The sequence below is a fragment of the Lepisma saccharinum genome, chromosome 27 (assembly GCF_977018435.1).
Source record: "Lepisma saccharinum chromosome 27, izLepSacc3.1, whole genome shotgun sequence".
NCBI lineage: Eukaryota > Metazoa > Arthropoda > Insecta > Zygentoma > Lepismatidae > Lepisma > Lepisma saccharinum.
In genome coordinates, this window is record NC_139255.1 from 27,993,048 (window position 1) to 28,065,136 (window position 72,089).

At 37.8% G+C, this 72,089-nt stretch overlaps 1 protein-coding gene across 2 annotated transcripts; it reads left to right on the forward strand.

The window, feature by feature from the left end:
• Nucleotides 1-9,239: 9,239 nt before the first annotated feature.
• Nucleotides 9,240-49,489, forward strand: LOC145980124 (BTB/POZ domain-containing protein 6-B-like). 2 transcript variants are annotated; one of them, XM_083113136.1, is made up of 5 exons: nucleotides 9,240-9,501; nucleotides 20,539-20,669; nucleotides 24,363-24,496; nucleotides 28,887-29,091; nucleotides 46,880-49,489. In XM_083113136.1, exons 2-5 carry the CDS (start codon nucleotides 20,541-20,543, stop codon nucleotides 47,759-47,761), a joined length of 1,350 nt encoding a protein of 449 aa, XP_082969262.1. In that variant the 5' UTR covers nucleotides 9,240-9,501; nucleotides 20,539-20,540; the 3' UTR covers nucleotides 47,762-49,489. The 2 variants fall into 2 exon arrangements, with proteins under 2 accessions (XP_082969262.1, XP_082969263.1); XM_083113137.1 differs by lacking the exon at nucleotides 24,363-24,496.
• The last annotated feature ends 22,600 nt before the right edge of the window (nucleotides 49,490-72,089 follow it).

Sequence of the window (72,089 nt, forward strand, 5' to 3'; positions counted from 1 at the left end):
GGTTTGTAGCACCACAGTAAATAATCTGGCAGTGTTTGTAATGATACATAAATTACTAAATTACACAATAACTAAAATTGTGACTATTGCTTATGGCCTTCAAAGCAAATCTCACAATAAGTATTTTTTAACCAAAGAAGTGTCCATGTAATGTAAATATGGGAACTTAATATAATCACCACAGTTATAGCATTTTGAATATTGTGAAGTTTATGTAATTTATTTCACTAGTTTGTATTGGTGAATAAATTTAAAAACTACGGAGAAGGGTTTAATTTGAACATGTAACCTCTATCGTAATGAACGGGTAACTAGTGTGTCCGTAAATGGGTATATCAACTTGAAGTAACATAAGTTATACACTCACATTCATTGCTACAGACAGTGCCAATGTTATTCTCTCATTCTCTTAGAAGAAAACATTATTTTCCTTAAAATAATTATGAATAAGATAATTTACATAATTAAAACATTGTTTTCATCTCGGAGAGCAAGCCCATGAATAGTAAGTGTGATCCATCCAAAACGACTGAGTCAACACAAATGCTTTGAAATGTTTTAAGTCTATGAACATAGGCACGGCCGGCTATATCCAATAATGCCGGCCATGGCATAGGCCTAAAGTGGCGGGTGCAATGGAGACACTAAACCCCCCCAGTGTTCAGGATTATGAAAATTTACACGTAATAGTACTTTTGTTTACCTCATGAAACCTGAGAGAGTAAAGTAACAAAATTGTCATGATTTTGCAAATGTAACCGTTATTTATCAAAATAGTCCTGGATGGGCTTGAAAACTTTTTTAATTCTGTCCCCCTTCCCCAAGTTAAGGTCCAACTTAGATTCTGCTCCCCAATGTTAGAATCCAAGCTACAGCACGTGTCTATGAAATTTACAAAGGAAGAAAAAGCATGAGAATATTGTGATATAAAAGATAAGGAGGCACTAAAATATTAACTAGAGACAGTGCAAAAGGTCCCGTGCATCTCAGAAATCTAAAATAATTGGTTAAACATTGTCATCTCCTCCCAACATGGATGATAAGGTGTGGGAAAGAAGAAAAATTATTGAGGACATTAAAAACAGCACATTCCATAAGAATGTGCCGAACATTTAAAATAACATTAAATACACTGCAGAGTGGAGTGTCCAAATTTTGCAGATGAGAACTATGGGTGAGACTCCCATGTCCAATGAGAAGCCGACTTAGTATATTATCCCTTCTCTGTGGGAGGGACAGTGTGATAACGCAACAATGATGGAATAGACAGTGTTGACCCCATCCTGCCAAATGGACCTCCCCGATGGCACAGTGGTAGCATCATCGTCTTGTAATCAAGGTGTCCCAGGTCCGATTTTCGGTGGAGGCACATAGTGGTTCGGATCCCACTTTAAAATGTAGATCCAGTCCCATTAGCCTTACTGTGCATAAAGTGGACTTAAATCACCAACTCAATCAATCAACCCATCCTGCCAAATCTCAAGGAGGAAATAACGGAACACATTCTGAAGGTCCCTGGCCTATATAAGGTCTATATAAGGTGGGAAGCACTTCAGAAGACTTTAGCAGCAGCTGCAGCTGCTTCGTTACCTTAAATGTCCAACCACACTTACAGAGAAGGACGCTCACCATTGAAAAATTCACTGAACTCTAGGGTGTCCGGAAGCGAGAGGCTCCAGACTGTGGAGCACACTGAAGGAATAAGAATAAATGGGAACTCTCTGCAAAGTGTGAACTTGACCAAAGTGCAGCGCCTTTAGTATTGCATAGTTCTGCCATGTAGATGGAAAAAGGAGAATGTAAAGTAAAGCTGTGAGTGTGTGAGTTGGCAACAAGGCATAACTAATTGATTCAAGCGATGTGGACCCATATAAAAAACAACAATAAAAACAACATAAATGTCTCTGCCTTTTTAAGAGAAGTTAGAGATGGGTTAATGGGCCATGCAGGTAATTCCTAAGTGAGGAACTGAGGATCTCATCTGCACGAACACAGAGTGGCCTTTGAGGATGAAGATGATACACAGTCAACTTTCTCTTGTCAGAGACTGTGGTGAGATAGATGGGATGGTATTGAGCGCAAGTGGTGGCACTAATGAAGAATAAGTTGCCTTTGTTGAGATGACGAGGAACCAATACCTACAGTGAGTGTAAAAAGTGTTTGGACACTGCTGTAGTTACGTTAATAATGGATCCTCTTGGCGTTGTGGATGATGGTAGGTGAGCGGGAGAAAAGTGCAATGGTTCTACCTCAAATTATTTCTTTCTTGGCACAACAACGAAATAAAAATATCAAAACATAAACAATCCATGAAGAATTATTGTCACGGTATCCAGTGACATGTGAACAAACGCCGTTCGATATTAATCATTTTTGTTTATTGATTCTATTATGTAAAGTGTGAGGTTTGGTTTATTTTGTGGAAAAATTTGTATCCGAGCCAGACGTCGGGAGTTGGGAGACGGGTTTTCTGAGTGACAGCCGAACTGTCAATACGGCAAAGTACTTGGCATATTTGCACCAACACGGGTCGTCACGGATAAAGGGTAGACTTATTTTCGTCGGGACGAACGGAGAATTCGCCGCGGGGGGGCCGAAGCTATTCTTCACGGATGACCAGGATAATCAGCTGGAGCCCAAGCTAGCAAGAACAGAGGACGCGCCTTGTGACCGCATTTCGAGACAATGGATAGAGGTCATTTCCATCTCTTCGGAAACCCAAGCCAAGCCACTCTAACATGTTTTCAACGGACAATTTTGAATCTGGTATAAATCTACATGACTTCAAGTTCAAGACACAGTTTTCACCCGGATTTTGTAGAGAGAGCATCTCCGCGCTACACTCTCGCGCGACTATTGTTTTGTCTCCGTGGAGTTTGTTTTTCTTAGGTACCGTGAGCGAATTGCCGATAGTGTGCGCTTTATTTGGTGAAGCATTACGCGGTGGTTTGTCTTTTTTCCAAGCGTGGACTACCACAAAAATGGGCGGCTAAAAAGATAGAGAAGGGAGGCCGTCGCCTTCCCCGACGCCTGCAACGATGCACAACCACCATCCGGTGAAGCCGACGCCGATGACCGACACACACAGCGCCGCGAAGCCCAACATCGCCCGACGCTCAGAAGGACCAGTTCGACATCGGACAGAAGCCTGTTACCAGAGAGAGAGGGAAGGATGACTCTAGACCAGCGCCCGACCGAAGCCCAATAGAGAGAGAGAGAGAGAGAGAGAGAGAGAGAGAGAGAGTTGATTTCAGGACGACGTTTGATTGAGGGCCGTTTTTTCAATGTTCAGTTAAGGTTCATGTTAGCACGTAACTGGAAGTTAGTGAAAATTTCTGTTTTTCAATGTACAGTTAGCTCGTAACTGGAACTCTGGTGGCGATTATCTTTACTGGTGCTTCTTCTTGCAGTTACCAGCCTAACTGGAAGTTACGATGCAACATGGATGCCTCGTGCAGCTATCGAAGTTCCACACTCGCAACTTCACTGTCAGATTAAACAAGATATGATTCATAAAACTTTTAAATTGGTACAGAAAAAGACTCGTTTTGTTTGGCAGAGCTTACCAACATCCATGCAAATATGGAAATTAAGCAGCATAGTTGCTAGAATTCGTTTGGTAAGGTTGTGTTAGAGAATTTGTGGTCACGATATCTGGTCTACTAGGCGGGACAATCTCCAATCGGTAATTTGGTGTAGTGGTTAGCGGTACCACCTTTCGGAGCGTGTTGTGTTTTGTAATACGAGTTCGAGTCCTGGTCACGGACATTTTTTTTCTTGTCAATTATTTATTACGTGTGTTGCATTTAATTCACGCTTTATTGTTGAATGATCTTCTCGGATTAATATTAGAGTAAATTTTAAAATTATTTTTACTCGTACCTTCTATTTTTAGAAGTTTAGAAAGCATCCTTACTATTAACATCATGTTTTTTCGCTCAACAACATGCATAGAGAGGTAGTACAAAGCATGCAGTCAAAGGTACAATATTTACATATTAATATTAATAATAATAATAATAATAATAGTGTTTATATCAACAAACCGTTATTATTAATGTCTCGACTTTCGAGTTCTTCACGCTTCTTCTACAAGAAAGTATCTGCGCTTCCGCCTCATAACATCATTTCCCCCACGTGGAATTGGCCTTTATTAGAAGAAAACCAAATTTCTAGTGCTGTATTTCGTTAATTTATTTCGTAAGCATACAAAATGGATGAGCAGCCATTGTTCCTATCGTTTCACAATGCAATAACGTTCTTTCGAGCGCGGCGTGCTTGTAGTTCTATATTTAAACGCAAGGCTGTGTGCCAGTCGACGCGGTTTGAAACTATACTAACAGATGGCGCGCAGATCGATTTCCTGTAATTTCCGTGCTTCAGAATTGCCAACACACTGTTCCGGAGAATGAACCATGGTTTAGTTAACTGGCAGTTACTTTCACATTGAAAAACCCGGTGCTGGTTAAGACTGGCTGTTATCTCCAACTAGCAGTTAGTTAACAGAAAGATTAACTGGACATTGAAAAACTGGCCCTGATGCCACTAGAGATATTCCGGACCGACGCGTCACCACGTGCAGCCGACGCTTGTGAAGAGAGACACGCGACGTTCTATGAAAGTGAAAGTGCCCAATATCGTCGCAATCATCCTTCACCGCGTTCGACCTCGAAGAACGTTTTCGCTGCAAAGGAACCTTGTGCAAACCCCGCATCCAGGAAAGATGAACGACCACGCGATGTAGTAGATTCCGGTAGAGTATTCTTCAGATGGTCTATGTTCACGTAAGCATATATTGTTTGTATCAACGCCGTCCCGTAAACGCCGAAGTCTCACTTATTTGCAAAGTGACTCAGGAACCCCGAACCTAACTTCCGTGTCCGATATTTCTTGGTAATGTTATATAAAAGGTCATTTCATGTTCATATGTAATAATTTGATTGTCTGCATTCAGAGTTAGAAGCTCCATTCCATTACGTTAATTTTTAGTTTCAATTGTCAAAGTGTGCTCCATTTTTGTGTAACCGACCGCCCCGTCGCGTCAATTAGCTTGTCAATAGTTGACCGATTAGTCTTTTTTTTATTTGTGGAAAGCGTATTTAATATTGCAAGGTCGTGCGGGTGTAGTATTATTTATCGCATAGTGGTTTTTGATGTAATTTTTGCTAGCGCCGACGATTGATTTGTGTATTCCGGCAGCTGAAGCCGATTAAGATTTGCATCACTATGTAATGGTGTATTTGTTCTCAATGGACGAGAGAGGCTTATGTGTATTACCCCCGTCCGTGAAACTTGGTAAATGTCGTGCTTACGACTTGCTGTGCGCGTTCACTCGAACGAAAGGTTTAACCACGCCGACCCAATTGTTTTAGATATCTGCTTTCCGAGGGCTGGCGCTTATTTAATTTAAAAGACCACAGGATTCACGTAAAGGATTTAAATTCACGTAAAGGTTCAAACAAAAAGGGAATTGTATGTTGATCAGATCCATGATTTGTATGTATATTCACATGTAAAATACCTCAGAAGTACGAATGAGAGAGAGAGAGAGAGAGAGAGAATGAGAGAGAGTGATTGAGGAGGCGATGTAAAGAGTTTATTGATTCCAATATTTTGTTGTTGATACAATATATTCACATTTTTACCGTTCGTCAGTGTTATTATTTGATGTTTTTCAGGTACCTGGTATAATGCTATTAGTGTGTTATTATTGTTCGAGTCTACATATCAAAGGTAAACAAAACAGTGTAACATTTCTAGGTATGTATCTCCGCCTCGCATTAGTACGACAATAAACGACCGTCTCAGTACCGAACTAAAATACCTGGACGGTAAGTAAGTCACGACCGGTTTTCCGTACCCATAATGACGTCTGGCACCCGTGCCGGGGTATGAATGATATGCCATTTCGGGCACCGGGAGTGCACTTATTATAACAAAAATGCCACACATTTTGGGCACAAAGTCTTTGGACACTTAGTAAAAAACATTAAAAAGGACCTCTGTGAAACACGATCAATAAGCCTTGACTGCCATACACGCACCACTGACCCATTCAACCTCCGGGCTCACAGCTGTCAGTTCGGAAGTCTCAGTACTGGCAGTAGCTCCGCATCATTGAACACGATAGTGCAACATGGGTCCCGGAAGGAGAGGGTTCGCCGTTTGTGAACGTCGGCAAGTTATCGGGCTACACAACCAGTGCAAATCGTTCAGGGAAATATCACGCTTGTCCGGAATTCCTAAATCAACAGTGCACGCGATCATAGATCGCTTTGGCGAGAGAAAAACAGTAGAAAATAAGCGGAGGTGTGGACGACCAAGAGTGATTTCTTTGCAAGACGAAGTGTTTATTTTGCGAACTATCAAAAAGGACCCCAAAACTAATGCTCCGACGTTGGCTGCAAACCTTCAAGACCGAGGTAAGCTAGTTTCCTCCAGTACAATTCGTAACGTATGCCGACGAAATGCCTACTATGGACGTGTGGCAAGAAAGAAATTTTGGGTTAGTGCAATAAACATATAGAAGCGCCTCGAATTTGTCCTACACCACATCAATTACGATGCGGACTTCTGGAACAAGGTCATTTGTTCGGACGAAAGCAAATTCAACTTATTTTGGTCGGATGGTAGTCATATGGTATGGCGGCAAAAAAAATACAGAGTTGGAGCCGCGAAACTTAATCCCAACTGTCAAACACGGTGGCGGTTCACTCTTAGTATGGGATTGTACGAGTGCTGCCGGGGTCGGCAAGTTGCATTTCATAGAGGGGACGATGGATCAGTATATGTACATTGATATATTGAAAAATAATTTGAGCGCTAGTGCGGCTCAAATGAGCTTGGGTAATGATTACTTGTTTCAACAGGACAACGATCCTAAGCATACCGCCCTTAATACAAATTGTGGCTGTTATTTAACACCCCAAAACAACTTCACACCCCCTCAATCCTCAGATCTGAAACCCATAGAAAATTTATGGAGTGTATTAGAGAAACAGATAAGAAAAATAAACGTATCAAACAAATCCTACCTAAAATTAGTATTGCAGGAAGAATAGAACGCAATTTCACCTCAGATTGCTGCAGATCTGGTAAAATCTGTACCAGACAGGCTCCAGGGAGTGATTCGTGAAAAGGAAATCCAACAAAATATTAAATGCGTGTTCTTTGCAGAAAATATGGACAAGAATGGCAACTGTCCAAAGACTTTTTGTGTTCCAAATATGTGATATTTTTGTTATTATTGTTTATAGATGGTTTCTTTTTTATATTTTGTATTTTCCTGTTGTATCAGATAAACAAGTATATGAGGTAGAATAATGTGCTTTTCATTCCACTCGCCTACCTGCACCCAAAACCCTGAGCGGATCCCCTGTTTACGTACCATCAATGGTGTCCAAATACTTTTTACACTTACTGTACATAAACAAGTAGACACAGGCGAACACCAGCACGATGAACAGCGTTGAGGATGCAAAGTTGAGAAGGACGAGAAGAAGAATGCATAACACATCCACAATCTATTTTCGACCTAATGAGAGAACAATAAAGTCGAAAGAGAACAATGGGGTCATCATTCCAAGATGTGTGACTTAACACATAGAGGGGGTTGACAACTCTTAGACAAGATTACTTCAGCTAGCAGAGAAGATTGCCAGGGAACGAAATACACTTGCTTGCATCACAATATTGGAGATGTACTAACCACTGTGAAGTGTTTTCGAATGGATTGACAAGTTCAAAAAGCGGTCGGACAGGTGTCAAGCTCAAAAGAGCAGCAGAATGGCCATGGATATCCACTACTCACATGGAACAGGTCCATACCATGATTCTAACACATGAGTAACTAATGATGAACTGGCAAACCATCTGCACATTAATCCTCTATATTGTGATGCAAGCTCTCGGTAGATTTCAGTTCTTGATACACGTTGAGACCACAAAAGAGATGTTACTGGTCGCTGTTCTTCTTTGGTACAAATGTTTTACCCTGTAAAACAACAAGAAAAGAAAAAAATGGTTCTGAAGGTCAAATATACACTCCATTGACATGTCCGTGCAGAAAGTTGCATGGCCAATCCAAAGAAAATTACACCAAAGTACAGATACTTAATGACCAACCCTCGTATGTAGAATGATTTTTCCAAGCTTCCATCTCTTGACATTTTGGATTTGAGTTATTCTAACATTAGGGAACATTCCTATCAAAAATCTTCTCTGTAGTATTTAATTCTGCCTTGGAGCAAAATTTTCGATAATTCCATCAAATATTGACTGATCCTCGTATAAAATAATTTGCCCAAGCTTCCATCTTTTAGCATTTTGGATTTAAGTTTTCCTAACATTAGGGAACTTTCCTGGAAAAAAAATATTTTCTTTAGTATTTAATTCCGGGTTGGAGCAAAATTGTAGCTAATTCCACCCAACAACTATTCAATATTTCATTAACACCAGTTGGTGTGGGTGCTGCCTCCCCCTGTTCCCCTCTGGTGACGTTGCTGTCCAACGGGAATATCCCGAGTTTGTAAAGACGAAAGACGTCTCAGTACAAAATTTCACCCCTCCGTAATTAATTAGCAATTCTACATGACTAAGTCGCACGCGTGTAATAACCATTTAAAACGCACTAACTGGTAAAAATCATCCTCTATTGAATAAACATATTAGTATCAATCTTAAGGTGTAAGTAAATAGAAAATCTCTTAATCCGTGTTATCCGAGTGTTATTTTTACATAAGTGTTTGAAAATGTATGCATTTTATTTATTTTCGCTCACACAGTATCTAATGATGGACAATGGGTTTGTAAAGAAAGGTAACCTTGCGTGATGAGGACCATGCGCCAACGGTGTACTCGGTATTCAGATAAAATGTGTTTCTACTAACGGAGACAAATGAAGCCGTTCAGCTCACGACACCAGTAATTTTAATCGCCTTGTACAGTGGGATCCATGAGTATTAACTTGCAAATTGTCCATCACCATGTTCGTGCACTTTATTTGACCCAATAACAGCTTCAAGAATTAAAAGAAAACTCAAAACAAGCTGTTGACAACTTCTTCACCAGCATACCTAAAATTCCATCGCTTAAAAACACATAGGATGTAAGAGAAAAAATAATGAAAATAGTCATGGACAATTTGCACGGTAATACTCTTGGATCCCACTGTACTTGCTTGTCAGGTGGAATTGCTCATTAATAATGGGTGTGTGCAACTTTGTGCAGCTAACGCTACTGACGCTGAGTGATACGTGGGATCCATAGTATTATCGTGCAAATTGTCTATTACTATTTTCATTAATTTTTTATCTTACATCCTGTATGTTTTTAAGCGATGGGTTCTTAAGTATGCTGGTGCAGAAGTTGTCAACAGCTTGTTTTGAGTTATCTTTTAATTCTTGAAGCTCTTATTGGGTTAAAAAAAAATGCACGAACATGGTAATGGACAATTTGCACAGTAATACTCATGGATCCCACCTGTTGAATTTTAGAAAACAGGTAAATTAGAGTGTTTGCTTGGATATAAATTTGTGTACAAAATTGTGGTACCAGTTAGATATACTGAAAACACATTTAACTCGTTTATTTCCGAATTATTTACATTTGTACTTACCTTGTATGCATAGCGAACATTTTTCAACTTGGGATTATGTTCTTTTCACTGAAAAAAAGCTGGTAACATTATCGTATGAGGGAAACGGATTCCTTCAAATTTACAGGAGAAAGTACTTACGGAAATCATTTTCTTTAGCGTTGTGGAAGTTCCTGAATGTAGATTTGATCCATTTTAATGTGAATGCGTGGTGTTTTCTGCGAAAATCTCTGTCCGATACGCTGTTTCTGCTCCCGCCATTTGATTTCTGCATGAGAGCGCAATGTTCCGTGTGTTAAGATGATGCAACCCCGTAGCCAGTGTTTCAGCCTCGCCGTGTTTTCATTAGAACCACGTGTCGAGTATTTTTGGTACTATTATCGTATGGGTGAAACACCTACGAATCATATATTTCGGACTTCTTTACATTGCTAACGTGTTGCGGAACATTTCTTAAGGCGAAATAATGCATTTCTAACTAAGATAATGTTTATTTTCTCTATTTACGAGTACTTACTGTTACTTGTTGTTTCGAATCTGTAACACATTATGGCCGTGATAGCATACTGGTTTAGGGGGCGTTCTGAGAGTGTTTTGTCGATTTATATAGTGGTGCAACCTCGTTCACCGGAAAATATCTACTTTCGTGCCCCTATTTGAAATTATGCTAATACGTCGCATTTACGTGTAGAACTTGTAAAATAACCTTGCGATTTACCACGTTCATTGTCCATACACAGCAATTCGGAACCATCTTTCTTTTGCAATTCGTTAATGCTCTTCCTTTACGCACAACACTCTTGCAACCTTGAATATTGACGTCAGACGAGGAATGCCTACGTGGTTAGGTTAGGCCTGTTGGGTTAGGTTCCATTAGCATAGATACAAAGAAAAAATATTATTTTCGCTAAGAGACGCGTTAGCTTGTATTGCCTAACATGAAAAAGATCTTTCCTGTGACGTCAGAACACAATGTTGCTACAGTGTTGTGCGATAAGTGACACCCATTCGGGTCGGAACCATCTTTCTTTCGTAATTCGTTAATTCTCTTCCTTTACGCACAACAATCTTGCAACCTTGAATATTGACGTCAGACGAGGAATGCCTACGTGGTTAGGTTAGGCCTGTTAGGTTAGGTTCCATTAGCATAAATACAAAGAAAAATTGTAAAAACAGCTCTCTTCTGTGACGTCCGAACACAATGTTGCTACAATGTTGTGCGATAAGTGACACCCATTCGGGAAAAATGGCTTGTTCCGAACTCGACAGGTGGTTCTAGTGAAAACACGGCGAGGCTGAAACACTGGCTACGGGGTTGCATCGTCTTAACACACGGAACATTGCACTCTCATGCAAAAAGCAAATGGCGGGAGCAGAAACAGCGTGTCGGACAGAGATTTTCGCAGAAAACAAAATGCATTCACATTAAAATGGATCAAATCTACATTCAGGAACTTCCAAAACGCTCAAGAAAATGATTTCCGTAAGTACTTTCTCCTGTAAATTTGAAGGAATCCGTTTTACCCATACGATAATGTTACCGTATTTTTTTTTTAACTATGCTTGCTTAACCTAACCTTACGGAAAATTGTTTTTGGGGCTAACGTCAATGTTTTTTGGGGCTAACGTCAATGGTTTGTGTGGCTAACATCAATGGTTTGTGAGGCTAACGTCAATGGTTGGCGACGTATTAGCATAATTTCAAATCCGGGCACGAAAGTAGATATTTTCCGGTGAACGAGGTTGCAACACTGCATAAATCGACAAAACACACTCAGAACGCCCCCTAAACCAGTACGCTATCATGGCCATAATGTGTTACAGATTCGAAACAACAAGTAACAGTAAGTACTCGTAAAAAATTATAGTTTTTAGGCTAACATTGATCCACAAACCTTTCACGGAAGGTTAGGTTAGGCAAACGTAGAAAACTAAATTGAAAAAAAAAAAAAACAGGGTAACACTTTACTATACCGGAGACGGATTTCTTCAAATTTACAGGAGAAAGTACTTACGCAAATCATTTTCTGTAGCGTTGTTGATGTTCGGGAATGTAGTTTTGATCCATTTTAATGCTAATGCATGTGGTTTTCTACAAAAATCTATTTCCAACGCGCTATTGCTGCTGCCGCCATTTGCTTTCTGCACGAGAGCACAATACACGCTATTGCTGCTGCTACAACATGATAGGTGTCTCTGGTATAGTATAGTAGTACCAAAACGAGCTCACACGTCATCTGGTAAAACTACCGCGTGGTTGCTACACTGACAGGGGGTTACATATTCGAACGCACGGAACATTTGATTCACGTAGTCGACTGTAATGGTGGCACGAGTTATCATACAACGGAGATACATTAATGTCATTAATGTCTTCCTTTTTCGCTTGCATAACACACAATAAGATGGGCACAGCTTCAGTAGTGTTGTGGATCTGAGTGGGTATGCAGTGTTTCCAACCTTCTTAACCAAAAAATACCTACTTTCGTAGGTACTAGTTTAATATTCCCCAGACAGATTTCTTCATTTTTTACAGAAGAGACTACTTATGGTAATAAGTTCCTGTAGCATTGTCTAACATCTGGAAGGTGTTTTGTGTGATGTGGGAATGTGTGATAATGGAAATTCATGTTCTTTCTTGAAAATTAATTCTCCGACGAAGAATAGCCTTTGGCACGTACATCATCACGCGTCGTGATTGTGTTTTGTTCATGTTCATTGGGTATCCAGTGTTTCGAACCATCTGTGTTTGCAATTAAAGTTAGAAACATGACGTGTCGTGGATGCGTGGTGAAATTCGTACCGGGTGTGGAAGATCCAGTGAATTTTTTAATTGAACACTGGATCGTGAAGAAAGGACAGGAATGTATCTAACCTGCTGAAATGTGCATGATTATATTGTAACTATGTTTGCCTAATATAACGTGTCGTGGATGCGTGGTGAAATTCAGGTAAATTTTCCTTATCCTGGGAACGGATTTCTTCAAATTTGCAAGTTTGGGGCTCATTTGCGGCAGGTGACTCCGGCCAATTTCTAACATGCCTTTAACAGGGATTCTATAGAGAAAGCCGAGTGGCTGGAGCGGAGCCGGGTAGCATAGTGCGCTTCCAAACCAGGAGCATTAAGGTCATGTAGGAAGGGTTTCTATCTTCAGATCTGGGGTTCTCACCTCCACGACTATCTGCAGCAAGCTGCAGACTACTGTCGCCAATTTAGCTCTTTTGGAACCGGATCTGGCTCTCATGAACTCATTTGGGTCCAAAAATTTGGAAATGCTCCAAGGAGCTTCTTGGCTCAATGACTGTAAATTTAGCTCTAAATCTAGCCCTTTATTATGCTGTCGATAAATTCATATCCATGGTATATGCTTCATGATATCTAACACTATTCAGAGCTGCAAGCTAACGAAGTAAGGATCACATTATGTACCAGAGCTCCTTGTTGTAGGGAAGTAAGCTTTAACAAAGGGCTTCAACTGGGGAGTTTGTAATGGACTTCAGGGACGTTTTGGCTATTTTACTTCCTTCTTACGTAAATTGCGACAAGACTGCCTAATATTATTTGGGTCATTCCATGTCAAGTGAACCAAAGAAAAACACCTGACCATCTCTGATTTTATTCATACTTAGTTGTTATGATGCACCCATAAATCCATTATTCCTCCAAACATACATGATCCATCCACCATTCATTCATGCCTCGATATGTGCATCCATTAAACCATGCATTCATACATGTATCCCAACATGCTTCCATCCATCAATGCATATATAAGAATCCCTCCTTCCATCCATTCATCCACACAATTTATCCTCTATAGTTATACAACCTGTAATGCACAGGACAAGATAAGATAGGATAAGATCTACATTAGGAATAAGGATATTAAATTAGGCACCTGGAAGGTTCTGAGCCTTTACCGGCCTGGGGCATTTCAGTGTACAGTTAATGAGATAGTTAAGTATAAATTAGATGTAGTAGCTGTCCAGGAAGTTAGGTGGCCAGGAGAAGGGAATTCTAAAACTAAAAATTATACTTTTTTGTATGGTGGTACATAATTTTGGAACAGCCTTTTTCATAAATAATAGAATTATCTCGGCTCTTTAAACAGTAGAATTTATTAATGATAGGATATCATATGCAGTTTTACAGGGTAGGTGGTGTAAAATTATTTTAATAAACATACATGCACCAACGGAAGATAAAGATGATAATACTAAAGATGATTTTTATACAGAGTTAGAACAGGTCTTCGATAAATTTTCTCAGTATGATATGAAAATTCTGTTAGGTGACTGTAATGCACAGATTGGCAAAGAAGAGACATTTAAACCCACGATTGGTAAAGAAAGTCTTCATGAATTAAGTAATGATAATGGTATCAGATTGATTACTTTTGCAACCTCAAAGAATTTAATTGTGACAAGTACCACTTTTAAACATAAAGATGTCCATAAATATACCTGGTCTTCTCCACATGGTAAAACTCATAATCAGATAGATCATATTCTCATTGATAAGAGAAGGCATACTAGTATAATTGATGTTCGTACACATAGAGGTGCTGACTGTGCCAGTGACCATTATTTAGTAATTGCTAAATTAAGAGAAAGACTCTCAGTGATAAATCATAAGCAACAAAATCTAAAAGTTCTAAAATTTGATACAGGAAAGTTTACTGATGAAAGAATTAAGAAAGATTACCAAATTAAACTGTCAAATAGATTTGATGTTTTGCAGGATTTAAATGATGATGAAAATATAAATGAAACAGACGTAAATAAGAATTAGGAGCACATACGTAATGCAATAGAATCAGCAGCTAAAGAAATTATAGGATACCATAAACCAAGAAAAAGTAAGCCATGGTTTGATAATGAATGTCATAATCTAATAGAAATAAGAAATCAGGCTAGACTTAGGTGGTTAAATAACTCTGATGATACAAATCTAAACAATTATAATATATAATATAATATAAAAAAAGAGATTACTTGAAAAGCAAAATTAACGAAATTGAAACAAACAGCAAAAATAAAAATATCAGAGATTTATATAAAGGTGTAAATGAGTTTAGAAAGGGGTATCAACCTAAAGTAACTTGATAAAAGATAAAGACGGTGATTTTCTAGCTGACCAAAGCGATATTCTAAATAGATGGAAGAACTACTTTAATGAGCTTTTAAATGTCCATGTAGGAGATAAATCAGAAGTAAATGAAGTCCACACAGCAGAACCTTTAGTTCCAGAACCTAACTTGACTGAAGTTAAAGATGCTATTAAAAGGCTAAAGAATAACAAAGCACCTGGCATTGATTTAATACCAGCTGAGTTAATTAAATATGGTGAAAATTCATTAATATGTCAAATTCATAAATTAATTAGTTTAATATGGAATAAAGAAGAAATCCCTCAACAGTGGAAAGAATCCATAATTGTTCCTGTGTTTAAAAAAGGTGATAAAATGAACTGCAATAATTACCATGGAATTTCTCTACTCTCAACAACATACAAAATATTGTCTAACATTCTTTTAACAAGACTAACCCCATATGCTAATGAAATTATAGGTGATTATCAATGTGGATTTAAACATAACCGATCAACTACAAATTTTTCACATCAGACAGACACTGGAAAAAAAGTGGGAATATAATCAAAATGTCCATCAGCTATTCATTGATTTCAAAAAAGCATATGATTCGGTCAAAAGAGATAAATTATATAATATATTAGTAGAGTTTGGAATACCTAAGAAGCTTGTTAGTATGATAAAAATATGCACCAGTGAAACAGAAAGTAAAATTCGTGTGGGTATTAATATGTCTGACAAATTTACAATTCATGATGGGTTAAAACAAGGAGATGCATTATCTCCATTGCTCTTTAATTTTGCCTTAGAATATGCTGTTAGGAAGGTAAAAGAAACTAAAGAAGGACTAAAATTAAATGGTGTGACTCAGTTGTTAGCATATGCAGATGATGTAGACTTACTGGGGGATGATGTGAATACAATTAAGAATAATGCTAAAATATTTTTCGAAACTGCTAAAGAGATAGGTTTGGAAGTTAACAAAGAGAAAACTAAATATATGCTTACAAGCCGAAACCAAGTGTTAGATAATAATCAAAATCTAATTATTGATAACAACTCGTTTCAACCAGTTTCCAAATTCAAATACTTAGGAGTAATATTAACAAATGAAAAATATATTAAAGAGGAATTAAAAAGTAGGCTTAATTCAGGAAATGCATGTTACTTCTCTCTTCATAAACTTTTGTCCTCTCGTTTAATATCTAAGAAACTAAAAGTTAAAATATACAAAACAGTAATTTTGCCTGTAGTATTATATGGGTGTGAAACTTGGTCCCTTACATTGAAAGAGGAACATAAATTGAGAGTATTTGAAAATAAGATCCTTAGGAAAATATTTGGACCTAAAAGGGATGAGGAGACAGGTGAGTGGAGAAGGTTACATAATTTAGAACTACATAATTTGTATTCAAGTCAAGATATTATTAGAATAATTAAATCAAGAAGACTTAGGTGGGCAGGCTATGTGGCACGAATGGGAGAGGAAGGAGGAGTTTACAGGATTCTTGTTGGGAAACCTGATGGTAAGAGACCTGTATGAAGGCCAAGACGAAGATGGAGGGACAACGTTGAGATGGACCTAAGAGAAATCGGTAGGGATGGAAAAGAGTATATAGATCCTGCTCAAGATAGGAACAGATGGAAGGCGTGTGTTGCTGCAGCCATGAACCTTTGGGTTTAAGAAGGCTAGGGAGTTAGTTAGTTAGTTTTAGTTGTTATGAAGTACCACCTAAGGTAGGAAAAATTGCAGATTTGTATTTTCGGCACACATGCAATCACAAAAAAACTTATAAATCAAGCTAGAATTGACGTAGAAGGTTGGGATAAGAACCAAATTGTTGCTTTTACAATGAGCTTTAATTAGATATACGAGGGCTGCACTGAAAGTTTCAGGAATCGGGTACTGGCAACTATGCAATCTGTTAGATTTTGTTATATTTATAAACTGTGATGTTTGTCGACTGTAAATACAAGGACAGATGTAACACGGATTCTTTTTCGGTTCAGGATAGAAGTTTGTCGGTTGAAGTGAGGTGTTTGTAAAAAAAGTGGAATTAACAAGAGAGAACTTAGTGCCATGATTTATTATGATTTTTGGCAAGGTTTAACACAGCAACAGTGTGTTACTCAAATGATCGAAACTTTTCACAAAGATGCCCCATCAAAAACGACAATTTATCGCTGGTTTCAAGAATTCAGATATGGTCAGGTTAGTCTTGGTGATGAAATTCGTGAAGGCCACCCATCGACAGCCATTGTGCCAGAAAACATTGATGCAGTTCGTGAACTAATCAACAGTGATCGACACGTGACTTATCGCGAAATTCAGGGTTCCTTAGGTATTGGCATGAGTCAAATACAAACAATTTTGCACAATCATTTAGGTGTGAAAAAGAAATTGTACCCGTTGGATCCCACACAATTTAACAAAAGCTCAAAAAGACGACCGTGTGAAGTGGTGCAAGGCTATGATCACACGGTTCAAGTCGGGATCATCAAATCTTGTGTTTAACATCGTCACAGGCGATGAATCATGGATTTACTCTTATTAACCTGAAATAGCGACAATCTGCTGTGTGGGTGTTCCAGGATGAGCCTAAACCAACGAAAATTGTTCGTGCACGCAGTGTGTCGAAAAAAAATGGTTGCCTCCTTTTTCAGTAAATCAAGTCACATTGCGACTGTTGCACTAGAGAATCGTAGAACAGTCAATGCAGAATGGTATACCACAATTTGCCTGCCACAAGTACTCCACGTGCTCAGAACTTCAAACCCCAATCGTTGAATCATTCTGCATCACGACAATGCCAGCTCGCACACAGCATCAGACACAAGGAACTTTCTGGATCATGAACAAGTTGAACTAATGACTCATCCAGCTTATTCACCTGACTTAGCTCCATGTGATTTTTTTTGTTCCCAACAATCAAGAAAAAGTTGTGTGGTCAGCGATTTTTCACTCCCGAAGAGGCTATCGAAGCATACGAAATGCATGTCTCGCAGGTACCAACTTCAGACTGGCATAACTGTTTCAACAATTGGTTCCATCGAATGAAACAATGCATTGCTGTAAAGGGTGAATATTTTGAAAAGCAATAAAAATTGATGTACTTTCGTTCTTCTTCTTTATGTAATTTTCCCGAAACTTTCAGTGGGGCCCCGTACCACATAACCAGTGGTCAGAAGTAGCGTGCTAGTTGTAGCGGTAGCGAAGCTACAAAATTCCTGTAGTTGTAGCGAAAATTTCGCTAGAGCTACATTTTTCTCAGCATTTTGAGGTGAATTTTGAATGTGGCAACAGTGTCAGAAAAAATCGACATTAACCCTTAATTTTGCAGGAGGTTCATAAAGACAAAGTCTATTACATGGAAATACAGATTATCTAGATTGTAGATTATAGATATCTGCATGTTATTTAATTAGTATCTGAATAATTCAGATATCCAGATAACTAACTGACATATATGAATATATTCTGGCTAACAGCAACGTTTTTTTGAATTGCATTGCTATTTTGGAGAGAAACATGCCTCGTTTGATGCACCACTGGAAAAAAGTGCCTCGTTTGCATCACACCCGGAAAAAAAATCCTGTGGATATCCATGGTGTAAGAGAAACCAATTGTAATGTGCATTGTGAAATGTGTTTTATTGAATCATGCTAAGTATTAAATATGGCCCAAGCTCCTTTTGTTTTATTGTGATTTCATCATGCTACGAATGCAATTTTAACATGGTTCGATTTCGATTTACTTCTTGTAATACATATTGCGGAGTTTTAGCGATTAGGCAGGCCAGGTTTAGTTCTCTTTGCATTAAAATAAAGTCCCTAAATGCATTCTACTAAGGTTCCAATTTACTTCTACATTAATTCCCACAAGTCTATGATACTTACAGTCGCTTGTTAACGGAAAATACATTGTCCATGTTAAGAGGGCATGCTTGTGTATGGTAATTTTTAAGTTGTTTTTCAACATGAATAAATTTTTTTCAAAATCCAGACACTGCTCATTACTTTAAGGAAGGTTCAAATTTTGTGACAATGATTGTCAAAATTCTACGATAATTCGTCTGCCTGCTATGAGAATTTTAAAAAATCCTAAAACAATCTGAACCTTTACCTCAAATATGCCTCATTTGACAATTTTTTTTACAAATATTTGCATTGATTTTTTTCTATTGTATCCAACAATGTTCATTTTCAATTCTAATAATATAAAATTATGAATGATTTTGTACGTTTATGGTGAATTGAGCCCTAATGCACTGAATAGTGAATTTTTAAGTTATTTTTTTGCTCATTTATGTTAACTGGCATCCATAATTTTATCTTTTCATCATTAGAATGGGGGATTTTTGGAAATGGAGCACAAATGCAGATGAATTGATACAAGAAGAAATTGTATGACTACCTGAGACAGGTTAGGGTTGATACAGTAATCATAGGTCAAAGTAGATATGTACATTGAAGTGCTTATTGTTGCCCCCCATTTTTTTTGTATCATGTAGTTATACACAAACAAGCATGTTGTAGTAGCTCACTAATAGCACAGATAGGAATATGAGTTAGTCAGATTACAAGTATACCTTTTTGAAAATCTGATAAACATTGGTTTGATTGATTGATTTGCTTTATTTTACTTTGCTTTTTGTGCCAGTTTTGGCTAATTTGCGAAGATGTGGATGACGGATGATATGATGAAATTGATGAATGGACACTCGCAAACATTCATCCCCAGGCTGGGATTCAAACCTGGGACTCCTGGCATCGAAGCGTGATGTACTAACCACTCTGCCACGGGGGCCTGCAATTAACATTGGATTACTTAACACTTACCCCTATATGCATTTATTTATTTATTTACTAGAAAATTGCAAATACACCTTTGGCCATTTTACATTGGAATGTAATAACAATGGAAATAACAAAAAATAACAATGGAAGTAACAATAAATAACATAAACTAAAATACATAATTTTTTTCCCTTCATACTTCACATTTGTGCATACATACATATGAGACAAAGTGGATTACATGTTGTTACACAGTAGCTTTTTAAAACATGACTGGTTTTCAAAAATATCAGCTTGGTTTGGTAGAGTGTTGTATTGGCCGGGTAGTCTGTGGAAGAGAGAACATTGTATTAGGCTTAATCTGGGTTTCTGATATGTGAAAAGCTGAGTGCTCCTTGTGGTGCGGGACGGCACTCGAAAGTGAATTTCTTGAAGAAGGCGATCACTTCTTATGTTCCCATTGGTTATTTTATGGAGGAAAATATGATCTGCAAGTTTGTGTCTATCATGAGGGGTATGGATATTTAGCATTTTCAGATGGACTTTTGTAAATGTTTTGTGGATGGAATTCGGTGGCGAACAATGGCCAGGAAGAAATTTAGAACAGAATTTAGTCTATCTAATTTTGTGGGGCATGCCATAGACCAGATCGGAGAACAGTATTCAAGTTTAGGTGAAACAAAATATTTGTAAAACGTGCCGAGAGCAGACAGGTTATTTATTTCAGTAAAACAATAGTGAAGACCCCGCATACGCATGGAACCCTTAGTGACTGCAGAGATGTGGTCAGAAAATGAGAGTTTCTCATCAAATATGATGCCTAAGTCCTTCTGTGTGGCAACCCTTTGAATGCAATTGTTTTCTATGAAATATTGCTTATTAAATGTATTTTTCTTTAAGGATATGGTGCAATGTATACAGATGACAGCTTCAACTTTACCTTTTAGCAAATCTCACCTGCTACGTGTATAATTGATCATGTTGTTGTTGAGCAATATCGTGTAGTTTGTATTTCCATTTGAGTGTAACACCTTTTCTTGTCATTCTGTGCAGATATGGCTACTTCCAAGACAGAAGATTGGCAGTTGCAGAAAAGGAGTTGGGATATGCGCATACCTCACATACTTCAATCACAATTATTTACAGACTGCAAATTTCAAGTTTCATATGATAATCAAAGTAAGGTAAGTTGTTATACTCGTATATATGTGCTATTTGTAAGAGAGATAAGGAAGAATTTTTCTCCTTTGGTTGTCCATCTTTTCAGCATCTGGAGCCATATTATCAGGGTTTGAAAGAAAAAAAAACGGGTTTAATTTATTTTTTCAGGTTTAATTGGATTTTATCGAGCTTTTATAAATAAAATGTGAATACATGTAATAATTCACGTTTGTAATTGCCGCTCAACCTGCCCACTATTACGTAGAACATAATATTTGTGTTATTATAATAATGTAGTAATCATGTTATTCTATGCTATTTGGTATGCAAATAGTAATGAATATATTCAATATTGAGCAAACCTAAATACGTTGCTGTTCAACATACGTATTGGAATATTTTGTCTAATGTACCTGCAGAATCTACAGCTTAATATAGGCCTATGTAATTTCTTAATATTCGTTCTACTTCATTTCAATATTACAAGTGTTGTGCATATTAGATAGCAAAAGTAATCTCGAGTTATAATGACAGTCGTAATCGCATTCTAAGAATCTAAAATACAATCTTCATTAGTATACACCTCTATGATGTTCCTTCATTTCAGAAATCATTGAAATACCAAAGTTAATGAAAAACCCACTGGTTTTTTTCAAGTGGGCCGAACCCTGCATATTATACCCTGTCCCAGCTAACTGTAGAGCAGGGCAACGCATATCGGCAGAGAAGGAGGAGGAAAATCGAGTGGTGAAAGCGCAGCATTGCCAACCGTATGGTCCTGACTGTAGATGTACGGTCCAGACCTTAGTCTGTACGCTAAATGCATGGCTTGCCAAAATTTGCTCTTGCAGTTTTATCCCTAATATTTCCCTAAGAAATTCTTAAACCAATCGTACGGACCTGGAGACAAGAATACAGTACGTTTGCCATGTGCGTTCGGTATTACCCTTTTCAAAAGTTTGCAACGCTGCATAGCGAAGGAGGAAATCGGGAAAACACCGGTCGCCTATTACACAATCCCATTTCTCTCACTGTTCATTGGTCACGTCACTACTTGTGCAGAGACTTGTTCTCATTCGCCTGGTCTACAGTTAGCTGGTACGGATAATATATGTAAAATCCCTGTGTGTAATATAATCCTTATAAATTATTCTATATATTAATAATAAATATTATGTTAATCACACACAAATATAATTTATGTACCACATTAACTTTTATTAATATATTGTAGTAGTACATGAAAAATGATTTTAAGTCATACAATCTGAAGTTGAAAAAATACAATGTTTTCAAAATAGGAAAGATTTTAAAAATGCATTTCCCCTGAATTTTAATTTAAAAAAAAAAAAGTATTTTTTCCCCTATAAGTGAAGAAAATTATGGGGGCGAAGATGGAAGTATTGGTAGTCGGGTACCCTGTAACAGTGTCCCTGAAAAAAAAAAATATAATAAAACAGCAACATGTAAACTTTCAAGGCATTCTTGTATATATGGTGGTGCAACTCCCCTGCCCCCTTTTTTGTCCAAATTTGCATTATATAACAACTGGTAATGTACCCATCCAGCATTTTTATAAAATGTGAATATTGTGTTCATAGCATATTACTCTTTCCGAATGTTATTGATCACATTGAACTTCCATAGCAGAAAATTTATGAATTTCATTTCCACAAAAAATGTGCATAACAGTGACAGTGCCAGAATAAAAAAGTGGGAAGGCAGGGGAGCAGTAAGATATCTTCGGGAAGTATTCACAGATAATATATACTCAAATGTCACAAAAAATTGCAAATTTGGGCTAAATGATAATTTATTTTTCAGAGTTTTTTGTCATTTACCGTGAGATAGTTGGTCAGGGGCAAAGCAGTCTGTGGCATTGTGCAATGCAATTAAGATCGTTTAATCTTTTAATCTCCTTATTTTCCAAAACAGCCTTGTAATCCTGGAAATTTAACATTTAAAGTTTCCTATATTTGTTTCTTCAAATATACTTATTTACACACAATAAACTTGTTAGACAAAGATAATAATCACATCGTCCAGGCATCCATAGCCTTTCGTAAAAATATGTCTACATTTATTCATGTACTTGGAAGACACATCACTTATCAAATAAAATAATAACCATTTGTGTAATCTACTATAGGGAGGGCCAAAGTTGCAAATGGTGTGTGTAATGACATCCCTGTCTGAAGCACTGCCTGCTCTTTCCCTAGCTGCAGCACTTATTTACTCAGTTTTTCTTGTTTACTGGGGAGGAGTGGGTTTGATATTGAGAAATGCTGGTTGACCAGGGATGTTCACCCCTCTGATGCCATCATTATTTTAGCCTGTGTGTTGTAAAATATTACAATGTTTGCTTAATTTCATTCCAATTATGTACATTTTTTAAAAATTAAATAAATATCCTGGTGGGAGCAATCTCCCCTTGCAATCCCAAAGGTCCTATGGGGAGAGTGGTCACCTCCAACCCCCTCCACTCTTGCAGAGAGCTAGTAAAGTTATTCTTTTGCGTAAAGTTATCTTTGCCTCCATTTTCAGCACAACCACATTTCAAACCCCCTAGCATAGTTTTTACATTCTATTTATATTCTTATACTCAACATGGGGCATGTTACTCTGCTATATTTTCTTCCCTCTGCTTCCCCCTTGCCATGTATATTACATCATGCCCTATTGTTTGCTATACAGTGGACTTTTTAATTCGAACTCCAAGGGGCTATGAAAAAAAATCGAATTAACCAGAATGTAATAAAAAAAAAACACCAATGAAATAACACACTGTATGAAACATAAAACTGCATGAATATGCAAACAGTATACCTTACCTTACAACTACTACGTTTTAACCATATCTCCATCCAGGAACAGTACACTTATTGGAATATTCGCATCACGTGATTATTTTTCATTCTTTTTCATTCCTCTTTCTACCTCTTTAAGCACTTCAATTTTCTTATCTAATGTTAAGCTATTGTACGCACCACGTTTCGACATTGTAACTCCATTAAAACACACAGACAAATGACCTCTTCTGTCTAGCTATCCCCTCCCCTCTGAACTTGTTTCTGGGAGGGTGAAGGTCACATTCATACAAAAGAATGTCTGGGGATTCCCACTGGCCTCTCTTATCTGCCGGTGGCACATCTGTTAACCATCTTTTCAAGAAGAAAAGGGGGACGAGTCATCTGTTGGAATTTCTTATATAGCAACCAATTTGGTCTTAGAAAAATTTGTTAAATTATTGAAAATTCAAAATTCAAATTAAGTAGTAATTTTTAACATTGTTTTAGATAGGGGTTTCAAGGGGAATGTACTTTTGTTCAAATTATCCAATAATTCGAATTATCCAAGTTCGAATTAAAGAGAGCACACTATATTTCATTTCAAATGTGCAAATTGGAATATAAAATACATGCTCTCTTATTAATTGGCATTTGGAATTGATGTGGTGAAATGAAAAATGTAGCATGGATAACAGTACAACAAGAGAGGAACATGCAGTGTTAATTTATGTTATGATATGTAGTGCTTATGGTGAAGAACCACATTTGTCTGACACTCTTTTTATTTCTTTTTACTGTATGTGTATATGAGTGAACTTAAAAATTTTATTTATAATTTTTAATATTCTCAATCACAAATAAATATGCCTGGTTGTAAGGTATAGTTTATATACTTGTATATTTATAGACACATATCATTTTTTACAGGTGTTTTTGGCTCACAAATTGATTCTTGCCATGTCAAGCTCTGTGTTTGAAGTCATGTTCTTTGGTTCTCTGCCTGAAGAAAGGGAAATAGTTGTCAGAGACATTAGTCCAGCTACATTTGAAAGTATGATCAAGTAAGTACTGTGACAAGTTCTGACACAAAAGAACTATAAGTGATGTAATTATAGGAACTAGAATTTGAATATACTTATTGAATCATGTTTAACAGTCATTAACAAAATGCAAATTTTGTAGATTTCTTTCCCCAAATGTTATAATTTTCTTAAATATTAGTTCATTGCATTTTTCCATCATTTTCAAATTGCATCCATTCTCATCTCTGTCAATCTACAATCTTTTATTGACTAATATCAATAATTTTTTTTGCTATAATGACAAATTTTTGGAGCAAACCTTCATAAATAAAGTAAATAATGTTATGGTATGGTTCATATATCCTTGTAATAATTATTACTTTTTAAATAATTATGTATTGAAACACTACTTTTGTAGTGGATTTTGCCATTTTAAAGGGAAGGGAAGGGGGGATGTGTCCCATGTACATGTCATAAGAGGCCATAGGCTCAGATAGCAGTAAGCTTGCATCAGGTTTGAATCAGGCCAATCAGTTGATTTGCCCTGATTTCAATCTTCGTTAATAAAAATACTGCAACAGGTACAAAATTACACAATGTACCATTAAGAAGACAAGATTCAAAGTTTTGCTAATAGTTGTCCCTACTAGTTTGTCGATATTTCCTGCGCTGCAATCGTTGTCACGAGACAGGAAAGCATAAATGCCTGGAGTTTCTGCATGAATTCCCTGATCTTGTGGGAGACGATGATTCTATGCTGGAAAATGTATGGGTAAGTGAATAAAGTGAATAATCAGAGAATTCAATGTTGGGCTACTGAGAAGAGTTCAAGAGTTGTTTTAAAATCTTGCCTGAGGACTATCCATGATCTATCAGGAGGATAACCGCAACCATTTCGAAGGAAATGTTGAAAAATGTTTTTGACATGTGTCCTTTGTCCTGTCGTCAAACTGCATGTTGGTCACCTTGAAAACATACTAAAATAAACTTTGAACTTTCCTCTCTCCAACGGTACCAATTTGTAGCAAGCAAGCAACCTGCTTCAAGTTTGCCACAAGCTTCCATGCTATCTGCAGTGCAGGGGCAAAAAATAGCCAAATGTTTGGGATACTGCCTCACCTTGCTCCCCCTAATCATCACCAACTCTGTGTTCTCCAATTTCTGTGCTTGAAAAACAGGTCAAATTCATTCTCCATAAGTGGAAGTGGGTTGTCATTGTAAGCAATAAATAGATTTGTTGATTTGAAAACTCATTTCTATGTACCACATCAATAATGGATGTTTTCCCTTTCTCAAATAATTCCCTCTTAGAACTACATCACATGACTCAGATCACCATATTCTTCAAATACTGTCCATAATGAGACGGGTGAATATGTTTATTTCTTGTGGAATTGGAAAAAATGCAGTCCTACCAAAGTTCCTAATATGAAACTCATTTTGCTTAACCCAGGAGAATGCACGTGGCAGAGATTTGACCATAAATTTCTATATTTGCTTGCCATTTTGCGCATGCATGCTGGTTTGGCTCCTTCTTCCACCTTATCAATGCTGGATATGTGGGAGATGCGCTGGCCGGCCAACAATTTGAGCCGTGTCCTTCTACCATTAAAAAGGCACAGTTCAGTTTCTTGTGCGGTGTTTTTGACCACGTGCGATTTCTTGTGTTATAGATTTAACAAGTAGATCTTTATTGGACTTTCCTGTATCATTATCAACCCAGAAGAAGTGGATCAAATTCATAGGCTTCTCGAAAGCATCGAGGAGGAGTAACGTGAAGGCAATTCAAAGAGTAAGATGATACCTTTTTGGTGATGCAGAATGTGAATCAGAAAAAGAAGGAAAATGCATCCATTATTCACTCTACATCTGCCATGAACACACAGTTTTTTTTTAATTTGTATGAAATGTGCAAATAGAAACCTTGATGGCGATGAAGAGCATTTGGAGTAAAGAGGTGAAGTAAATAAGAAGGAACTAAAATAGTGAACATAGAAAACATCCTACAATTGTAAATACAGTAAAACTTCTCAATAACGGACAGGCCTGGGGAAAAATGAATGTCTGTTATTAAGAAGTGTCTGCTATTCAGAAAAAGTGTAGATATTACACAATAGGATAAGCATATTACAGTATGTACTTTACGAACATAATGTTTTTTTCCTACATTCAAGAAACAAAATACTGTACTTACATATGGTGAATTTAAATTTACTAAAAGTATCCTTACATACATTACAAATTTCACAGGTCTGTGTTTTTCCAACAGCAAACCGCACGGCCATGTCTCGAATACTAAGTTTCTCTTTCTCGTAGACATTGACGACTTCAACTTTTTCTTTAAAATCAGTCCTTTGTGTTTCTGCGACATCGTAGCAGAAGTGATACACTTCTGAAGATAACCACGAGGAATACTGTCTACTGTCTGCACTTTTAAAAAGAAACATGTTCGGTGTAAAATGAAACAATGTGTGCTAGTATATTAACGTTTTGAAAACTCACATCAGCTTTATATATTGTATTAGAAAATAAAAATATATACAATAGAAACAAGGAGAAAAAATGATAAAACACACCCAATAGACCTAAATATTCAAGCATGGTCATTTTGACCGTATCCACCTCCTCACGTAAGATGTTGCTGCGTGCATTCTCTCGGGTTAAACAGTGTATTTGTGAAGCATATGAAGAAGTAGAGTAATTAAATCAGGAAGTATACAAATATGCATGTGGAATTATCCATTCAATTACATCCATTACTGGTTGCAGATAACCAAAGTTAACAAAAGATGAACTCTGAACTCATTTTGGTTTTACTTGCCACATTTGGAGTTTAAATATCCTGGAAATGGTGCAAAATGAATAATTTTCATTAATTTTGTGCTACTGTTGTGTGAAAAATAGGTTTTGTGTTCAAATGATAGCTATTATGATGTTCTCATCAATTCACATGTTAAATTATAAATTGTTGCAGTGTTCAAATATCGATTTACAGTTGTACTGGCTCAGACCTACCAATTATAAATACAGTGAAAACTCGATTTTACGTTTTTCAGGGGAATGAGCTGAAAAAAACTTGAAGTATGGGAAAATGTAAAATTGAGGAAAATTTTGTAGCATTTTGCTATGTTGGGACCATAAAACTGATTGTACAATGCAGGAAAATGTAAAATCCGGGAACATAAAATTGGTGTTCAACTGTATTTATTACCACTTAGGTACGAGTTTCCAGCATACCATTTAGCATCTTTTTTATAATGTCTGTATAAATTTGTTGAATCACAAAGAAACTTCACAATGATTCAATAATGCCTATTTCTTACTACAAATTGTACCGGGTGTTTCAACAGAAACACCGTGATTTCAAATGACCCTAAAGAAATATTTAGTATATTCACAGTAATAATTTGTATATGTTATGATTGACAAAAGTCTAAAATTTAATTTTTGGCAACCTATAATCCACATGAACGAAGGAGACACCTCTGTACGCACAAAAGGTTTTGGTATGGTGGTGTATCGAAATGTGGCTTGATTGGACCTTTCTTTTTTGATGGCTATGTCACATCAGAAAATTATTTGCAAATGCTGCAGGAATACTGTTCTTCATTCCTGGTCTTCGACGGAAACGTTGTCTAATTCGTCAGCAATGGTTCCAGCAAGACGGAGCTAGGCTGCATACAACTGAACCTGTCCTGACAATCGCTACACACATTTATTTCAAAATGGTTTACAGTGGCCTCCAACTAGCCTTGATTTAAACCCGTGAGACTATTTGTTGTGAGGTTTCCTAAAGCAGGGACTTTTCAAACGAGGACTGCGATTACTAGGTGATTTGAAAGCAAACATCGAACACTGTACTGCACAAGTTAGTCGTGCAACCCTTGGTCAGATATTTGACAACATGTGCAATCAGGTGCAAGAAGTAATAAATCGTCAAAGTGGACATTTCGAACATGTTTTCCATTAAACTTTTGCGTTTTCTCTATCAGATTATGTAATTTTTTTTTTTTTAGTAGTTATCATGAATATTTTAAAATGCCATTTGAAATCATGGCGTTTCTGTTGAAACACCCGGTATTAAAATATTACACTTTACACTTCCTTGTTTCTTAGTTTCTTAATTTTGTAAAATTGTAAATTGCTACATTGTTAAAATAATGGTTACAGTTGTACTAGCTCAGACCTAATAATGATGCATATTCATTACAATTTATTTAATAGTTTTCCAACATACCATTTTGCATCTTTATTATAATTAAAAATATAGAAATTGGTTCATTGTTCATTTAAATTGGTGAACCAACTTCATAATGATTTAATAATGTCTTCTTTTTATTAAAAATTGTGTGAAAATATTACACTTGATACTTTCTTGTTTCTTAGTTTATAAAAATTCTAATGATGTTTTTGCTTGTTTTGCTCAAAGGTGGATCTACACTTCCAAAATAGAAATAACAAGTGTTGATGAAGCATGTTTTCTTATCTATGCTGCCAAGAAGTATAGCTTGGTTCCTTTAATAAGTGAGTGCAAGAAATACATCCAAAAGGCTATAAAGCCCAGTACAGCTCTTCGTGTCTATGAATTTGGGAATTTTATAGATGATTCTTCATTGAAGAAAGTAGCTTTAGATGTAAGTACAATAATACAAAAAGACTTTTAAATATATTACTATACAATCCCACAAGTGTTTTATAGAAAGAAATAGCAAATGAAGATGAACAAATAAAATGCATGCACATACATATGAACGAACAAATGCACTTATGTACGCTCTGGTAATATCCAACACACGTACAGTACCAGCATTTTTTTTCTTACAATTGTTGACTATCAAATATTTTTAACTTTTAATTAAGTGTGACATGAAAATAGAAGAATAAAATCTTGATTGGTATTGTTTCAATGACATGAATAGAGGTATTCATACAGATGGGAGCTGAGAAGACTGCCAGCGCGGGGTGAGGTTCGGGGGTGAACGGGGAGGAAGTGTGGGGAGGGAAGCTTCGACTTGGTGTTCAATTTTTCAGTGTTGCCAGACATGCAGAAGTCCCTGTAGGAAAGGGTGAGAATCTGATAATGGAATCGGGACTTACAGTGTGAGGTGCAGTCTGGCGTTCGAAAAAGTTCGAACCATTGGTGAACCTCCACGGATGTTGAAGATTGTAAATAGTATTGCTTTCCGCTCCTCATTTGTTTTTATTTTACTCCCGCTGGGAGCTTCTTGCAAGAACTCGGAATTCTGGGAGTGTGATATTCGAACAGCGGCATGGTGCATATCGGCTCGCGGCAGCGGGAGAACATTTCAGCTAGCCTATCGGATGTGGGCCTTTTTGTATTTCTTCAGTGTGCAAACATATTTAATTATTATACAATACCAAGTGAATTAAAGGACTTGTATCATATGCGAATTTGTTGCTATATCCGTTGTTCCAGCCCTATGGTAAGATAGACAATATGGCGTCATACCCAGAGATGCTAGTTTTCTTTCATGTTGATACGTGGAAGGTATCTGCAGACATTTATGGTCCTCCGCATTCCGGATATAGTGGCAGTTTGTTTCGTGCAGGTCAGTGATCATCAGTTGTGACAGTGCTAATTGTGACAGTGTTACAGAACAAACAGTGTTTTTGGTTTGCACAGATACATGTTTTCCGCGCTTTCGTAACGAACATCGTTACAACGAATTTTGCAGTGACCTTGAACTCGGTTGCGATTACAGTAGCATTAATCGTCACGGTACGGTGGAATCAGCTGTTTCCGAACGCATGAAGCAATAGCTGACCTTGAACTTTTCTTCCGTTCTACGATTTTCGTCGGAATCAACAATGAAGCTCTGCGGAGAAAAACACAATCAACAATCAACTCCCCGTGAAGTGTGTTAGCTTCGGCAGCGGTGAGTACAAAAGTCTGGTTTCCTATAACATACCTTTTCCTTCATTGATTCATAGCCTTTTGTATTCTTGTGTTTATTTCTGCATTCAGTTTCGTTTCTCAGCAAGCATGGCAAACGTAAGAGCATTGATCAAAGAAAGAAGCTCCCACAAAGGGAAACTTATACGCATTCAATCGTATGTCAGTACTTACGACGAATCCTCAGCTAAAATACAACAAATAAAAACCCGCATGGAACATGTAAATGCTATCTGGAGTAAATTGGAAGGCGTTCTAGACACAATAGAATCAGAAACAACCGAGGGTGAGCACGACGCGGAAATTAATGAAATCGAAGAAATGTATTTCGATTTAAAATCACAGATGCAAACATTAATTGACAACCATGATAAAGCAACATGTGTAGAAAACAAATGTGTATCTAAAACTTTAAATACGCAAGTGAAACTTCCGGCAATTGCATTACCACATTTTAGCGGTAATTACACGCAGTGGGTGTCTTTCAAGGACACGTTCGTATCGCTGATACACAACAATGTAGATATTTCAAATGTTCAGAAGTTTCAGTATTTGCGCGTATCGTTGAAAGGCGAGGCCTTACATCTAATTCAAAATTTGCCAATGACAGAAGCAAATTACGCTATTGCTTGGGAGCAACTCAATGAGCGATACGACAATAAAAGGTTGATTGCAGTCTCACATGTAAATGATATTTTACATATCAATCCAGTTGTAAAGGAGAATTGTCAGGAACTTCGTGCCTTTACAAACACTGCAGTTAGCTCTATTTCAGCGCTCAAAATGATAGCTGACAACATGTCGTTAACTGATATAATTTTAGTTCAGCATCTTGTTTCAAATCTCGACCCTGCAACGAGAAGAGCATTTGAACTAGAAAGTAATGATACTGAATTTAGCACATTAGATCAGCTCTTTAGTTTTCTAGAGCACAGATGCCAGGCTCTTGAAAAGATTAATCCAGTTACGAGTGAAGGTAACAAGGTAGCAACAAAATCATCTACAAATATGCACAAACAGTACAGTGCTAAATGTCAACAATCTTCGAACTCATATGTTACAACAGATTCTTCATTGTGCATGTTTTGTAAAGCAAACAAACATCGCTTATTTTCGTGTGAAGCCTTTAAGAAAGCTTCTATTTCACAGAAGTATAAATTTTTACGTGAAAATCGCGTATGTTTTAACTGTCTTAGCAGCAACAATCACGTTTCGGCACAGTGTAAATATGGAGTGTGCAAGTGATGTAAACAGAAGCATAGTACTTTACTTCATGTAGATGAAGGTACATCCAATGTAAACCAGCAGCGTGAAATGTCATCTGGGGGTCACGTGAACCCATCAATGGTAAATAATACAAGCGATTCTTCACAGCATTCAGATCAAGCACCTCAGGTTTCTTATTGTTCAATTAAGCAGAAAAACGCGTCACAGGTGTTACTTGCTACGGCAATTGTTCAAGTACAAGATATATCGGGCAATTGGGTCAATTGTCGTGCTCTCTTGGACGCGGCGAGTCAGAATAATTTCATTGTTGAAGACGTTGTTCAAAGTAATCGTCTAAGAAAGGTAAAGCATCGAGTTCCCATTCAGGGAATCAACAATTCGTCAGCTGAATCGAGTCATTCAGTAGAGATCCGTCCGAGATCTAATAATAGCAATTTTACGACAAGTATTTCGTGCTCAGTGTTGCCAACCATTACAGGACTAATGCCTTCAGAAAAGTTTGGTGCATCTGAATGGAACATTCCAACAGATATTCGTTTAGCAGACCCAAGCTTTTGTTCGCCGGGCAAAATACAGATTCTGCTTGGTGCAGAGGTTTTCTTTACCGTTATGAAGCCTGAAAAGAGAACAAAACCAGGAAATTTCCCCATTCTTCAAGACACAGAGTTTGGATGGATTATTGCAGGGAAGATTCCAGCAACATCTTCTAGCAACAGTATTACTAGGTCATTTTTCACGAGAAAGGAAGATTCTCTCAGCTCGCAACTCCAACAGTTCTGGATCATAGAGGAGATCCACACGAAACTGCAATCACCAGAAGAAATTGCTTGCGAGCAACATTTTCAGCGAAATGTAACACGAGATGAAAGTGGCCGTTATACGGTCAGGCTGCCATTATGTAAAGATCGTTCAGTGTTAGGTGACTCCTCGCACTCTGCATTAACTCGATTTCACCAATTAGAAACGAGGCTTCAACGTCAACCACAATTAAAGGCTGATTATACAAAATTTATGCAAGAATATTACCAGTTGGGACACATGGAACCCATAGGGAATTTAAATGATGTACAAACAAATGACTGCACAAAATTTTTCATCCCGCATCATTGTGTTTTCAAGGATTCCAGTACAACGAAAATACGTGTTGTTTTTGATGGGAGTTCGCCATCAACAAGCGGTGAATCAATAAATAGCATACAAATGGCTGGACCTACCATACAGGAAGATTTATTTTCAATTGTTCTAAGATTTCGAACACACAAGGTGGCATTGGTATCTGATGTAACAAAGATGTATAGAATGATACACATACATCCAGATGACAGGCCACTGCAATGCATTCTGTGGAGAAACTCTCCTCAGGAACTCATAACGGTATTTCAATTGAATACGGTCTCGTATGGGCTTACATCAAGTGCCTTTTTAGCAACCAGATGTCTGAAGCAGTTAGCCGAAGATGAAGCAGTTAACTTCCCACACGCATGTCAAGTGTTGCAGCGTGATTTCTATGTTGATGATTACTTAGGAGGAAGCAGTAGCGTGCAAGGTGCGTTACAACTTTATCAAGATCTATCAGAACTTCTGAAAAGAGGAGGATTCATCTTACGAAAGTGGTGCTCCAACAGCACTGAAGTACTCAACGCTATTCCAGAATCACTGAGAGAGACTCAAAATCTAATCCATTTTCATACCGAAGGTGTTAAAACTCTAGGAATTTCATGGAATCCCTCGGCAGACACTTTCATGATTAACATTGGAGCCAAGTCTGTCAACATGATGTCACACAAATCAACCAAACGTCAAGTAGCCAGTGTTATTGCCCAGATTTTTGATCCAATTGGACTACTTTCACCAGTAACTGTAATGTATAAGTATTTTTTACAACAGTTGTGGCTTCACAACATAAACTGGGATGGTCCACTTCCAGAAAGCCTGCAAGTTGAATGGGTTCATCTTCATTCTCAGCTACCAGTCATCAGTGAAATGCAAATACCACGTTTCATCCTAACACCTGGTTGTGTCAAGAATATACAAATCCATGTCTTTTCCGATGCATCGGAGAAAAATTATGGCAGTTGCTTGTATGGTCGTTCAGCAAACGAAGAAGGTTACACCGAAGTTCACTTACTGTGCTCAAAATCACGGGTCGCCCCGATCAAGAAAACCACTCTTCCTAGATTGGAACTGTGCGCTTCAGTCTTATTGGCCAAATTACTCAACAAGACACTCCCAATTTTGAGACTTAATATTGACAATGTTTATTTGTGGACAGATTCACAAATAGTTCTGGCATGGCTCAGATCGCCAGCAAGCAGATGGAAGCCTTTTGTATCCAACAGAGTAGCGCAAATTCAAGAATTTACTCAAACTTATCAATGGAGACATGTTTCGTCCAAGGATAATCCAGCGGATTTAATCTCCCGTGGAGTTAAACCTCAAGATATTCATCATCATTCGCTATGGTTTCATGGTCCAGCTTGGTTGCAAGAAGATGAAACGTGCTGGCCATCATCATCATCTGACACAAGTCTTAAGAACAAAGATGTTCCTGAACAACGAAAGCTTCCTGTAACTACACTGGTGTCTCATCTGCAATCAGAGGCAATAATAAACGATTTTTCTACATTTTTCAAATTGTTAAGGATTGTAGCGCTCTGTAAAAGATTCATTCGCAATTGTAAAAATGCAAGTAACAAACAATCCGATCCACTTACTTCAATTGACATTGAAGACGCTACTCAAACGTGCGTCGTTATGACACAAATTTCGTTCTTTCATCGAGAGATAAATGATCTCACTGCCAAAGGGCAAGTATCCAACAAAAGTATCCTCAAAGACTTACACCCCTTTCTGGATAATCAGGGAATTCTTCGTGTTGGAGGTAGGCTAGAAAATAGCAACTTGGAATTCAGCAGCAAGCATCAAATCATTTTGCATCCAAAAAGTCACTTCGCCCGTCTACTAATTGCATCAGAGCATGAACGATTGATGCACGCAGCACCTCAATTGTTAATCTCATCCATTCGAGAAAGGTACTGGATACCTAGAATACGACAAGTTATTAAGCAAATCATTCATCAGTGTTTAACTTGTTATCGTTTGAAGGCATCTGCAGCACAACAGCTAATGGGACAGCTCCCATCCATCAGAGTTACACCTAGCAAGGCATTTAATCATGTGGGCATAGACTATGCCGGACCATACGTCATCAAAGTAGGGTCAATCAGGAGTAAAATCACAAAGAAATGCTACATAGCTCTTTTTACGTGCCTAGCCACGAGAGCAATACATCTTGAGCTAGTAACAGACTTTACTTCTGAAGCTTTCATAGCAGCATTGCGATGCTTTACAGCAAGGCGAGGCAAGTGTTCCACCATTATCAGCGATAATGCCACAACATTTCAAGGAGCGTGGTGTCTGGGAAAGCGCCATAAAATCCATGAAGTACCATCTTCGTAGAGTCGCCAAGAATGCTGTACTGACATACGAAGAGCTGTCAACTCTTTTGTGCCAAATTGAAGCTTGCTTAAACTCTCGACCTCTTACATCCTTACCTGACTCTCATGAAGAATTTAATTACCTCACTCCAGGCCACTTTCTTATTGGTGGTCCACTAACTTCCTTTCCTCAACCAGACTTAAGTGATCTCAAGGAAAATAGACTTTCCAGGTGGCAATGAGTTCAACAGTTTCAACAAAGGATTTGGAGAAACTGGTCCCGAGATTATCTTCATGGTATGCAACAGCGTCAGAAGTGGACAACCACGCAGCCCAACCTGCAACCAGGACTACTTGTGCTTCTGAAAGAAGACAACCTACCCCCATTATCTTGGAAAATGGGCATTATAGAAGAAGTGTTTCCAGGGAAAGACAATTTAGTTCGTGTAGCCGTGGTTCGCACCAAGGATGGAGTGTACCGAAGGGCTCTCAGTAAGATTGTACCTCTTCCAGATGGGAAGATCAATTGAACTTTCATGATTTAGTTTGGATGCTGCGCATTCCAACGGGGGGGAGAATGTTGAAGATTGTAAATAGTATTGCTTTCCGCTCCTCATTTGTTTTTATTTTACTCCCGCTGGGAGCTTCTTGCAAGAACTCGGAATTCTGGGAGCGTGATATTCGAACAGCGGCATGGTGCATGTCGGCTCGCGGCAGCGGGAGAACATTTCAGCTAGCCTATCGGATGTGGGCCTTTTTGTATTTCTTCAGTGTGCAAACATATTTAATTATTATACAATACCAAGTGAATTAAAGGACTTGTATCATATGCGAATTTGTTGCTATATCCGTTGTTCCAGCCCTATGGTAAGATAGACAATATGGCGTCATACCCAGAGATGCTAGTTTTCTTTCATGTTGATACGTGGAAGGTATCTGCAGACAACGGATGATGTCAGCCACGGGACATCTCAAAGACCAGCAACGGCAAGGAATTCACACTTCTTCCGTGTTTTCGGAAATAAATTTGTTTTAAAAATCGAATGAATGTTCGGGCGTGTGTGTATAAGTAAATGTATATGTATAGAACAGACTATATCTAGTAAACTGGGTCGCTGAAGGTTAACTATCAATAGAATTAACATGCAACGAAAAGCGGGAAAGCCGGCTCGGGGGTTGAGCAAAGTTTATTCAGATTTATTTTTTATTTGAGGGGTGTAAGTTTGTGTTTATGTGTGTGAAAAGGTATACTTAGAGCCAAAATGACCATAAATTTGTCCTTTTATAAAAATTGTGTGGGGTGTTAGGGCGTAGTTGGTGGATAAATCAATGGGGCCGACACATTACAACTTCATGTTCCATAATCCGAAAGTTGCAGAAAAGCGATGCTACATACCAAAATGTAAATACAAACGAGGGAGAAAATGTACTACCCTGCATAAGTTAAAATTAATTGATCCATGTCCAGGAAAGAAGCATTAACAAGATGCTAGGAAATACACAAAAAGCACGCACACACCCTTATGAAAGCAGATTGCTTTGATTTGTGAAGTTTTATTCCATTATTAGTATTGCTTTCACATGTTACTATGTAATATGTTCCATTCATTTGCAATGCGTTTTCATACCATGCCTTTTTTTTATGCCGTTGCCACCCTGAAAGGAAGACGAGCTGGCTGCACACGGCGACAACAGGCAGGTCAGTTTCGCATTCCTCAGCCTCGCAGTCTTCTCAGCTCCCAACTGTACCATTAATACTATCTTGCATACACATGTACAGACAGTGTCAGTTGTATCGTGGCACCAGCAATTATTGAGCAATTTTTTTTTTCCTTGCCTTTTAGAGAGAGAAATTTCTGTTTTAGTGAAATCTACATATGACCAGAGCCATAACTGTGGTGGTGGTGAGGGAGGGGAGCTGTCATTATGTAAGAGGAAATGTGAAAGGAGCAAAAGACAGAAAATACTGGAAAGAGTAAATGTAGTGGAACCTATGACAAGTAGATCTGGAAAAACTTCTTGCACGGTTTTGTATGCAATGCAAACATTTATGTAAATCACATCAAGTTTATGCTTATTACTTAAAAGAAGCTAATGTTTAGTATTTTTAAAGTTACTCCCCCAGCTAGTTCCATTTGCATTATACCCCCCCCCCCTCCCCACATGTACTGCACCATGTCCATGTTTATTCATACAAGTACAGCTCACTGCTCAGGAGATGATCCCAACGGAAGTGGAGTGACGTAGCAACAGGCGACTCCACTATAGGGTTGGGGAGTGCATACTAAGGCCAGCCGCACACCGGATCTGACACGACGAGTCACTTTGCTTCCACCAAAATGAAACAAATATTTATTATCAGTGCTTTTTCTGAAAAGAAAGTTTTCGGTAGTCTACAAGTTGGTTTGTTATTTTTATTTGTTATTGTGTTTATCATACGAACTGCTCTAGATATTGTGGTATATAAATGATCATGCATACATGTGATTTGTATTATTATTGCATCCAAAGTAAATATATAAGCTCAAGATCTATCACATCTGTCATTTCAGGAATTTAGGTTCTCATTTGCATCTTAAACAAACAGCACTATACACACAACTACAAGGGTCGTTCAAGGTTGACCGGGATTTTCGTACGTAAAAAATTGATGAATAGCCGGATCATGATGAAACGTGCGGGTGACGTAATGTATTCCTTCGCGAGTAACTAGCGCCCGGCATGACGTATTTCGTGCATGCCCAGCAGTTGCAGCGAACATGGCGGCAAGCAGTGTGTCTGTGGATGTGGAGCAGCGGTGTGTAATCAAATTTCTCGTGAAGGAGAAAGTGAAACCAGCTGAGATATTCAGACGATTGCAAGCACAGTATGGTGAACAAACGATGTCGCAGACAAGAGTGTATGAATGGTGTGAGCAGTTTCGCGAAGGACGGGAGCTGGTGACAAATGAAGCGCATGGACACATTCGCCCGACTGCAGTCACACCAGTGACTTCTGGGACATGAAGGGCGTTATCCATGTGGATTTTCTGGACAAAGGGAGCACGATTAGTGCCCAGTATTACTCCACATTTTTGAGTGGTGCTGTACGAAAGTCCATTCGCAAGAAAAGACCTGGGATGTTGTCTGGAAATGCCATTCTTCTCCATGACAATGCCCGCCCTCACACGGCCAATGTGACAACAACAACTCTGGCCGACATGCTCTGGGAAGTTCTGCCCCATCCCCCCTACAGTCCGGATTTAGCCCCCAGTGATTATCATTTGTTTGCACCCCTTAAAGACCATCTGGGAGGGAAGAAATTCACGACAGACGAAGCACTGCGGAGCGATGTCCTCCAGTGGCTACGACAACAACCAAGTTCTTTCTACGCCAAAGGAATTCGGGAGCTGCCAGAACGATGGCAACGGTGCCTCGGCACGCACGGAGAATACTTTGAAAAACTGACATAGTTTGGTGTTTCTTCTGCTACCTATTTCCTCTGCAGAAATAAAAGTCCCGGTCAACCTTGAACGACCCTTGTATATTCATTTTTTCTACATTTCCAGTCTGCCCACCGACAAGAGACAAATTTGGTACAAGAACTTTCTTGTATCCCTTTCATCTATTCTTTACAAGAATTAATGTAACAAAGAATGGACTTTTGTATGGTTCATTAAATATATAAAATGACTGTCCAATGTCGCAGCAGGAACAACGTTTTGCCAGAAAGGAGTTCCGGTGCATTCCGGCTCCCCTCCAAAAAAGGAAAACTTTTAATTCGCATACTGCAACCACATAGTTATTCGACCAATAAATATCAAACTGGCCTAAAGATTGTTTTTCTTGTACAATTTACAATATGTTTTGTACATTACAAGATAATTTGTATTAAGCCTATTTTTTTCACGTAATACAGGGTGTTCATGAAGTCCCGGTACATTACAAAAAACATAGCTCAAAAAGTACATACAATAGAACAATGCTGTTGATTGCAAAATAAGCTACAACTCTCCACGTTTATATGCCATACACCTGAATATGCACCCCTCTAGTTGCTCTCAGAACATCAAGGCAGTAATCCACTTCTGCCCATACATGCCTCAGCATATCACCAGTAACAGTTAGAATACTCTCCGTTATTCTTCTTCGAAGAGTAGCAACATCTGGAACAGGAGTGCGGTAAACACTATCTTTGACATATCCCCAGAAGAAAAATCCAAAGGTGTGATATCAGGTCAATCACGGCCTATCCACCTGTGAGAGAAATGCCTATCCAGAAGACCTCGAACATCCTTGGACCAATGAGGGGGGTGCCCCATCTTGTTCAACAAGTATGGTTAGCTGGAATTCCTCCAACTAAGGAAGAAGGTACTGTTCAAGCATGTCGTAGTAAATGTTTTTTTGTAATAGTACCAGGACTTTATAAACACTCTGCATAATTGTAATTTAAGTCATCTCCTGTGCCACTTCATTCCATAGCGCATCAATTTTTTTTATGGTGCTCAGTTGATGAATAATCATACAGCGGATGATTACAAGAACAATTAGCTTCTGTATCAAGCACTTATTTTTAACCTTGATCGCACTGTCAAACTTACAAGTACCGTGCGTTTGTTTTGGTCTTCAGCCGAGAGGCCGCAGGAGAAGCGTGGCGGGCGGCGCTGATGGAGATGCCGACATTTGCGGCCTCTCGGCTGAAGATCGAAACAAACGCATGGTATATGTGCTGTGAAACGATACAGTGGATAGTCACATGCAGGTTGTGTGCTGAGAAGAAAGGATTCACACATGTGCAGAGCGTTTTGTCGCATCGTGCTCCTGCGAGACCATATTCCCGAGACCTTCACTGTTTTGTCACAAATCTTCTCAATGTGACTCTAGTAAAATGTTTTGTTCAATGTGCAGCAGCTCATAAGAGCCCCATGTTAAACTTCCCCCGAGTTGGTTTGCAACAAAAATGACTCGTGTCAAATCCGGTGTGCGGCTGGCCTAAGTGAGAAACACACGTGTGCTCGCTCTAGCTGGTGCAGCAACGCAAGTTGTTTAGGGTTACCAGACGTTCTCTTTTACCCAGACAAAACCTCTTTTTCTGGTACTAAAAATTGTCAGGGTGGGTTTTTAGGAAAATTTGGAAATATCCTCTTTTCTGGGATAAATACAACTGCTTAACTTCAAGATTAGTAACAAAATATTATTTGTAAATAATTGTTACTATTGTTTTCGTTTTCAATTTCAAAGTAAAGAAATACAGCACTCTCAGTTGCAAGAGCAAAGACAAGGAACTTTTCTACCAACAAAGAAAAATTGTTGGACCTCTGCATCTCTTCTGTTGTCACCGCCACACCACATGAGGGTTTGATTTCCAAACATTTGTTCCATCTACCGTGGCTCGTGGTGAGCAACAAGTTTCTAACAATAGGGAAGAATATGCAATATGCTGCGGCTTACTTTGATTTGAGTTTCATAACAGAATTCAGAACAGTATTTTTTAACTACTGTACTCTTACATGGTATTGGAGACGTGAAGTTCTGTCGATCAGGGATCTGAACCATTCCGAAACGCAAATGTGTTTTTAGGGACGACTTACAATAGTGGTTTCCTGACTTCAGGCCTGGAAGACACAAGTCCGAGGCAAAATATCAATTTATGGTATTCTTTTAAAGTAAGATGCCACGTTTCACAACCGTATAATATTATGGGCATAGTGAATAAATATTAGAATATTCAGACATTTGCCTATAATGAGGCCTATTATTAGTTATACAAAAACGGTGTATAATTGTTTTACAGGGGTGTGATATCTTAAGCTCACCAAAACACCAATAAGCACAAAACATGTGTTCTAAGTACTGCATCTTCGTCAAAAATTAACTTCTTGCAATCTAGAAATGCCCTCTTTTTAAAAAAACAAAAACAAAAAAACTTGCCATCTGGTAACACTAAAGTCGCCGTATATTATTTTTTAAATTCCTTGAAATACAGTCTATATAATACACGAGCATGGTATAGAGCATGTGTTCAACATGAGGAAAATCAGTTTTTCATTCACCATCTTGAAACACATTGTTCAATTTCACTCACATGTAATACGATTGCAGTCTGTGAAGTTTTGTAGCTGCAGAAACATGTTCAGCTCCTAACCTAACTTCATTCCCTGAAGGTGAGAGTGACGTTAGCTCTCGAAAGCTCTGAACCCTTTCCGGAAATCACCTGGCTGATTGCCTGAGAAAACCTCTTCAATATTCACCGCCAGGAAAGCTTCAAGAATTATTACATATTATCATGGTCACTAAGTAGATGACATGTCTTTCTTTGCCCACCAACCCCACCCATGCTCCTTCTAAATCATTCATTATGTTTCGATAATTTTATTGTGAATTTACAGTGCAGGTAATATCACAATGCTCCTGAAAGTTTTATGCACAAAGCTCGAAATTGTAGTCTCTAAAAAGGTTTGAAAATGTTAAAAATGGTCAATATGAAAGTATCCGTATGCATTGTATTTACTTGAGTACCCCACACCTCCTATTTTTAAGAAAAATAAGATTATGAGAGTGCTAGACTTCTTGGGTATAGAGCTCCTAAGCACAAATAACATTTATCCTACATGGGAAGCAAGCCATTACGTTTAATCAATGCACTGAACTGGAGGGAGGAAGGGGCACTCTCTCAGTGCAAGGCATTGGAAAGAAAACAGAACATTTACACACATACTAAAATTTGAGAAATGAATAATTTGAAAAGTGTTTGGTTTAATTATACCACAGTTAACTTATTCTACTTTAATGACATTTCAATAAAATGTACTCAATTCTCCTTTGTAATGTTTTGTAAATGGGAAAATTATTGTAAAAGTTGATTGTCACAGGTGAAACTATGTGGCTTGCCCACATACAGAAGTGACTGATATCTAAAGTGCTACCACATTTTAAAATTATTATTTTTGTTTGTTCAGTGTTTTATCTAAATATTTCAGACCCTCTAGACGTTTGTTTCTTGGATATATGTTCGTATTATTTCTGTTAAAAGTCTATTTCTAGCATGATTTGAGAAAAATATCCTGAAAAAACCTCTGTGACTTGTACCACATTAATTATTTTGGGTATTATAAGCTTGGCTAAAACTTTATTTTACGAGCGTAATCCCAAAAGTAAGGACTCATATATTTTTTTTTAAATACAAAGAAACTTTTGAGTAGGCAGTTGGCAACACTGTTGTGTTGGTTGCTTCCCCCACTCCCAAACAAGCCCACGCGCACCTCGCTGAGATGCTCAGTCTTGGCTTGGCAGCCATTTGTAATGAAGCTCCCGCTTGGCTCTACCGCCAAGTGTGAAGTTTGTGCAGTTATTTGGTTTTTGAATGCAAAAGGCGTTAAACCGATTGAAATTCATCGCCAATTGACGGAAGTGTATGGCAAGTCATGCATGGATGTCAAAAATGTTCACAAGTGGTGTAGGGAGTTTGCAGCTGGTTGTACTGAAATTCACGACGAATATAGAAGCGGGAGACCGCCAATTTCCGACAAGACAGTCACAAAGGTTGAGCAAACCATGCATGAAGATCTGCGGATCACTTTGGATGATCTCTGTACGTTGGATCCAGAGGTTTCCCGAAGCACTATTCATAGGAGTTTTAACGGAAAAGTTGCAATATCAGAAGACGTCTGCATGATGGCTTCGGCGAATGCTCACTGAAGAACGCAAACGGCAACGAGTTGACTCTTCCCGCTATGCAGACGAAAAGGACAATCATTTGGATTCGATTGTCATGGGTGACGAAATCTGGGCATTCCACTTCACATCTGAGACCATCCACTTTACACCCGAGACCATCCACTTTACAACTGAGACCAAACAACAATCACGTGAGTGCCGGTATTCCTCTTTGCCCAAGCTGAGGAAATTCAAGCAAACACAGTCTGCCGGTAAAGTCATGCCAACTGTGTTTTGGGATCGAAAGGGGGTATTTATTGTTGGTCGACTTCATGGCTTCTGGGACCACAATAAACGCTAGCAGTTATTTTGAGACACTGAAAAAACTCAGACGGGCAATTCAGAACCGGAGAAGAGGAATGTTGAGAAACGGCCTAAGCATTCTCCACGACAACACTCGCCCCCACGTTGCCTGTCAAACCGTCGCTCTCCTGCAACAATTTGGATGGGACATCATCACCCACCCTATAGTCCAGACTTGGCACCCAGTGACTATCACCTGTTTCCAAAGTGAAAGAACATTTGGACGGAACGTGCTTAAGCAACGACGACGAGGTGAAGGATGAGGTTTGATGCTTCCTCAACAATATGGCGGCGGGCCTTAATTTTGGATTACCTTTGTACAAGTTTTCTCAAACTGTTGACAATTCTAGAACCTCACAACTATTTAAAGTAATAATTTACAACTTTTTCTGAAAAACCCCACATTTTGAGTGATTTTTTGGTGGGTTTTTCTGAAAAAATCCGCATGGGGAAAACTGGGCTGGGCCCACCCAGTCCAACCCTGGGTGAGGGGATGCTCCTATAGTTTAACATGGTGACAATGAGGCAAAGCAGACACAGTGGAGAATGTTTTTAGAAAAATTACATAACCGCAGGACACCATCCTCCTGCATCCCCCCTCACTTCAAGCACTGGGTGAAAGCATAATTCTTGATTAATTCAAAACAATCATAGATAAAAAAATGCTCAAATTGTGTATTTATAATTTAAATTTTTGCAATATTATTTTTTTGAAGAAGAAATACTGTAAAATTATGGATGATGAGAAAACCAAAGAGTATCCAAATTCATTTACTGATGGAGAAGGCTTTACAATGAGTTATTGTTAATTCCCAAATATTTTTAATGCATCAAAAATCTGAAATGAACACAGTAGCTTTGGACATTGGTGGCAACTGTAATTTTTGTTTTGTTGTATTAAATGCAGTGGAACTACGGTTTTATGCTCCTTAATTATACATGTTTTTCAGGGTGGCTACTCACCGGGAATTCCTCAATTTCCAGGAATTATGCATAAATTATTGGCTCCGGGAATTCTGTGTGAATTAGACGTGGAAAATGGCCTCTTTTTGTTACTCCAAATCCCATCGAATTTATGCATATTTATAAATGCTCATAGGCAGGGCTCGAAAAATCCCGGTCGCCAGGTCGTGAAAAATCGTAAATCAAGATTTTGTGCCGAAATTGGACTCTTTTGAGAGAATCCTAGGCTGCCCCTGGTTACATTGAATTCTCTTCACTCACTGTGCCTGTTTTTTAATTGATTCAGCATGGTGTATTCATTGGAGCAGTGTGTGTGCATCGCTGAAGAGTATTTTACTACTCATTCTTACACTCATGTGCAAGAGGTTTTCCAATAAAAATGCCCTGCTTCTGCTGTACCTCACAAAGCAACTGTTTTACACCCAGTCAAACACCAACAGATGATCCCACAAATTTTTTAAGAGTTTGTATTTATTGTTGGAAATCAGTTCTCAGATGTTTTCAGCAAATTAACATTTTTTTAAAAAAATTTTGTTGCTTTTATTTAGATAAATGCTAACATAAATTTATGAACCCAGTGATAGCCTACAGGATTAGCTTAGTGCAGAAACCCGGTGTGAATATCTCTTACGATTTTCATGATATACATTTTTAAAGTTTGAATTGTGTGACTTTTGAAACATACTGTAGTATGCACAATTGCTAGTAGGTGTTATCCTGGCACCTATCTTTGAAGAAAACTTTTCGAGCACTGCTCATAGGCAAGTTTTTCACAGTTTAGTTTTTATTTTTATCGAGGAAGAAAAAGAAAGCCACGTGGAAAATGAAACAGAATTCTCTCAATATGCTTACTTTGTTAGTTTCCTTTGAAGAACAATCTATCTGACAGACATAAGATTCTTGCAAGATAAGATATCTTGAAGTTGATTAGGTAAATTTTAGTTTGAAATTCTTATACAATTAACAATTTTTCTTGTACGATAGTATATCCCGTAACATTCATGACTTGTGTTCGTAGGTCTTTTTAGTCTGAGTATGTGAAATGGCAAATGTAAGCTCCGCACTTTAAATTAAACATTTTAAATATATATGTACTGTTTAATTGAATTAGAATTTTTGGATACGTTGAAATCACACAGACCCTTTATATTGTTCATGCATTTGTGTGTGTATGTGTGTGAGTGGTGAGAGGTGGTAAGGTTGAAATAGATTGATTGATTGATTTAGTTTATTTTACGTCCCGGATGAAATAGATTGATTGTTTAATTTACTTCGAGTTTTGTGCCTCTTGGCTAATTTGCAAACATGGGGATGAGTGATGAAATGATGAAATTGATGAATGGACATTCACAAACAACCAAGCCCGAGCGGGATTCAATCCCGGGACCCTTGGAAGGTTAATATAGAGAAAACATTGCTTGTACACTTGAATTTTTGGAAAGTTTACCTTGAAAACTGGGAATTGTACTTGAATTTTATCATGATCCCAGAGTGGTCACCCACATTATACATTCAGGTCCCAAGAGATTAAAATATTAGAAAATTATTTTTTCTTTTCACCTGCATTCCCTGAAAATGTAAAATCGATGTTTCACAGTACCTATTTTTGAAACCACACTAAAACCTTGTTAATCCAGACTTCGCTTAATCCAGACAGGCAAAAAAAAAAAAAAAAAAAAAAAAAAAGCAGAATGCAAGGTTTTAAATGTGGCTAGAAGTCAACAAGAGAACTTTCTAAAGAAAAGGCAGTCAACCACTGATGAAATTCTGTTTCCTGCAGACTTTGTACTGTACTGTATAGTGTATTTAGGCCTGTGCCCTTTAAATACACCATAATAAACATGTTTTTTTGCTATGAACAGAGTTTTAATGCACTTTCTACTGTTCTTTTAGGTTATTTCAGTTAATCCGGACTTTTGTTAAACCAGTCAACTTATCCTCCCCCATTAGTCTGGATTAACGAGGTTTTACTGTACCTTCAAAAGAGAAATACTTTTAGTTGTCGCAGCCTTGCGAGTATCATCTAACCCATGCTACCATATGAAGTGTGCACACATATTTTCTTAACTCTTTCGCTGCGGTCGTCGCATTTATGCACAGCACGCCAGATGCCTTGCTCTGCGGAAGTCGCATTATTGCGAGTTCATACTTCCACTCGCTGCGGGTGTCGCATTTCCGCAGTACGTTGCTTTTAGTAGCCTTCAGACATCTGTAGATACTATTTGAAACTATTTGAACTTGTAGTTTTGTTTATATCCGTATGATGTCGCTAATTACGCCTCCGTTTAGAATACGAGCGTTGAGTGCAAAGCAGCATTGATCTAGGTGCGGGAAGTTCGACACAGGCAAGTGCTAAGTTACTTGGTGACAGTACAGTATTTAGCACACCATTTTCTTGTTTCATCAAATATTTCCCCCGCTCAGTATTTGAACACACAGCAGAACAAACTGAAGTTTTCACCACCCAGTATCTTGACACCACTCTGTGTCATCCCATGTTTTGAGAAATACCATACCATCAGGGACTACAGAATGGTTTGCCACTGCAAGGAATGACTTTTGTAATTTCTCTATAACATATTTTGCAACGTAATTTTTTAAAATTATTCTTTCTAAATTATTTTTTTTCAAAATTTCAAAATATTTCAAAATTTTTCAAAATATCATACCACCGGGGACTACAGAATGGTATTCCAGTGCAAGAATGAATTTTGTAAGTTCTCTCTCATATATAACGCAATGTAATTGTGAAAACTATTTGTTTATAAAAAAAATAATTTTTCAAATTTAATTACGCAGCCAAGGGATATTGTGTGCCAGAGAATTCCGCAGCGAAAGAGTTAAACAACATTTTTATATTTTTATTTTCGTTGTTTCATTGCAGGTTTTCAAGACTAATGCACAAGAGGTGTTCGCAAACCCCAGTTTTGATTCTATAAAACGAGGGACGTTATCTGCACTTCTTGATGTGGATTCTTTGAGTGTGAGAAATGAGGCTGATATATTCACAGCTGTTGTCAAATGGGCTGAACAGGAATGTGTTAGAAGAAATTTAGAACCTAACGGAGAAAACCAAAGAAAAGTTGTAGGTAATGACATTGTGATCAAAATTCGGTTTCTTTCAATGACTCCTCAAGATTTTGCAAGTTCTGTTGGAGATTCAGATTTCTTGACAACCGAAGAAAAGTTAATGTTGTACAATAGTCTATTATGCCCCACAAAGTTCAGTGTAAATAAAATATTAAGTAATGTCACAAAGCCCAGAAGCTACCTGGAAGTGGACTGGTCTTCTCGTTATCAACCTCTATCTGGTTCTTATAATATTTGTGATGATTCACTAGAATTCTGCTCTGTGAAGACCTTGATGCTTCATGGTATTATGATATTTATGAGTAACAGCAGTTCTTGTTCAGGGTATTCTACAGGGACAGAATCTAAACCACTAGAATCTGAAATTACTCTGTCTTGCACATCAATATTGAATTGCACATCAATAGGCCACATTGTCTTGAAGCAAAGCAAAATCAAAGTAAAAGTTGAACCAACAACCAAAGCTTTCCTTCCAAAATCAATTTTACTTGATGCTAATACAAGGTACAGGTTCCGTATTAAAGGGCAGTGTTTAGAGAAAAAGTGTATTTTGCAGAATCCCCAGTACTATCACTCTAGTCCCAATACACCAGATTGTGACCCTTTCACTGTGTACTTTAAAGAGAGTTCATGCATCTTCGGTTTCATTTATACTGAATGTGATCAGCTAAGATGATCAACTTTTAAAGGTGAGTCCATATAGGAAGGAAATTGGTAAACAAAAATGTGAAAATAAAAGAATATTGTTTAAAGGTGCCCAAATAGTGTAAGAAAATACACTGTTATGGCATTTGAAACGGAAGTTTTAGTGTAGAAACAATAAAACAAACTACATTTAGTATGTGGTAATAATGTGTACAGAAGAACTGATTTGTAAATGCATCAATTTCTAATTTTGTAAGATATGTCAGCCATACTACTACTATACATCCTAGCTATTCAGTGGAAAAATAAATTGTTCCCAGAGCATTTATTAGGTCTGAGGATTTATGACAGTTTAGTTCCCTTCTGATGGCATTAAATGAATAATGTGCAAAAAAGTTATTTTTTTCATTCATTTTTTTGAGAGAATTTTGTTCGCAATCTTTAGTTGCCTACAGAGAGAGTAGACCATGTGATCCTGTTAAAAAGTAACATCAACAAGGGCAAGGGTGTGGAGATGGATTTTTGGGGGGAGGGGAAATGTACAAGAATTGCTCTTAACCACAGGAAATACAGTGGAGCCTTTATTTTATGTTTCCCAGGGGACCAAGCTGAAAAAATAAATGTGGGAAAATATATAACCGTGGAAAATTTGATAACGCTTTTCTATGTTTGGACCATCAACATTGAATGTATAATGCGAAAAAATGTAAAATCAATGTTCAACTTTTAGGATAGAGTTTTTTTGTATGGGAATTACATTGTGATGTAAAATTGTTTAGTATTAGTAGTCATAATAGAGTCAATATTATATACATTGATGTTATTTTAATATTATATGTTGTCCATGTAAAAAATTAACATTGAAGATTTGAGAAATTCCGACATTGCCCTCTTCGACCCAGTGTTGCAATCTGCAGTTTCATGGAAATATATTAATTAGTATACATTCTATTGAGGTTTTATGGGGAAGAAAGAGAAAATAATCAATCGGCAATGAAAATGTACAAACTCTCAAGTCTCACAAATTTCCTATACAGCTATGTTTAGCTTATAGCACAAGACAATTATGAGAACCTCTTAAATCTAATTTTCAAAACCCATGCCCAAAGGAATCCACAGGAAGAGGCAAACAGGTGCCTCTCCCTGTATTTCAAATTTAACAATCACAGCACGGATAAAATTGTCAAACAAATCTGACTAACTAACTAACTCTCTAGCCTTCTTAAACCCAAAGGTTAATGGCTGCAGCAACACAGGCCTTCCATCTGTCCCTATCTTGAGCAAGATCTATATACTCTTTTCCATCCCTCCAGATTTCCTTTAGGTCCATCTCAACGTTGTCCCTCCATCTTCGTCTTGGCCTTCCTACAGGTCTCTTACCATCAGGCTTCCCAACAAGAATCCTGTAAACTCCTCTTTCCTCTCCCATTCGTGCCACATGGCCTGCCCACCTAAGTCTTCTTGATTTAATTCTTCTAATAATATCTGGACATGAATACAAATTATGTAGTTCTAAATTATGTAACCTTCTCCACTCACCTGTTTCCTCATCCCTTTTAGGTCCAAATATTTTCCTAAGGATCTTAGGATCTTATTTTCAAATACTATCAATTTATGTTCCTCTTTCAATGTAAGGGACCAAGTCTCACACCCATATAATACTACAATTCCTGTATTGTATATTTTAACTCTTAGTTTCTTAGATGTTAAACGAGGAGACAAAAGTTTATGAAGAGAGAAGTAACATGCATTTCCTGAATTAAACCTACTTTTTATTTCCTCTTTAATATAATTTTCATTTGTTAATATTACTCCTAAGTATTTGAATTTGGAAACTGGTTCAAATGAGTTGTTATCAATAATTAGATTTTGATTATTACCTAATACTTGGTTTCGGCCTGTAAGCATATATTTAGTTTTCTCTTTGTTAACTTCCAAACCGATCTCTTTAGCAGTTTTGAAAAATATTTTAGCATTATTCTTAATTGTATTTATATCATCTGCATATGCTAACAACTGAGTCATACCATTTAATTTTAGTCCTCCTTTAGTTTCTTTTACCTTCCTAACAGCATATTCTAGGCAAAATTAAAGAGCAATGGAGATAATGCATCTCCTTGTTTTAACCCATCATAAATTGTAAATTTGTCAGACATATTAATACCCACACGAATTTTACTTTCTGTTTCACTGGTAAAAAAAAAAAAAAGGTAAAGTGCTCCCCTGTGCTTAGCACTACGCCATGAAGGCGTATAGGGGGTGTGGGGGTAATGCCCCACACTTTCTTGATCCGGTCGTGAGTGGGGGTGATGTGTTCAGCATCACGCCCCTGACCGCCTTTACCTCCCAGGGTTTCCCCCAGGTACCCATGTTATTCGACGCTGGGTGGATGCCGGGGCCGCTTCCATCGTTAGAAAAGTTCCCGGATTTGAACCAGCCGGGGATCGAACCCTCGACCTTTAGCATGGTAGTCAGACACTTTACCGACTGAGCCACCGCGGCCAACCTGTTTCACTGGTGCATACTTTTATCATACTAACAAGCGTGTTAGGTATTTCAAACTCGACTAATATATTATATAATTTATCTCTTTTGACCGAATCATATGCTTTTTTGAAATCAATGAATAACTGATGGACATTTTGATTATATTCCCACTTTTTTTCCAGTGTCTGTCTGATGTGAAAAATTCGATCTGTAGTTGATCTGTTACGTTTAAATCCACATTGATAATCACCTATAATTTCATTAGCATATGGGGTTAGTCTTGTTAAAAGAATGTTAGATAATATTTTATATGTTGTTGAGAGTAGAGAAATTCCACGGTAATTATTGCAGTTCATTTTATCACCTTTTTTAAACGCAGGAACAATTATGGATTCTTTCCACTGTTGAGGGATTTCTTCTTTATTCCATATTAAACAAATTAATTTATGAATTTCACATATGAACCATATTTAATTAACTCAGCTGGTATTAAATCAATGCCAGGTGCTTTGTTATTCTTTAGCCTTTTAATAGCATCTTTAACTTCAGTCAAGTTAGGTTCTGGAACTAAAGGTTCTGCTGTGTGGACTTCATTTACTTCTGATTTATCTCCTACATGGACATTTATAAGGTCATTAAAGTAGTTCTTCCATCTATTTAGAATATCGTTTGGGTCAGCTAGAAAATCACTATCTTTATCTTTTATCAAGTTTACTTTAGGTTGCCACCCCTTTCTAAACTCATTTACACCTTTATATAAATCTGTGATATTTTTGTTTTTGCTGTTTGTTTCAATTTCGTTAATTTTGATTTTCAAGTAATCTCTATTTTTACTTCTAAACGTGCGGTTAACTTCTCGCTTTATTCTATTATAATTGCTTAGATTTGTATTATCTAGCCTGATTTCTTATTTCTATTAGATTATGACATTCATTATCAAACCATGGCTTACTTTTTCTTGGTTTATGGTATCCGATACTTTCTTTAGCTGCTAATTCTATTGCATTATGTATGTTCTCCGAATTCTTATTTACGTCTGTTTCATTTATATTTTCATCATCATTTAAATCCTGCAAAACATGAAAGCTATTTGACAGTTTAATTTGGTAATCTTTCTTAATTATTTCATCAGCAAATTTTCCTGTATTAAATTTTAGAACCTTTAGATTTTATTGCTTATGATTTATCACTGCGAGTCTTTCTCTTAATTTAGCAATTACTAAATAATGGTCACTGGCACAGTCAGCAAATCTATGTGTACGAACGTCAATTATACTAGTATGCCTTCTCTTATCAATGAGAATATGATCTATCTGATTATGAGTTTTACCATCTGGAGAAGACCAGGTATATTTATGGATATCTTTATGTTTAAAAGTGGTAAAGTAAAAAGTGCTCCCCTGTGCATAGCACCACGCATGAAGGCGTATAGGGAGTGTGGGGGTAACGCCCTACACTTTGTTGATCCGGTGGTGAGTGGGGGTGATGTGATCAGCATCATGCCCCTGACCGCCTTTACCCCCCATGGGTTTCCCCCAGGTACCCATGTTATTCGATGCTGGGTGGGTGCTGGGGCTGCTTCCAACGTTAGAAAAGTTCCCGGATTTGAACCGGCCGGGGATCGAACCCGGGACCTTTAGCATGGTAGTCAGACGCGTTACCGACTGAGCCACCACTTTTCACAATTAAATTCTTTGAGGTTGCAAAAGTAATCAATCTTATACCATTATCATTACTTAATTCATGAAGACTTTCTTTACCAATCGTGGGTTTAAATGTCTCTTCTTTGCCAATCTGTGCATTACAGTCACCTAACAGAATTTTCATATACTGAGAAAATATATCAAAAACCTGTTTTAACTCTGCATAAAAATCATCATTAGTATTATCATCTTTATCTTCCGTTGGTGCATGTATGTTTATTAAAATAATATTACACCACCTACCCTGTAAAACTGCATATGCTATCCTATCATTAATACACTGGTCAAAAAAATTAGAGGAGCAAGCAAGAAATCCCAAAACCAAAGTTGGTAAGTCAAAAGTAGCAATGTATTTTGATTAGGTGAGTGTCTCCTCAACCAGTACAATACATGTCTATTGAGTCATTAGCACAACAGAGTTCTAGGGGTGATTTCTGCAAGGTACTGCACAAAATCAGGAGAACAGCACGGTGATAAGACAACAGAAATGGACAGATACGCATCAGATCCTTACCTCTAATAAGGCGTGTGGTCGCCATGAACTGCTATGACAGCTGCACATCTGTTTTGCATGTAACCAATAAGGTTATCAACGACAGCCTGCGGGATATTCACCCATTCCTCCAGAAGGGCCATTTCCAACTGTTGCAGAGTTGTAGGCGGCGCTGGCCGAGCAGCAATGCGTCTTCCGAGTGTGTCCCACACATGTTCAATGGGATTCAAGTCTGGGGAGGACGCTGGCCATACCATTAGTTCGATACCCTCATCCCGTAGCATGGTGTCAACCAGACGTGCTCGGTGAGGTCGGGCATTATCGTCCACAAAAATGAAACGATCACCGATATCTGCAGCCATTGGGACAACATGAGGCCTGAGGATCTCATCCCGGTACCGTAAGGCTGTCAAAGTACCATTCCGGATAATGTGCAGGGGAGTACGTCGACCAACACTGATCCCTGTCCATACCATTAAGCCACCGCCACCATACTGAGACACTTTGCGCACATGTGCGGGATAATTGCGTGTAACACGTTCCCTCCAGATGAGAATGCGTCGATTATCTGACTGGAGACTGAAACGCGACTCATCCGAGAAGAGAACTGAACCCCACTCTCCATGTCCCCACAGCCCACTGTCTGCGGGCCCTACGGTGTTGGGCATTCAGAGGGACACACACCATTGGTCTTCTTGCATAAAGACCCCTTTCCCGCAGGCGATTTCGTACAGTTTGGCCCGAGACTCTTCGTCCTGTTGCCAAAACAAGGCCACATTGCAAGTCAGTTGCAGTTTGCTGCCTATTCCTACGAGCCGACAATGCTAAGTACCGGTCTTCCCTAACTGTTGTTGACCGTGGGCGACCTTGCCCAGGCCTCCTTCGTACTGTACCTGTCTGTTGAAATTGTGTCCACAACCTGGAAATGACACTGCGTGACACACCAAGGGCTGCACTTACGGTCTGCCAGCACCACACAACCGGTGTTCCCAAGTGACCTCGTGATTGCTCCTCATATCACAAATTCTGCCACGTGCCTTATGGTGTCACTAGAGAGCTCTTCATGGTGATGATTCATCACAGATGAATTGTACTGGTTGAGGACACACTCACTTCATCAACATACATTGCTACTTTTGACTTTCCAACTTTGGTTTTGGGATTTCTTGCCTGCTCCTGTAATTGTTTTGACCAGTGTAAATTCTACTGTTTTAAGAGCCGAGATAATTCTATTATTTATGAAAAAGCCTGTTCCAAAATTATGATTTTCAGTACCACCATAGAAAAAAGTATAATTTTTAGTTTTACAATTCCCTTCTCCTGGCCACATAACTTCCTGGACAGCTACTACATCTAATTTATACTTACCTATCTCATTAACTGTACACTGAAATGCCCAAGACCGGTAAAGGCTCAGAACATTCCAGGTGCCTCATTTAATATCCTTATTCCTAATGTAGATATTATCCTTAGTCCAGGGACCTCCCAAAGTAGTCCCCGTCCGTAGATCCGAAAGGGGGACTATTTTACCTCCGGAATATTTTACCTTGGGAACATCCATGGCCACATATTGCTTTTTCTTGACATGCCTTTTTACAGTGCAGAGTTGTCAGCTCTAAGCCTAACCCCCAATATGAATGGGATGAATAAACAAATCTGAAGGTAATTATTTTTTTAAATTACTTGAGATGTTAAAATGTCACTTGATTTTTTAATAGATGACAAATAAAAACCCACAGGACTTGTCAAAGTATATGAATAATTGTACGCAACCACGTATTATTGGTTTGAACTATTGAAAGAAGGAAATATCATGGGTTGTACTATTTTTTTATACATATTTTTTACTTTTGGGTTGCATACAATACGACTTATGACACACACTCACACTCTCTCTCTCTCTATCTCTATCTCTATCTCCATTTGAGCTTGAGGTGAAGAAATAGATGTACTTTCTGTTGCACATGTTTTGGGATAAGTAGACACAAAGAAAATGAAATCCCATATGATCATGAAAGAATAAAAAGCAGTTAGGAAGCCTTTAAAAAAAGCTTAAAATGCAATTAAAAACCTACTGAATTGTAAAAATAAATACAAATAATTAATAAAGGGATGTAATAATAATAATAGTGTTCAATAATTAATTCACGACAATAGTAATATTGATTACATTATGACCACTACTACTACTATCAAATCAATTTTATGTCATCAATATGGTTCCCTTACATGTTCTAAAAGTAAAAATAACAGTCCTTATTTTCTCTGGTCAAAAGATAATCTTTCCCCTCCCTCAAAAACTTTGTCATCAAAAAACTTGGTCAATGCCCTTACCCGAACCTATTATTTTGTATGTAGAAACATAAATTTGCTTCCTATCTACAATCAAGATCCACTGTTACCCCCTTCCTTTGTACGGGTACTAATCAACTTGTTTATATGGGTGTTGTCCACTTTCCTCCTTGGAATAGGTGGCTCCCTCCTTTTTTGGGTCTGCTACCCTCTGGTGGTGGTAGGTTGGCTGGTTACGGAATCGGTACTCCCCTGGTGTAGGCCTCTCTGATTCCTGCCCTCCAGGAAATGGACTGCTCTCTCCTCCTCTGGAATACTGCTTCCCTCTGATGGTAGGATTGTTTGTCCCGGATTCGGCAATCCTTACTGCAGGCTGCTCTGGTTGCTCCCCTCCACATAGTGAATGTCCCGCAGGATTCAGGTTTGGTAGGACAAGTTGGGTTGGATGTTCTTAGTATCTCAGGGCGTTGATTAGAATGTTTAAACCATTATACATATTCTGAATCTCAAGGTAGCTGACTCTCAAAGGTAGGTAATATCACTTCAATATATAATCAGGGTAAAACTTAATAAAAAGGTATATTTTAACGAATAGACATTATAACAATTCTCGATTAAATTGTGGAGGTAGGTGAGGATAAGCAACAGTCCAGGAGTCGGGACTATACACCTTCAAAACAGGTCTGAAGATATCAGCTGGTATCTCGAGAAGTTCTCGAGAAAGTGTTTCACTTCCCTCTGCCGGTCTGCAACTATATTCTGGACGGCTCGATGCTTCGCTCGTGGGCAGCTCACTTCTTCTGGATCATCCTGGCGGTCCCCATGGTGGTCTAGGAAGGTTTCCTTTTCTTCCTGGTATTCCTTCCTAATTTCCCTTTAGGTATTCCAGTTAATTAGTCCTCTTTCCTGGCTCTGGGATCCTAATTATTGTGGATTTTCTTTGACTTGTGGTGCTGCCATCTGTTGTAGCTTCCCGCAACTGCTACTGCTTGGCTCCTGAGCCACCCTCTGGAGTTCAGCTTGGGAAGTTCCATCTCTTGGACAAAGACACACTTTGCAGAATCGTCCGGTATTGTGCAAGATATCTTTTACTGAAATTCCACCTAAAATCGTGAAAAAATTGCCTCTTTTCATTCAAATGTGATGGTAATTCTTTCCAGGTGGAGAAAAACCTGTTCAATGTTTTAAACTGCACATAAATTCCCCTATTTTTTATTTCAGAGCAAAGAATTGTCAGTATTTTTCAACATTCGTATTTCTACTTACGATTTTTGTTTTAATGTGTATTGTGTTCATGAATTATTTCTTACGGTTGTTACAAGCATAAAAAGACAGTTTTTTATTGTGACATTTCAAGAGAGCACACTCTCCCTTCATCAGACATTAATTTTTAGTTTGATAAAAACTGTTCTCAAACGTCACAACAAAAAACTGTGTTTTTATGCTTGTAAGTAACAACTGTAGATTACAAGAAATATAATTCTACAATATAAGCAATGCATACATACAATAAAAATTGTATTCCTGATTTAGGGTTTCTAATTTCATGATATGTGAAGGAATGAACACAATTTTCATAAAGGTGTTTTCATTTGGAAAGAAAAACTGTTGCAAAGTTGGCTCCTACATGTTGGCTCAGAAGTACTATGTCGCCAAATTTACAAATTCAGAATTTGAATTTTTTCAGGGGTGCAAATAAGGTGTTGCAAAGGGTACCATATTTAACCATGTATAAAGTGCACATTTTACAATCTTAAATATAAAAAATAGTGCATATTCTATTTGTGCAATAGTTCCGATCGCTACATGAAACGACCTGTAAATGGATGTTTTCCATGTTTTGCATCACTGAGCAAAGTGGTGGGCTTCTGACAGGGATCGAGTGTGCACCTGCCATCACTATCTCGGTAGTTTGTTCCGTGAGAAACCTTTTTGTGTTACCGAGCAAAGTGGTGCAATTTTTGCGGAGATTAAGTATGCAGCTGCAGTCACAGGAGCGGTAACATTGGTATTTGTTGTGTGAGAAATGGAAAATTACTTCCTCAAAATTTGTTTCCAACATATTATGAATTACGAATAGGCATAGGCCATGTAACTTACAGTGACGTGCAATGAGGAGTAGCGAGTCTAGTAGTGATAGATCAATGATCTCTCTCATTAATCATTTTTAAATCACAATATTTATTGTCTTTTCGAAGCCATAGTTCATATGCAACACTTTTTTTCATGCACTTATCACCCCTGGGTACAATCACCAGGCAGACTGGATGAAGCTACTCTAGTGGTGTCCCACACTCGCAAGGAATATGGTATACTCCTGGATCTACGGATTTTAGAAGTATACCATATTTATGCGAGTGTGGGACACCATACATAGGCCAAACAGGATGCACCATTGAACAACGACGCAATGAACATCAGCGTAACATCAAATTATTCTTGCAGAACACAGCATCACAGAGGGACACAGGGTTTTATTTTCTGACATAAAAATAATAGCCAGATGTGCCGGGTACTGGGACCGATGAGTAAAAGAAGCCATAGCTGTATCACGGGAAAGCACCAATCTGAACATGGACGTGGAGCTCCAGCTCAGTCATGCCTGGAATTCGCTCCGTAAAAACAATGCTGCAGCCAATAAGAACAACCGGATCCAGAGCGAGCCAATAAGAAGACAGAGCCAAAATCCCGCACCATAATTGTCGTATATTTAACCCCACACTGGTCTCCACTTCTACATTCCCTGAAGATGAGAGCAATGTATGCCCTCGAAACGTTGGAAGCCAACTCCAATTTAACCTGGTTGGTAACCCGAGAACACCTGTTCGAACCCTTTTCTTGTTTAATTTTTTTATTTATCATCTCTGTTTTATCTAATTGCAAAAGTGAGGACAGATTTACTATAACGTTAGATGCAAATTGTGGTTAATATTCGAAGTGAAACTTCATAGAGGATTCGGGTATTTGGACACATGGATACAGATAAATGAAGTTAAGGTTTCGTGATAAGTTATGACTTCCATGTAATAGTTAAATTCTTTCGTCTGTATTGAAACAACTCTGAAATTATGCATTTCAGTGTCTGGTGCGGATACGCGATGCTTTAAAGCCATAATCAGTTGCTACCCCAAGTGCCGAGGTCACCGCACTTCACTGCTTTCTGTTGATCTTTGTCTCAAATAACAAGATCATCAAGCACCAGATGTTATTGCTGAAGAATGGTAATTAAAATGTCCTCCATTACATACAAAATTTGAAAAAGAAAAATTGCACAGATATCCACAACTAGTCCGAGTCAAAAAATTATTGTTGAATACACTGTTATACAAGGCCATGACCTTGGCCCAAACCCAAAGGACCAATTTCCTACAAAAAGTGGTAATAATAAAATAATTCGGACCAAATGGATGTATATCCTTTCTATTTTGATTTTGGATGCCATTGTGGATGAATGGTTGTATTCTGATATCTTGAGATTTGAAGAATGAACTAGTACCTTAAACATCATAGCCATGACAGACATCGAAAAGTTGATGTATCTGACAATAATAATGCATGATTGGTGGCAGTGTGAATTTCTTTATCTTTGCAACAACCGTAGTTTCCTGTTACTGGATGTCCTTGACCCAACTAGGGCAATGTAGGTTACTCTTGACACAAAGGACAATAAAATGGAAGAGGCACACAATATAAATTATTTCTAAATATATGAAAAAATGCACATTAAGCTCAAATATGCACTAATGCCTATGCACTATAAAACTTTGTCAGAGTGTTCACAATCAAGTGAAATGAATGAATACATTGAAAGCGTATGAATTTTCCCCAAGGGTAAAAATATGCAAAAATCCGCCCCCTAAATATGACTAATTGTAGGTAATTCATTTCTGTTATATTTAATTCAAGTTTCAAAATTAGATTTATCCCTACTCAGTTGTGGAGACAGTCATTGATTAATAATAATAATACAAGGTGCGAGGAATGCATCATAATTTCCTTGGGAAGCCTTTCTATTTCATGAAGTGTCCTATCGACACTTCGTGTGTCCAACATTGTCATCTGGAAAGGGAGACAAAGGGCAAGTGACGCATCTCTCAGTGAATGTCTTTAGAAGAGCACATATTTCATGCAAGTCATTTCATTTCAGTCGTACTTTGCATTAACTATCATAATATTTATTGTGATCAATGCATATTTTTTACACCTGCAATAATGAATTTCAAAAAAGAAAGTATATTAGGAACTCTGCAATGAATAGGGAGAGATGGAACACACAAGGAATATTCCGAATATTTGACAATTCAGACATCCTTATCTTATCAAGACTATAAATACTTTCCCAATCTTATGAGTACTCATGATAGGGATAAATTCACTGGAATGCCATTTTATATTCAACAAAACTGATATTTTCTTTTCAACATTGATTTTAGATGTAAGCACAGGAATGTCCAAAACTGAGGGGTAAGTTTCTACGTATTACAAGTTTAATACAGCACTCCAAAGATGAAAATACAGCATGTACGCTTAGAGGGATCCATTAATAAATGTGTACCATTTAAAAACAAATATATTCTTATGATTTTTCATTTTACAATATACATAAAGAGTTTATACACCAATAGGTGGGTTTCAGGATTCGCACTGCCGCCATGTTTGTGGCCTATTTTATTTGTTGTGTACAAGAAAATATCCACCATATCTGAACCAATTACACCTTTTTTTTTTAAGTCACGAATGTCTGTGTTAGTATATACTGAATACATGATCTACTTCGACCTATTACACAATCCTTTGTCACTACTTTATTATTAGTAACCACTACTACAATAATATTGTACATCACATTCCCATTTTAACCCATTTTTATCACTTTTTTTTAAAAAAAAACATACAATTTATCATCCGCTTTCATTCTCACTGCACGTTTAGTCTCCATACGCGCATCCCCATTAACTATAATTGTTCCATTGTTATTTACCAAAGGGTATGTACGCCATGTCACTAAATTGTCTTCTGATATTGAATCCATTTGATTATATCCAGGATCAGCCACATGACCAACCTTACTTTTTACACTTGATGGACTGTAACCGCCAGTCCATTTATACAACGCAATTGTAATATAACCATTACACCATGTATTAATACTTGTACTCACAATATTGTCAAACCGGAACCCTTTCAATGTTACTACTTCACAAGCATGTGGAGGTCCATAATAAAATTGATTCTTAGCGGTCCCACCAACATCCAAAGTAACATCAAAATTATTTCTCTTGGATTCTGTATGTTTACAAGACCTGGCCTCAATCATGGCTGCTCAAAGCCACAATGCAACAGTTTGTGACGTAGGTGAAACACACCTATAGTGAATACATGTGCTTGCGCGTGCATGCCAACATGTAATGCAGGTTCAAGCATGGCACTATTTAGTAGAGCAACAGACACGCGACAGTAAGAATGTGGACCATTTAGATGTCTGCGTGACAACTCAAAGTGCACACATCGAGTTGCATTGACCATTTTCCTAAACTCATGGAGTTTCTACATCAAGGTATGTAAAAAGGTGTGTTAATAAAGCATTATTTAGTCTTCAAATTATAACAGTTATCACAATTATTTCTCCATCCCTCTAAGTGGAACACGCTGTATAAATAAATGCAAGTTGCTTTAAAGAATCTAGTGTTACCCAACTTTAGAACTGAAATATATTCTCTCTGCTCCAATTATTGTTGCTGCGGTAGCTCAGTTGTTAGAGCATCTGACTACCATGCAAGAGACCCAGGTTCGATCCCCAACAGGGGAGAACCGGAAATTTTTCTACCTGTTCAAGCAGCTCCAGCGCCCACCCAGTGTTGTATAAAGTGGGTACCTGGAGGAAACTCTGGGGGTAAAGGCAGCCAGGGGCATGTTGCTGATCACATCACCCCACCTTCGGCCGTGATCAAGAAACCTAACCTCACACCCCCTATACGCCTTCATGGCGAGCACTGCTCCAATTATATTGTAAGCCAGCCAAATAAGTTTATGGGGAGAAGAAGGCAAATGCAGAATGGTCATTTTTAAAGTAGGTAGCTGTGCTTTTACATGGCCTGTATTTCTCCCTTGGATATTCAGGATATACAATTGGAAGCCCTGAAGATGAATTTCTCAGTATATTACAACTTATTATACAAGATGTTAAATCCTGCTAAGGATTAAAATGAGATATTTGGAGGAGTCTATGGGTTTCAGTCCCCCTGGGACCCACTGGCTACATGCCTGAATATACAATTGGGAGGTCGTTTACTATCAAGGGGCAGTGGTAGCGTTGTTGCATTGTAATCAAGGGGTCCCAGGTTAAACCCCCTGTGGCGGTACATAGTGGTTAGGATCCCACTTTAAACTATAGGTCCAGTCCTGATTAGCCTTACTGTGCATAAAGTTGACTTAAAACCAGGCGCGGTTGGCCCTATAGCGCACAGGATCAGTGAACCCCCAGTAATATACGATAATCACCTCGAGAATGAACAATGTCTTTAAATTTTCACATTATTTCGCTAAAAATTCTACAGTAAGTCATGTATTTGTGCCCGTAACACGGCGAACTCTCTTGCTGAGAAGAAGAAACCGCGAATCGGCCGCCCTGATACAGACCCTCAGTTGAACCCCCACAGGACAGCTCGTGCCATTGTGAAAGCTTCGTGCGGGAGCAGAAGCGCGAGGAGGGTATAGGACAAAATACATGGGAGATGAGATTCCAGAACCTATGTCTCTACCCAACGGTCATGCGCAGTTCGTTCTCTCGCAGAAGCCGCGGGACAAGGCTCCTTTCTCGCTGCTTCCTCCCTTCCAGTGTTGCTGTGTGCGGTTCAAGTTTGAAGCGCACACATTACATATTCAATCTTCTCTTGTATCATTTTTGCACCGAACTTCTTGGAATAAATGCAAGATTGTGTCAGAGATGGATGAGTGGAAACAAATAGAAGCTGGAATTAGATGCGATGAATTAAAATAAAGGAGATACATTACCAAAATACCTTGTGCATGCATTCAGAGGTTTTTTCTTAAAGGTGGAAACACTTCGGGTTCGCGAAAGAGAAAGAATGGCGCGAAGACGTGACTCGCTGTCGCTCGGTGTCAAAGTCTCAAGTTTTTTAGTTTTTGAAGTGCTTGGATACTTGTTGGAAAGTATTAAGTGATGCTGCGAGTGAAACGAGGGATGGACTTTACCTAGGTTATGTCATTTGATGCAGTGTAGGCGTTGCTGTCCGCGCAGGTAAGAAATGACCAATAGAAATGCACATAATTAACGTAAACAAACTTCCTTGTCCACTGAAAAAAAGCGTGTGCTGGTCGACCAGCCCCAAATTTGAACAAACCTGTCGCGTATAAATGAAAGGGTCTCAGGTTCGATTTCTAGTATGCGCATGCCATTAGTTGCCATTTCCCTTTAACAAATGTAGGACCAGTTCTGATTAGTCAGCATGGACGTCCGGAAGGGGAAAAGCCCCCCCCCCATGGAAATTGAATGTAAACCAAAAATTATATATTACACGCATATAATTTAATTTCAGTCACAGTAATTTTTGGTAATTATTATAAAAGCGTTGCAGTAACTTCAGACTGAAGGAGTGTTTTTTGCTCCTCATGGGGAAAAAATATATTACTTGCCCCTACTTGAGGACGTCCATGATATTCCAACAAAACTCAACTTTTTTCATAAAGGCACAATTTATTGTAGTTTCAGCCCTAAATTTATTCGCACACCCCTACAACAAAACCTTATACTCCCAGATAAAAAGAATTCTTGACAAAGCTTTTAAACCCTCCCCCATCCTTTTGTTGGGCGAAGGAAGTATATTTTGCGGAAAGTGAATATATGTCGCATCACTTCAGTGAACCCCCGGGTAAATAATGCACGAGCCGCGCCTGCTTAAAACACAACTCAACTATTAAGGGGATTTTAATCTGGAGTAATCTCTCTTAGAGGATGGTGGCTGTTGGCAGGCCCGTAGCCAGGCAGGGGCCAAGGAGGGCTCAACCCCCCCTGACAGGGTCCCCAGCCCCCCTCCCTGGCACTGCCTCCAGCCCCCTTGACATTAGGTAAAACTATTTTGTATACTAATTTGTTTGAGATGAAGAGTGAAATGTAGACAGAATATATTATTTTGTTCACAACTTCGTTCATTCATCTTGTTTATGAGCAGAAGTCTAAGCAGCAAGAATTTAAAAGATTCTCTATACTTTAGAAAGTTCTTTCATACGGAGCCTTCTTTATTTGTATCTTCCCTGCCCCTATTGCAGCCTCTCGTTTGGCAGAAATCTGTGACTTAAACACATTAATTCATCTGCATCAAATATCAACAGATCCCATGTTTTATTGCTTTGGCCGGGGGTGGAATGTATGGTAGGCACTATGATTGAAGTGAATATTGCACATTTTAACATGTATGATGTATCATCAAAAATAGTATGGAGTGTGTATTAAGGGATGGTGTCAGTAGCAGTCATTAGCACTTCAAGAGATATTTTAGAAGATATAGAATAAAAAACTGTAGTATTTGTATGATATTTCTAAATTTTATATTTTAAATGAACTTAATGATCCTCGATATACATAAATTACCTTCATTTAATACTATTAAACTTTTGAAAAATGGACTTGGTTTACAAAGCCCCCCAGATAACCCATGAGCCCCCTCTGGAGGTCAGTTCTAGCTACGGGCCTGGCTGATTTTGTTATAAGCATTCTCCTTTATTCCTTCTTCCCTAAAACTAACATCGGATATGTGAAAAAGTAGTGAAGTACAGAGTGGTCACAAAGTGGGCTCTCCCCCCCCCCCTTTATTTTCTACACTACGATGATTATGGTTGAATGCTTGATATGCAGACGTACCTGATGATTTAAGAGTCCGGAACATCAGTATGGAGACAGTCATTTTCGTAGCACAGCAGAATTCTGCGCAATATTCTCTTGGATGTTTTATGTAGATAATGCGGGGTGAAGGTATCTTCCACAGCTGCTCGTAACTCATGCATTGTGCGATATCGGTTATTTATGACTCTTGTCATTTATGAACCCCCAGAGGTGAGGTCGGGACTTCTTGGAGGCCAGCCTAAGTGAGCTGGGTAATCTTCATATCCACTTCCAATCCACTGACCGGGAAAGGGTCTTATTCAAGTAGACTCATCCTAGATGTGCACTACAAGAAATTTGTCAATTTGATGTCAACTGCTGTCATTATTGTGAACTTTCAACAGATCGTTTATGAAGGATAAGGAGGTGCCAGAGCTGATTAAAAAACTGCCTTATCTCGTAAACATACATACGATGGTTGTATATATTTATTTATTTATTAAACAAATGATGCCACATAACATTGTTCCAATGAGGCATACATACATTTTGTGCATGACATAAATTGTTTCACTAATTACTGTACAGACGAACCCCTCACTCCTTTCTCCACTGACCCAGTAAGACTCTTTTGAATGATTGAAGTGACAGACTGTTTATCTAGGAAACCATTTTCATAGTTTCCTACAATTATTACTAGGAATTTCTTTGTCATATAGGATAGATTTATTTCCCCTATGAATCACATGTTTACACTTACATGCTGTGATATTGGACATGTCAAGTTGTGTATACAATACCATGAGCATTACAATACAATAATACAATGAAATAGAATGTACAGATACTGTGAAATAGAATATAATGAAGTACATGGACCGGCAGAAAAAGCTGACTGTTTTGAAATGTGTATATAAATAAAACAAATAATGTAATGCAAGGTTTAATAATCAAAATTGGTACAATAATAATTGCCATTTACAGTGCTTACATTAATTGTTCCATTTTTAGTCATTAAAAAATAAAAATAACCTTAAGATTATTATAAAATGTCCTATAAATTTGCTTTAGATATTATTGTTGGCTATGAAATTAATTTTACATCAACAATTTGATCACCCTACAAAAATGTGTGTCCAAAAAGAATGATGTATAAGATATGAACAATATCTATTTTCTGTGGTCAAAAGCTACTTAACTTTTTTTGTGAATACAGTAAATTCATAGTGGAAAACTAATAAATTTATGTTTCGTAAAAATATATATTATACTTTATGAATGCAAATATTTTAATATATAATCAAACATATCCCAGTGTTTGTCCAAATTTTACTTCATGGAAGTTCAGTAAAGTAACTTTATATTACAATATGTAACATTTTAAGATTGATTTTATGTATCAAGAATGGAAAAATAAATTATATATACACTGTACTACACATTTAATTATATTTATTTCCTTAAAAAAAAGCAATGAATAATGTCTGCAGGATTTGTAAGTAAAGAATTCAAATTTGATAGTTATAATTGTCCAAATAGAGTGGGTTTTGGGAAAGCGAAGCTGAAAAATTTCTTGGAGGTGTGTTAAGAGTGTGTCGACAAATTAATGTACACATTCACTGTGTAAACTCATTTATTTCTTATAGTAGCTAGAGAAAAGCACTTAACAATATGTCGTCTTAACATATCGTCACTTTCACTTGCACTTGCAACTTTTGCTTCTGCACTATGCTAACCTTATCTGCCAAGGGAAAGTGCCCTAGTTTGCCCCTCTAGTTTTGTCACTTTGCCCCCCCCCCCCCCCCCGCTTCCTTCCAAGTTTTGGAACCCAATCGATGCCAGTGGTCATTTGCTGCAAGGGCTGGACCCTCCAATATGTGGTTGTTTGTAACGTCATTTTAAGTATTCAGCATATTCTAGTTGAATGTGTCGAATATGCTTTTCCCAGGCACACTTTTATTCTTCATAACTGTTTGTCATCCCTGTTGGGAGATGACAGAGTTTTAGCATATGTTTCTATCTCTTTGCAAAGAGCCAGACTCTTCCACTGTCTGTGAGGGAGCTTTTAGTTGATTCTCACTTTTTAATGTTGTTTGTCTTGTGCAGATCCCTTTACAGCCTTGCACTTTTAATGTTTTCCAAGGGTCTTTTTACACCCCTTGTTTTAAATTTTTAAGTAAGAGTTTTAGATAAGGGGATACATTGAAAGGGTGCAAAATGGCCTAAATTGTAGATGCACCCAAAAATTTTAATTCTAAAAATCAATAGGTAGAGTCGAGATGATAACATCGGATGGCAGGTAACACTTTTGAAAAAGTCATGCCACGCCACTGGTATTTTGATATCAAAACCAATGTAGAAGTTTAACTTCACAGATTTTGAAATATCAAATAAGCCCCATGTGAAAGTCTCAATGATGATCTTTTTTATTCCTCTGACATTTGAGGTCTGTTGTATTTCTTTTTTAACTCACAGAAAATGGAAAAAAGAAAATTGTTGCTTTTTCTTATATATTTTTTTGGGGGGGAGGAGGGTGATAAGTATTTTTCCATTTTTTTCAATTTTACTATAATTAGCAGTATTATCAAAGTTGTTAGTATGCAAACTGATAATGCACAAGATCAATATGAAGAAGAAAAAGTACAATAACATGCTGTAGCGTTATGTTTAAATGAAATAATTAAAATTTGAGTCTCATATTTTACTTGAGAAACTAATGGCTTTTCTATTGTATAATATGCCTCTTTCATACCAATTACAGTAAAACCTCGTTAATTCAGACACTGATAAGCTGGACTTCGCTTAATCCGGACAGGCAAAAAAAAAAAATAATAATAATAATAAAATAAAATATATCAGCATGCAAGATTTTAAACATGGCAGAAGCCAACAAGAGAACTTCCCAAAGAGAAGGCAGTGAACCACTGATGAAATTCTGTTTCCCACAGACTTTGTACTGTACTGTATAGTGTGTTAGGCCTATGCCCTTTAAATACACCATAATAAAAGTATTTTGTTGCTATAGACTGAGTTTTAATGCACTTTCTACTGTTCTTTTAGGTAATTTCAGTTAATCCGGACTTTTGTTAAACTGATTAACTTATCGCCCCCCATTAGTCTGGATTAACGAGGTTTTACTGTATGTGTATATCATCAGTAGTATTCTACCATGAATTACATTCGTTTTGTAGAAGTTAATTGCTCATCCATTTATTATTTAATGAATACATTGTCTCCACTTAACATTTCATGAAACTTGTCACAGACCCTCTGAAAATTTTGGGAATACAGCACTGTCGGCATGGAAGTTCGGAAGCGGGGGACCCTCCCCCCCTTGGAAAATAAATGTCCACCTGAAAATTATATATTTCACACACAATTTCATTTTAGCCACAGTAATTTGTTAATTATTATAATATTTCAGAGTTTTTTGAGGGAGCATCACTATTATGGGGAAAAAAACATGCCTCCTTTGCCTCCCCTGGAAAAAATGTACTTTGCTTGCGCCTCCCTGGAAAAAATCCTGCGGACGTCCATGCATGCCAGAGTCAAAACTGAAACTGTAGAGGCAAGTTTTTCCTCACAGAAGCGAGCACCGGAGTCTGGTTCACTCTCATTGTCAAGTGAAATTGTTTAATATACTTTCAGTTCAACACCCTGAACTGATTGACTACCGAGTCATTGTTAACAGTTTGCTAAATTGAAATGTTGAGACTAAGATATCAGTTCAGAAGTAGTAAATTGTTGAGGTATGTGTTTTAGTTTGTCTTAGTGGAATTGAACTCAGCACATTTAATTCGGTTTTGATCCATGTTGAATGACATGGGAACTAGTTCAAGCATAGCAGGGTTCTTCGTTTAGTGTGAACACAAATGTAGTGTGTACACAATTTGGCATGTCCAATATCACTGCATGTAAATGTAAACATGATTCATGGATGAAATAAATCTAATCTAATCTGACATCCAAATAATAACACATTTTGTTGAAATTTGAAAGTAATTTGTTATTTGAAAGAAGAAAACATGGTAATTGGATTCAATGAGTGATACAAAATGTGAAGTTCAGAAAACAGTGTGTGGCTTATACAAATGCTCATCTCGCAGTGAGCACACTTTACAAATGAGATTTCGTCGCACTTGAAACACTAGTCGGTTCCGATCGAGTCGAAGTAGAAGTAACTATTTCCGTGGCCTGTTCTACCACATAAAACCTAACTTTTAGATATAACACGTCAGAGTTCCTATGGCTAATGAATGGGTTGTGTTCAGTAGTTGGACATTCATTTCATCTAAAAATCTCATCACTCTATATTTGGAGTAAAACATTACTGCGATGGATTGTAGGGTCGTACCATAGACTCCCATGTTAACTTTGAGACCCCTTATCACCTTAACCTCTGGCCCATTGCCCCTAATACTACACCTGTACCTCAAGATGAGTACTTTCCAAAAATATATGCATTACCGGGCAACTTGTTTCACCATAAGTGACCCTTTACTCGTGAGTACCCTGATTGGTTTCATATTTTGTGTTGCATATAGATCATTACAGTGTATCAGATTGCAGGGGTGCCCATCCCCTTGAAATTTTTCACCATAATCCCCCAAATAATTTTATAAATAAGTAGTAATTGTAAATGATTTTTAACTGAATGCAAGAGCCTTTTAAGTGATACATATTTATATCCTTTCTTAAATTTTCTAAATACAGAAAGCTAGAACATCAACACTTAAATTGAATTCAAACGTCAGAAAATAAACTATGTTTAGGGAGGGGGGCACTCCAATGAGTGTGTGCACAGGGATAGGAAATAAGTTTTAAAAATGCAGAAATTTAATATTTATCAATTTATTTCTACAACTAGGCACAACAAATATTTGTGCTGCAGCTGTATTAACCAAAACTGGATTGTTTGTGTTACCAATTCAATAATTATTTCATGTTTCATGTACAGAGCAATGGCTGGAAATTTCTAAGCCTGTTGAGTGAATAGAATCTGGTGCTTCCTGCAATGAATTCACTCCCTCTGCTGAGTGTAAATATTACATGGCATTTCTCAAGTGAAAAATTCACTTGCTAAAATAAAATTATCATGCAGCAAGATTTATTTTTCTTTTATTAGGTAATTTACAAGACCTTACTCTGTACATTTCCACTATGACATGAAAAACGTTTTAAATATATTCATTTTACTGATAATGACACCAAACTGAAATGTGCAAAATATCTCGACGATATTTGTTTTAGTTTTCGAGATACACGCCTTCAAACACTGCTGAAATTCACCTCCTACATCACAGATTTGAAAACGTTCTCTGCACAGACTAGGCAGGCCTGACATCATCCTTTAGAAATGCGTGCAGGCAGGGCTTCTGCTCGTCCCGTAAACTAGCATGGGCCGTGCAAGCAACAGTCATTTCTTACTGCGTAAAACAAGTATCTTGTTATAACTTCCAGTCCAAAAATAATGTGTGCTCCATTTGTTGGATATGAATTATACCCTAACAGTATAGCAGTATTTACTATAATTCAGCCACTCGGTAGAGAGTTTTCATTAGGCTGACAAAGCAATACTGGTAATGGTAAGGTAACAGTCAATGGCTGAACACGTGAACAGCCTTGTTCATTGCCAATACATAGGTTCTGACTGGCAAGAAATTATTATTACAAAAATGTCTTTTCTGGAATTACAATTATTTTCGTCATATTTTCTTCGCAATTTTTAAAATAACAATACGTTTAGACAGGGTGCGAAATCTCTGCAGATTGGTGGGGGAAGCAGCAGACAGTCACACACAAACACACTATATACCTAAGTATATATATATATATATATATATATATAGGTATATATATATGGTACACACACAGGTATATATAATGTCATTAAATAAGTGTCAATTATTAAATAATATAATATATTGTATAATTTAATTTCATCGACAGTCCTTCATTCAAAATGTAATTGCAAATTGAAGATTTTAATGTAGCTACTACTGATGCTATGAACAATGATTTGCCTAAGGAGGGAGGGACAAAAATTAAGAGACATTAAGAGAAGATAATAGTTTCCTGTATAAAATCCACATATAAATGCTAATACGTGTTTTATTAATATATTTATATACTTCGCGGTTGCTAACTAAAGCCGATGAGAAATGAAGAAGAAATAACAAGTCTGTCTTATTTCTGTGTTCTGGGGATAGCTGTGTTCAGTGTCCTTAGAGATGAGGCTCTTTGATGACCGTTCCTTTTGTATGTTTTCGATATTATTCCAGTCAAATATATTCGAATCCCAAATTAATTGTTTATGTTTCTTGTTAAAACAAAAACTCTCCTCCCCAGAAGAGATTGATGGGGGGAAATTTCAGGACAAGATCATTGGTGGGGGAGAAATTTCCCCCAGGATTTCGCACCCTGCGTTTAGAACACTCGGGTTTACATGCCAATTTCTTCAATATAAGAGGTGATATGGTATAATAATAATAATAATAATAATAATAATAATAATAATAATAATAATAATAATAATAATAAAAGTACGCGGAGATTTTACATTTCCTGCAGTAAACGACGGTTTTCTTCAGTTAATATATATATGGCAAATGTATGTATTTATCCTACTTTTACGTCGCTTTTCCGTTATATTGTTTAATGGTTAGTATGTATCTTCTCTAATGTCACATTTCTTCCTACTTTTGGGTAATCGCGACAATGACTACGAGCAGTATTCGAAGTCGGGGTGCTGTAGAAACTCCCCCACCAACACCAACCAGTGCAATCTAAGTATCACCCAACCTGCCCACAAGACGAAACGAAACTTTGGTCTGTCCCGTCTCATTTCGAAACATTCTCTTTTCCCGTCTCCTTTTATGAGATGAGACGGGAAATGTCTCGTCTCGTGAGCAACACTAACGTTAACAATAGAAGTATCCCCTTAGGCCTACTTCCCCAAAGGCTCGAGCAAACTCCCCCTCCTCCACCAAACAACTTCCACTTCAATGAAAGGACATTCACAAAGGAACAGTCATGCCTAGCTCGAGAGTCAAATCTGGAACATGTGAGTTCCTCAGTTAAATTATGAATTTTGTGTATAATAATTACAACGCCAGTTCATTCGTGGTAATTCTGAATCGGTAGTTTGGTTTGCATATACATGTATAAGCAGGATAATATCCAGTTTTAGAAGGCTCGTAGCGTTGAAACGAGGAGTCAAACAAACAAACAAAAAAAATAATTAAGAAAAGTTGTTTTGTCTTTATGATTACTATACATTGTGAAAGTTTGTACGATAGCCTTTGCATAAGTTGTCAATTCTATCTTTTCGAGACTTGAGACAAGAACGAGAATTGCCCTCCGAAACCGAGACGAGAGTGTCAACGAGGCATTTACAAATAAACACGAGACAGACATTTACAACTCTCAATGAGAACGAAACCAAGACTGCCATGTCTCGTCTCGATAGGATCCCTAGTGATGAGGTTGTGAACTAATTAATTAATGCGTTCGGGGAAAGAGATGAGGCAGCTTTTTTCGCAGTACAAAATTCAAAATATATTTCAGTATGTGATATAATGTCATATACATTATTTCCTTGTAATAATTACACATAAACGTAGCTTTGAAATGTACTGTGCAACTGATGTAATCTTCTCAGCAGTGGCGGTCCCTCCATGGAACAGAGGGAACAGCCTGTTCCCTCCTACTTATCGCCCATTGAAGCTATTTAAATTATCTATATTAACATAATAAGAACACTTCTTTCTCCTGAAATCAACATTTCCGAAAGTAACGTCGAAGAAAAACTTTCACCGTGACTGGGCGTTTGTTTACTTCACCTACCCTTGTCGTTCCACCCTCTACGGCCTGATGACGAGTATTTCCGACCACGCGAGAAGGTAAACGATCCTCACCACGGAAGCTGAACTCTCTAGCTGTTCCCTGCGAGAGACATAGCGAATTACTTTTCCTTCAAATTTTTGCTATGTGCTAAAGTTTAATTGCGTCGTGGTGATAGTTTTAAGTGTAATAAGTCCATATTTTCCTATTTTCATTGCAAAATTGCGTCTGCCAGTCATAACGAACTGGAAAAATATTCTACAGTCTAAGCGTTTGCTAAATGCCTTGGCTAAACGCTGCGAAATAGCTTCCGAGGGAACAGCTCGCATCCATCTGTTCCACCAGCCCCAACCCAAGGCCCAAGACGCACGCAGCGGCAGGACAAGAAAGCGAATGTTGCGAGCGTGGGGTTGCGAATGTTGTATGATCGACCGGCTGATGAAACGAAAGCTTTTAGTTCATTGAACTTTACAGAAAAGACAGCAAACCAATACCTATCCTAACTGGATTCAAGACTAAAACGAAATCATACACAAGGCATTTTGAAACAAGTTACTACAACTCTGTAAAATGATAACTGGATACTCTTCCAGCGGCAAATTATTGTTGTCCTTGTTTTTTCCTGAGAAGGGAGTTTGGAACAGTTCGGGTTTTGTCACAATTTCTACAAATCTAGCGGACGTCATGAAGAAACTCGTCC

Bases quoted from the DNA above. Each gene is read 5' to 3' on its own strand.
- LOC145980124 (XM_083113136.1), top strand. From the start codon at position 20,541: ATGGCTACTTCCAAGACAGAAGATTGGCAGTTGCAGAAAAGGAGTTGG. The intron at 24,497-28,886 runs GTAAGTACTGTG...TTTTGCTCAAAG, and splicing joins ACATTTGAAAGTATGATCAA to GTGGATCTACACTTCCAAAA. The intron at 29,092-46,879 runs GTAAGTACAATA...GTTTCATTGCAG, and splicing joins TGAAGAAAGTAGCTTTAGAT to GTTTTCAAGACTAATGCACA.